Raw genomic sequence first — 71199 nt, forward strand, 5'->3', positions numbered from 1 at the left:
GTACTCACTGTGATCGACCACCAAGGATGGAAGGTGATATGTACCCTCTTCCCCAGAACTTATTGAATAGAGCCAATGATTTTGCTTTGGACATAAGAGGGGATCAAGGTGCTCATGAAGTTCACCAAGAAGCCCAAACTCCTAGTGGTGGTGGCCATGTGGGAATCATTCGTGTGGAGGAAAAAGAAACTGACATGACGCCCTTAGGCAAAAGCGAGAGGCAGGGCAGTGATGCAAGTCCTAGTAGGAAAAATAAAGCCACGAAGGAGGTTCCAAGTTGCAGATTTTCCATTGGGAGAGGGCGAGCATCCCTATAAACTTCAGGAGGACCTTGTTGGAAGGAAAGCAAATGTCACATTTGAGCAACTCATAAACATGGTTCCTAAACTCAAACACATATGGAAGGGGCTTGTAAATCCAATTGAGAAGGAGCCAAGGCATGGATCTGTGAGGGTCTTAAGTATTGGTAAGTTGCCAGACATTTGCCAAGTTGTAGATGCTTGGCATAAAGGGCAAGGATTGGGTGAGGCTTATATTGATGGTGGTGCCCAAATATGCGTAATCACCCAATCCTGTGTGGAGAAGTTGGGACTTATCATTTCAAGTGGCTCAAAGTTTAGAATACGTTTGGCCAATCATGCTAAAGTCAAATGTTTGGCAGTTATCAAAAACCTTGAAGTAGAGGCATTTGATATTAAGACACTTGTCAATTGTCATGTCATTCTTGCGGGCCTTGGAGCTTTTCCTCTTATTCTTGGGAGAACTTGGCTGAGAGCAGTGGGATCTATCCAGGATTGGGGACATGGAACCATTACTATCTATAACAAGAGAGGAAGTAAGAAGAAGTTTGATATGACTAGCAAGCTGCCACTAGAAATTGATGAAGAGGATGAGGATGAATAATATTCAACTTCAAGTGGAGAGCAATCAACCGACGAGGGTAGTACTACTAATTCTAGCTCTGACAATGAAGTGGATGTCTCTTATTTGCTTCTTGAAGAGGAAAAGGATGAGGATACTCGGGTCTTTCAAGTGTCAGCTTATGGAGGTATGTCAAGCCGTTATGAGCAACTAGAAGAGCTTATGCAACCAAGAGTGGATCTTGTGGTCAAGGAAGACATGTTACAAAAGATGCTATGTTCAGATCTTTCTGAAGGTGAAAGAAATGAGTTCTTACGGATGTTAAAGAAGTTCCCAAATCTTTTGATCACCTCCAAGAAATAAGAGGTTTTAAAGGAAAGGATGTGCAGATTGAAGTCAAGGATGGGGCAATACCTATTAGGCAAAATCTTAGAAGGCTTAAACATGAGCACATGGCAGCTTTAAGAGAAGAGGTGAATAAGCTTTTGGAAGGAGGTTTCATATGCCTTGTTGATAATGGAGAATGGGTAAGTCCTGTTGTGGTGACCCCCAAGAAGGATGGAAGATGGAGAGTCTGTGTTGATTATAAGCCATTGAATGCAGCCATAAAGAAGAATCCTTATCTTTCCTGTTATTGATGAAGTTCTGGACTCAGCTGCATGACATGAACGATATAGTGTGTGCGATGGTTTTTCAGATTATTTGCAAATGTCTATTGCTCTTGAAGATCATAAGAAGACTACTTTCACAACTCCATGGGGATGCTTTTGTTATTGTGTCCTACCATTTGGGCTTACCAATGGACCTGGCGAGTATCAAAGAAGAGCTAATCGGGTGTTCACTCTATATTTGGGGAAGTTTGTTAAAGGTTTTATCGATGATTTTTGTGTGTATAATACTCAACTAGATCATTGTATGGAGCTTGATATGGCATTTAGACGATATGATGATTGTGGAGGACAATTAAATCCAATGAAAGGTCATTTGGCACAATCTAGAGTCAAGCTTTTGGGACATGTGATATCAGGGAATGGAATAGATCCAGATCCTGAGAAGGTCAAAGCATTAATGTCTCTACCATCCCCAAAGGATACAAAGCAATTAGCCACTCTTATCCAAAAAATTAGGTATATGAGTAGATTCATGTCCCTATCAATTCTCTATCCTTTACAACAAGTAGCAAAAGTTGACCCCTTAATTTGGACCGTTGAATGCGAAGAGGTTTTTGAGAAAGTCAAGGAGATTTTGGGTTCTCTTCCTACTATGCAAGCTCTAGATTGGGAAAAAGAGTTTTATGTGAATCCATTAATGGGAGAAGATGCTATTGGTGCCATGCTTTTACAAAAAGGGAAAGGATTACAGTATATGAGGCCCGTATATTGTGCCAACTGAGTTGAGAATTCTATTGAGAGAGGTTATTCTGAAGAGGAGCTTGTTATGGTTAGTGTTGTATATGCTTGTAGAAGATTCATGCATTATCTACTACCACGGCCTTTTACCTTCTTGACGAGCTATTCTCTACTTCCTCAATTGTTCAGTGACTCAAACATGTCAAAGATAGTGATGAAATGGATAATTGAGCTTCAAGAGTTTAAATTCTCATTTATGGTCGAAGAAATCACTAGAGCTACTTTGGAATATCTTCTTGCGTATAAAGAGAGTTCACTTTTGATCAAAGAAGAAGCCATGAAGCAAGAAAGGATAAGAATACAAGAACTTGAAAATGCATGCTTCATGTATTTTGATGGTCCATATAGGAAAAGTCATGATGTAGCATTTGGAGGCATTGTAATTTATGATCCCAAAGGAGTTTTGATTAGGAAGCAAGGCCTAAATCTTGATGCAAAAAGCAACAATGAGGATGAATACATTGCTCTGCAAAGTGGTTTACAAATGTGTTTGCAACTTGGAATCTATCATTTACAAATAAGGGGTGATGCCTTACTAGTGGTTAAGCAAGTTCTGGGAGTGGAAAAACAAAAATTCAAAATTGAGGGGCCTTCGTCTGCAAAGTGAAGCAATTGGTGAAACAATTTGAAGCTTGGAGTATCATGCATGTTCATAGTTCCAAAAATGAAGAAGCTCATAATGCTGCACAGAAGATGATCACTGAGTGTTTGTCATTAAAGATGCTGAGGCTATGTATCATGGAAGAGAAACCTTGTCAAAAGAAGAAGAGTTTTTGCAGACAGGCCTTCTACCTCAAGACATTCTAGCATCAAAGAAGTATGCATTCAGGAGGAAAGCGGGCAAATATGTGCTTCATGAAATGATGTTCTTTTCATGAAAGGGAGTGATTTGGTGCTACGTCGTGTACCTTGGAAGGAAGAGATTTATAGAATTTTAGAAGAGAACCATGAGCGATCTTGTGGTGGACACTTTGCAATGAAGGCAACTTTACAGATCTTACACAAAGGGTATGTGTGGACAAGCATACAAAAGGATGTCCATCATTGGTGCAAATCGTGTTTACCATGCCAACGTATGGGTAAGAGAGTACTCAAAGTTGAACTTCGCAACATTATGTTGGCTTATGGTTTGTTTGAGAAATGGGGCCTTGATGCAATAGGGCGATTGCCTATGAATGGTAGAGGAAAATTTTATATTCTTACTGCAGTTGACTATTTTTCAAGATGGGCAGAGGCAAAGGCAGTAAAGAAGATCACTAGCAAGGATGTTGGAAAGTTTGTGTATGGGGATATCTCGAGGATATATGCTATAAGTTTGGTGTGCCATTGGAATTGCTCTCTGATAATGGTCCAGGCTTTTGTGGAGAGTTGATCTCAACTATTTATGTGAGAAATTGAAGGTACAACATAGGTACACCACTCCATATTATCTGCAATGCAATGGAATGAATGAAAGATTCAATGGAGAGCTTATGAGCATACTTACCAAAATGACTCAAAGTCATAGTAGCACATAGGATCTTGAACTTTCATGTGTGTTGTGGGCTTATAGAACATCTCTGAAATCAGGAACAAGATTTTCTCCATTTCACTTGGTGTTTAGAAAGGAAGCGTTGTTGCCCATCGAAGTTGAGATTCCTTCCATTGAGATGCTTATAAAGTTAAATGAAGAGGCAACGGACATGCTTGAAGAGAGATTTTTGCATTTACAATGTTTACAACTTGATCGTACTATTGCTTTTGAGCATTATGAGAAAAATCAGCATGATCAACAAAGAAGGTTCAATGAAACTGTGAAGGACAAAGAGAATAGAGGAGGGTGAAATAGTATTACGATACAATAGCAGATTGGATAGCACCTTTCAAAAGAAAAATCAAATCAAATGGGAGGGTCCATTCATGGTAGCAAAGAAGTAGAAGAATGGCACTTATCAACTTGCTGATTTGGGATGGAACCATGCACTCTTCTAGAGTTAATGGATACATGCTCAAGAAGTATGTGCCAAGAATGATGACAATTGTGAAAGATGATATACTTCTTAAAGAGCACCACAACTCAAATGTCACTTTACATGCAGAGGTAACTTCTGGGGATGATATGCGCTCTTTGTTTGCCTTGGAAAGTATTGCTGTTGATCATGAATGATCTAGTAGACTACGGGATTGGCAAGTTATGACAAGTTTTCTTATGCGACTAAGAAAGCACCTAAGGAGTTTATAAATGCTTGCAAACTGGTTGGAATAAGTCGCATATGTATATGTCATGTACATACTCAAGCGTGCTCAATCGAGGTCACTATTATTTACATATTCCCTGGAGGGATTGGACCCTTGTTTGTGACATCATGGTTTTCTAGAATTCCTTGTACATGATTTAAATATGCTTTTGAGTCTCAGTAAAACAAGTGGAAGTATAAAGAATGCTCTCTCATGCGCAAACACGTGATCTGTGTAGGCGCCCGTGCACCTCGACTATATCCTTGCAGATTTTATCCAGATCACGTGCATCCTGTATAGAAAATGATGGATTCTGAAATGGAGTGATATGAAATGACTTTAGGAATCATCATGACAAATTCGGTGATTTTTGGTAACTGTTTGCTCCAATTCCCATAGACAATGGCTTTTTATAGGCAAAAATAGGTAAAAAATGGTAAAAAATTGGTCAAATTCAAACTGACTAACTTTTGACACATTAGCTCACATGCCGTGGAAAACAAAAGGGGGGGCTTAATTCTGAAAATGGGAAAACAAAGAATTGATTTCTCTAAGAGAGGGAGCCAAGAGGATTCATGGTGGTGTGTGTGTGCAATCCGCACCCATTTGTCGCATTGTTTCTCTTCTTCCCCACCTTTGAAGAGTGAATTACTCCTTTCTCTTATCAATTTGATGTTTAGGGATCATCTTGGGTGCTCTGTGATTAAGATTTCTTCCATGGTCATGGTGTTTTGGTGAAGAAGATAGAGGCGTTTTCTACATTGTCTGTGTGTGTGTGTGTGTGTGTGTGTGTGTGTGTGTGTGTGTGTGTGTGTGTTCCATTGGGGCTGAGTGTGTAAGGAAGAGTGAGAGAGATTTGGGAATCTAGTTGAGTATGAGAGGGTATGAGTATGTGTGTTTGTTGGCTGAACTTTTGATCATCTTTGGAGGACCTTCACATCGGCTTGGTTGGCATTTGCTATGATCCCAAGCCTCATCGTCACCGCTCTCTACACACATCTTGTTGGGTTGGCGGGATCTTGTAATTCCCATGAGTTGCCTCTTAATTCGAGTGAAGAAGGACCTATTTGGGTGTGTGAGTGTCCATTCCAAGCTGAAAGCAGGCTATGCTATAGAGGTGAAACAGTTTCAATCCTCCTTGTCAGTTTTTGGTGCCCCCACCCGAGGGGGGCAAGAACTCTACGCATACTTTTGGATTGCAGTTCTTGAAGATGATGATGTATATGGTCGTGGGTCCTTTGGGACAACCACCTATGTATGTGCAAATTGTGGGCAACAATTGAGGTGGTCATTGAATTGGATTGCAGCCTTTGTTGAGGGTTGTGAGGTTTTGTGAAGCCAAGCACTAGGGGCCCGGTTACCCAGTGTGAGTTGGATTAGGTACCGGAGCGATCCATCAACATACTTACCCTATCACTGTCACATGTAAGGGATTTTGTGGTGAACAAAGATGGCGCAAAGCTTTCCTAAATTTCATGGATTGCCACATGAAGATGCTAATGCATTTGTCGAGGATATTGAAGTGGAATGTTTACTACGTGGCATACAGGATCCTGTCGTTATGCTGTATCTTTTTGGTTACACCTTGCAAGGTGATGCAAGGGGGTGGTTGCAAGATTTTGAGACACAACCGCAAGCACAAAATCCACCATTTGTGCTTGATTACAACCTAGTTAAGCATGCTTTTTTGAGTCACTTTAGAGAAGGAGAGGAGCAAGATACTGTTTGGCATGAGATTCTGAATCATATGCAGAAGAAGAATCAAAGTGTTGATGATTACCTGAACCAGTTTACACGTGTTTGGGATCGTTTGTGTGTATCTCTTGGAGATGAGACTCCACCAATGATGTTAAAGAAGAACAGTTCGATTGCCAACCTCAAAGGGAGTTTAAAGCTCAAAGTGAAGTTAAGGAGACCAACCACTTTTGAAAAAGCAATAGCCATAGCCATGCAAAAGGAGTGGAAGACACTACATAATTGCGAACCATGTAGTGGAAAGAAGGGGAGATGAGAGAGAAGTTCAAGCGAGTGGAGGCGAGGGTGAACAGGGAGCCCATAGGCAAATGGATATAGAAGAAATGCAACACAATATGGAAAACATAATGAATACGATGTAAGAATTGCACCTAAATATCATTGGAGGTGGACGTGGAAGCGGTGGTTATGCTAGAGGTGCTCCACCACAAGCGGGAAGAGGGGGTCCTCAACAATATGAAGCTCCACCACCTATTGGAAATCTTGGACGTGGACATGGTGTGTATCCTGGTAGAAGATTTATTCCTACATGCTACAATCGTGGAGAACTTGAACATATTAGTACTCACTGTGATCGACCACCAAGTATGGGAGGTGATATGTACGCGAACTTATTGAATAGAGCCAATGATTTTGCTTTGGACATAAGAGGGGATCAAGGTGCTCATGAAGTTCACCAAGAAGCCCAAGCTCCTGGTGGTGGTGGCCATGTGGGAACCGTTCGTGTGGAGGACAAAGAAGCTGACTAAACCTAAACCTAAACTTGCAAAATCCACAGTGCTACCAAATTTGCAGCTTCAAATCTTGGCTTTGATTTTCCAAGCTTTAATTGCTATAGAGTTGGTAGTTTCATGCTCCATTTCTACTACATTCTATTGCTTTTCTTCCAATGCTCATCGGTTGCTACCCGACTTCATGCTCGAAGCTAGTGTTGCCAATTTTTGGCCCGTGAGCTCTAAGATGCTCCTTGATGTGTGTGTGTGTGCACGCGTGTGTGTACACACACAAAGATAATCACACACCACATTTAAAGCAAAAGGAGACGCTGCTGCTTCTTGGTGTCGAGCTCCTCAATTGCATGCTTATTCCTTTCACAATGCTGCTCTTGAGAAGGCCTTGATGGCCGCTACTTGTTGCCCTTGATGTCAATTTTCTTCTTTACACGTTGCTCAATTTATTTGCAGTGTCTAAAATCGTTGATCATAATTTGCTTCATTGTCTCGGCTCTACTTACTCGATTCATATCCAATTTTTACAAAAAATCGTATGTTGCAGTCTTGATTTACTGCAACTACCTTTGCTTGATTGAGACTTCCCCCTTTGCTTGATTCTCTGCAAGATTCCATGTTGCTTGATTTTATACACCTGCTTGGCTTTCGATTTTTGTGCTCAGCCCGATTCTGCTAGCCGATTTCTCCTGCAATTTCCACTTACTGCTGCAAGATCTCCTATTTTTGCAGAGATGCCAATCTATCTCTCAAGATTCCCTCTTCTTGAGATGGGCTACACACGCAGGTGAGGAAGTTGAGCTTCGAGATTTGCCAGATTTTCTCCTGATGCGGTCGATCAACTCATATCCTGTTCCACCCCACCGTTTGTGCTCACCCCGATTCTGCTAGCCAATTTCTCCTGCAATTTCCATTTGCTGCAGCAAGCTCTCCTATTTCTGCAGAGATGCCAATCTATCTCTCAAGATTCCCTCTTCTTGAGATGGGCTGCACACGCGGGTGAGGAAGTTGAGCTTCGAGATTTGCCAGATTTTCTCCTGATGCGATCGATCAGCTCATATCCTGTTCCACCCCACCGTTTTGGATCTATCGTTTGCCAAGATCGAGCTTTCAGAGCCGAGATCCGATCCGGTTCTGTGCTAGGGTTAAACTCACTTCCATCGTACGCCTATGTGAGCTACCTCTAATGGTTCTACTCTCACATACTCTATGGGAAGCAACCCTACACTTTGCATGGCTACCTATGTGCCACCTACATGCCACTACCTCTCACCTAAGAGTGCCACCATGTATTAGGACATGTGGCTCAACATGTGGCTTGAGACTCTCATAGTGCTATAAAAGCACACAACTCATTGTAGAAAATATATGCATTATATCAATCTACCTATTTTGTATTATTTGCACTTTGATTGCTTACGTCATTTTTAAATTAGCACGTTAAGTTAATGTTTAAATTATGAATGCAACTAATTATTATCCGTCTTGAATTGAGCCTTACAAGTGGTATCACAATGCTATTGTAAGATTCATTGCAATCATATTCAAAATCATCATTGAAAAGATCATTTATCATCTCCCTTTACACATATTCTAAGATATTAGGTGTCATAGTGTGACTACTTTGAGCATTCAGTAAGGTCTTTTTTTGTGTGATGAAGGACAAGTGCAGGCCTGTATGTTTTGTTTTTAACTAAATTGAAATATCACTTCAAGGAGGCCTTGCACGACATTACACGCCAGCTTTTGATGATTCATCTGTTGCCCACGCCTTTGCTTGGCGGTATTCATAGGTGACCAACCTTGCTTGCTTCTTTGCCCCTAGCCACACCTACTATAAAATGCCCTTGGAGGAATCATTAGCTTACCACTTGCCCATCAACACATCAGCGTAAGGTATTGTGTGCCACCAAAGCCTTGCTTCCCACTTGCTTATTGTTTTCTCATTAAGCTTCCACTACCTGCTATCAAAATTTGAGCTCTTGCATGCACAACTTATATCTAAAGTGCATCCACTCAAGCCTTAATCCTGGCGGTTATAGCTACACGAGCTCTCAACCTGTAAAAGCTACGTGAGCTCTCATTGCCCTATGAGCTCTCATCGTCTTAGTGTGCTCTCCCTTGCTCAACCTAAGTTAACCTTGGCTTGGCCCATCTTGAAGTGAATCTCAGCCTATACTGGCTCGACATCATCAACCTAGCCACAATTTTACCCATCGGTTGCAACATTATCAAGGATGCACAATTGGCCCACACTATCTGACGGCCTTGAAGGCTATCCTTGCAGGTCTGTGTAGAATTTTTCCCATGCCCTTGGGGCCAAGCAAGGCACAAGCTATCGTCCAAACCCTGGACTCGCTATGATCCGAACTCTGTGAATGCCAAGCGTCTATGTGCGCCATTGTGCCTTGCATCCATGTGGCTCTATTACCACCATTGAACTTGAAGCACCCACGACTTGCTCCAAAACTAATTTGGCTTATTTCATTTTTAGGCCTTGTTCCCACATCAGTCCCATCCAAGCCAAAAGTTAGCATCACCAACTTGGTTCCCACAAGTCTCTTTTTTATGAACAAAACCACACCAAATACTTAATCAAATAAGAGCACAAATCTGTAGGGTCATAAATATGCAATACACATGAGTTGTATATAAAGATATGTATCCCTTCCTTAAGAAGATTGACAATCACATCAAAGGTGGAGTTGCCAAAGACAACTAGCATGGATGAGTTGCAACAGTGTAGTATTGGCAAAGATCAAACAAGAAGAAGAACTTCATTGTGAAGGGGAGGACACTATAAGAATGTCAACGACTAGCATCACCACTAGCATGCCACAACTATGACATGATGAATGAGAATCACATTACGCTAAGGATGTATGATGATTCCCTACATACTACATTACCATCTACACTTGCACGATGTATCCAAATGTGAGCAAAACATAATGTATCCAATTTGAGAACCATGTTTATGCATCCAAATGTGAACCCATGCATCTACCTAAGAAAGCCTTGTGTAAACCATGACTTGTTGAATCCATTGAGATCCAAGCATGATGTATCTTGGGAAATCCTAGGATGAAATTAGGTCTAAGGGGGCGATTGATAGGGTTAAACCCGCTTCCATCCAATGCCTATGTGAACTACCTCTAATGGTGCTACTCTCACATACCCTAGTAGGAAGAAACTCTCTCTATATATATATATATACATACATATATACACTTTGCATGACTACCTATGTGCCATCTACATGCCACTACCTCTCACCTAAGAGTGCCACCTCCTATGCCATGTATTAGGACATGTGTTTCAACATGTGGCTTGAGGCTACACTCTCATAGTGCTATAAAATCACACAGCTCATTGTACAGAATATATGCATCGTATCAATCTACCTATTTTGTATTATTTGCACTTTGATTGCTTATGTCGTTTTAAAATTATCACGTTAATTTAATGCATTCTGGATGTACCATCGCCAAGCTTGATCTTCCATAGCCGAGCTCTATCACTTTCGTGCCAATCACCAAAAATCTATGGCACACGTGCCGATCGTCGCAATTTTGATATAAGTTAAAAGAGGGTGTGGTACAAAGAGTACATGTGTGCACTGTGTGGTACGGGAGAGGGAAGAGGAGGGATCGTGTTGTGTGGGTGGAGCAAGCCTGCAAGATGTGAGGAGCTCTTTATTCTTTGGTATATGAAGAATAACGTTAGTTTGGTTAGTTAGCGGACGAACATCGGACGTTCAACCACCCCAGGCAAAGGCACAATGATTTTACCCCGACATATTGTGACTTTGCGTTGATGGGATATTTCCAAAATTTCATTTATATGTAATATACAAGCTGATTTTTGATACAATGATTATATGATATGGCAACAAAGACCTCAATCACATGAAAGTTTGTCCTTGATATCTCTCAAAGGTGTGGGTTAATCAGAGAGGATTTTTAATAATTCAAATACTTTTATGTATATATCAGAGGAGAGTCGAAGTGATCATAGATAAAAAAATATTGATGAACATGGATTGGGATCTATGTCCTCCAACATGTGATAACATGGAAATTTTAGTACAGTGAGACTAATCTTGCCTTGGTAAATGTGCCCTACAAGTTTGAGGTAAAATGGACACTAAAATCATCAAAAATCAATGAAAATTGGGATTTCAATCTCCAAATGGTCATTTTCACCCATAGTTTGAAAAATTTGACCCAAATTCAGGAAAAAGTGCACCCATAGCTTAGGAAACATTTATGCGAGCTACCCCATAAGATTGTGCAAAATGATGTTAGAACATGGATCGAGATCCATGTCCCCCTGAAGCAGATTGGTCCAACTAACCTCAATATGATTCTACCAAGGAGTGCAAGCAGCACCATAAGCTCTATTTCCATCTCAAACTCCATCACTGCAAATTAATGGGAAGGGCAAAGGATATCGAAGGTTCTTGGGTTTTGATGCATCCAAAACAGAGAAAAATATCCTCTACAACAAATCTTTTTTGTTTTGCATGGAAAGCACGAGTGCTGGATTTTAAAGTGGAGGTTGGTAAGAAGACTGTAAAAGAAATTTTAGTTCAACATATCTTCACTCACTCTGATGTGATTGCTAATGGCGGTAATGTGTCATTTCTTTACATTTTGTATAATATATATAGAATTTGTTGTCTTATGCTGCTCTTTTGTGTGAGTTACGACTCGATCCGACCGGTGAGCATCAAAGTTAGGACAAAAAAAATCATTTTTTTGAAGTTTGTGTGGTGGCAATGGGGGGTTTTGAAAACCAGTTGATCTTGTGATGCCACGTGGCATGAGGACTTACCCCATATACGCAGTCAAGAGGTGGTGGTTCATGGTATATATCTAGAAACAGGCACCTCCCAAATGCATCGATGGTGTGGAATGAGAGAGCCCGAATCTCTTGGGCTATGGTGTGGCGGTCATGGACGCTACCCCTGGCGGCAGGCGGCTGCACCGTTTGCACGATGATGATGATGTGGAAATTTTGGATAGGGGCCATGCTTGCATGCCTTCAAGTGGCCAACCTTTTATTGAGGGGAGTGTGCACCAAAAGGGTTGTCACGATGCCGTGACAATCACCATTCAAGACCGACACATTGTGATTGAGCAACCAATGAGGGAACCTTAAGAAATGGGAACATCGTATGATGGGGTTGCAAATGCAAAGAGGATTGGCCTTGTTGAACTAGGGGATGAACTGAGACCGGCTTACTAGTCACGTATCTCACCGAAGAGGAAGAGCAGATTTTGATAGCTACTGTCAAGCAATACTTGGTCGTACAAAGATCTTAAGGGAGTGGATCTGAATATATGTTAACATATGATACTCCTTAAGAGTGATGCTAAACCACGCAGAAAACATCTATATACATACAATGAAACATTTGCAAAGAAAATAAAAAAGGAGATAGATAACCTTAAAGAGGTAGAGTTTATCTATGAGATCAAACACGGAGTGGATGTCACCAATTGTAGTAGTATCCAAAAAGAACGGCAAATTATGAGAGTGCGTAAATCTCAAGTAGGAAAACAATACTACAATTAGAGACAACTATCCCTTACCCATCATAGATCATATGATTGAGAGAGTCGCGGACAAGGAAGCTTACAACTTTCGTGATGGATTTTCGGGATACAATCATCTACAAATCCCTTCTGAGATGATTACGACACCACATCGCAATCAAATAGACAGCCATTGCCCAACCCTCAGAACTTACAAACCTCACCACTTTCATTTCAAGCATGGCTCGAGCAGTTTGCAACACCAAAACTAGACAAAAAAGGGGGTATCAAGCCATGTCAGGGCTAGAAGCACCACCAATACCACCACTCCATCAACAATACCAAGATAAAAATGGAACAAGAACGTCAAATCTGACGAGGACTGAAGCACCACATCACGAACGAGAACGAGAACGCGCAGAGGAACAACCACTTGTTAGACCAATCAAGAATTATGGATTAGGAGCACCCCTAGGTGAGGAACATGTACCATATTCTAGGCCAAAAAGAGCTCATAGAGGAGGAATGGAGGATCCTATGCTTAGATTGGTGGATCACTATAGGATCAAACCATCTCAAGTCCAAAAATGGGTCAACAAGAAATATTCCAAAAATAGTAATATGAGGGATCACGTGGCAGCACTTGTGCGCATCATTAGAGCAGAGGAAGTCCTAGAATTTTCCACGTGGTTCGCAGGATTTGGACTCACCTTGGAGGAAGATGCAGCCACTTGGTTTGGTTCAATTGAGAAAAGGGATTTCAAGACCATACAGGAGGTATTTGATGAATTTGTGGAGAAATTCTCTCAAAGAGGGATAGCTCACAATACGGTCTCACAAATCCATAAGTTCAAGCAAAAAGAGGGAGAATCGATTAGAAAAGCGGCTTTAAGGTTGAAACACTACGTAAATTTTATCCTGTGGAAGAGTTACCATATGCTGGTCTCTAATAAATACCGGTCCAAATTATTATGGTTCTTAATTGATAGAGATATTCTATACTTTGATGGTATTTGGAATATGTCATTGTGGATAAATTGTTCTCTGCTCTTAATTGATAGAGATATTCTATACTTTGATGGTATTTGGAATATGTCATTGTGGATAAATTGTTCTCTGCTGCTCCATTGAAATTATGTGGAAATACTGGTAATATGCTTGTGCAGTCTTGGAAATATGTATGTTCTAAATTGGTACGGGTTGGCAAGGTTAGATACACTGGTAATTCTATTGGAGTGGAGTCATGGTTTTGGAGCTTTGTTTTTAAGAAACCTCGTGCATTGCTGATACAATTTTTTTAAAAATAAGCTCATAGTGTAAACATTGTATGCATATTGAGGTATTATTAATACCCCTTAAACACATGCGAGATAAGGAGCTTTTGATAAGTGACCGCCCCGGGTGTACACTTGGATGAAGGAAATATGAACTAAATCCAAGTTACTCTCATGAAAGGAAAATCAAGCATACAAACGTGTTTTGTTCTAACAATTCGTTCAAATTTTGTAGTTTAAAAATTTATGGAGTTTTCTTCCGTTGGTCATTTCTCACTTTGCTAATATGTGGGTGAAACTTTTTTTTTTGGGCTTTATTAGGAGGTATCTGCAAAGATGCCTTGATTTGAATGGGAAGGAAAATACGAAACAATTCAAGGCTATAAGGGGAGAAAGGGAGAGATGTTGCGTGGAGGGAGTGAGAGAGGGAGATATTTTTTTGCTACAAGCATGAAGGCTTTAGGGGGGGGGGGGGGGGGAATGCCATTTGTGAACATAAGCATGCACATAGGAGGATGTTTTTACCCCTCTCTCTCTCTCTCTCTCTCTCTCTCTCTCTCTCTCTCTCTCGTGCGTGCGCACGCTTCTCTGCATGGGAGGCCCCGAAGCACCAAGGGAGAGCGAATTTTGATTTTGTTGTGCCTTGCGAGCTACACTTTCTCTGTCTTGATCTCGTTTCTGTGCAAGAGGAAGTAAGGGAGAAGAATTGCAGTGGGATATCTCACAAATGTGTGCAACTATCTAGGAGCAAGTTCTATGTGTGATGGTGCATAGTAGGGAACGCAACCGCATGGTGAATTGGAGCACGTCATAATGCAGAGGAGGACATGAGGTAGCTCTTTGTCTCTAGTTAACGTTTGGGTGCTTCCCATTGTAGACCCAAAGATGGCCTCATGAGGGAGGGGTTGGATTATGCCGAGAGGAGGAACACTTTTGCATTCAAATTACAGATTCCTAAGGAATCATTGAATCTCAGAGACAAATTAATGGTTTGAGCCCTTCACGTCGCGCTACCAGCCACAAAACGTGCAGACATTTCTCTTTAACTAAATTCGATTGCCTCCGTGCTGTGTGAACCAACTAGGCAGAGGTAGGAAAAACTCATTGAATTGTCGACAGGCTCGTCTCAACCTGCCCTAAGATAGCCTATAGGACTTGGTGATTTTCTTCCTTAGAAAATTAAAACCTTCAAACTTTGGAGTGGTTTGGGATTGCACCACCTCTCAAGGTGACACTTGCTTTCTTTCCCTAGTACGTGGTGGGGATGATATGCTTGCTCCCATTTGCCATGCTCGTGTCGTGCTCCTACCTTGGATCAATGTGGAAAATCAAAGGGTCTCTAGTGGCTGGAGGAGGAAGTTTCCTTGCTTTGACAAATGCCTCAACATCCCTGTCATGTTTACTCATAGTTGAATTGTCCCTTCTAGCACATCCTATGGTTGAATCTCTTTTGGTGCCTTCAACTTCTTCTCTTCATATTGAGCTATATTTAAACTTTGCTTGCTATTGTTTTGTTACCATGTTGGGTGTTGCCACTCTACTCCAATTTCCTTCTCAATGGGGGCTTCTATAGTAATGGCATTTTGAAAGAGAGATTTTTCACTCCTTGGGGCCTCACCGTTACCACCTTGTAGGCCCTTCAAAAAATCTTCTCGTGCCATTGCAATCTGCAACTACTCTTGACGTGTCACTTTGATTGTCTACTCTAAATCCTATCCAGAACATCTTTTCTTTGATTTTCCACTATTTCTTCAATTTTATGGCTGCAAGCATCAACCACATGCTTGTGTGATCGTCACCTAGGAGCATGTCTTTCAGCTATTCATCCTACTCTCGTTGTGCCCTAGAAAGTTTATCTTGCAAGTTCATCTCTTTAGCCCATCTCTTGGCTTTCCACTAAGGTTTGCCACTTGGCCTTTGTTGAATCATCAAGATGTTTGAATTGCCCTTCATCTAGACTTGAGAAGCTAGACCACCTTCTTCCTTGGTCATTATTTCTCTCTTTGCCTTCAAGTTCTCATGTGTTTTCCCCCCCCCCAAACTCATATTATGTGAGTGAATATATTATAAAACCAAAAAAAACTACAGTCACAACTCCCTACACAAACCCCGCCAGGAAGCACCACCATAACCATAAAGAAGCGTTCTTAGCACCTTGCCCTATCAGTTTTATATCCGGTTTGTTTATGATTTGGTCTAGCTGTGGTTCTGTATCCTTTGTTACAAGGTGGCGCCCTTTCTCAGCTGATGTACTACTGCCTGAGGTAATTTGTATTTCTCTTTAATTCACTTTAGCATTGGAGTGGCTAAAAATTGGTTCTCTCTTTAGTGAGATTTAGTTTGTCTTTATTATTGAATTGAAAGGATAATAAAAAATTATACTTGCAAAGCTTGTTTCATCATTGCCCTCTGTACACGAGTGCCTAGCTTGCGTCCTTCCCTGAAGACTCTGCAATGCTAGTCTTGTTGCATTTCTTCTTCTTCTTAAGGCTAAGGGAGTTGGCTTGTTTTTACTTTTCTTGTTGCTCTAGCCCCTCAAAGCTTGGAAACACTTTGGTGATGAGGTTCTTAATCCTGTAGGCCACCTTGCTCCCTGTCTTGAATCTCTGCATAGGTTGGAGATGACTCAAGCTACTCATGTGATGGCATGAATTGTGCATATGGCTTGTTAATAACATCTCCTAGGCATGTTAGTAGCATTAAAGGGCCCCGGGGCCACACGCATGGAGTTAATTGTTATATCCCCTCGAAAATAGCACTCTCAAAAAAGTAAAATGCAAAAGATGATTTTCTTTGTGATCACACTTCAAAAGAGAGCCCTCAATTTTGTGAATCTTCCAAGTTCTTAATTCATTCAAAACATTTTGATTTGGCCTTATGTTTTTTCCCAACGTGGAGAAAAAGGATTGAGACCAAAGAAATGATAAAAAGTTTCAACTTTTGACCTTATGCTTTCTCCCAACGATGAGAGAAAGGATTGAGACTCGAGAGATGATAAAACGTGAAACTTTTGAGGTGAATTTGTAATCATTTCAACATTGAAAATGTGTGAGAAAGAGAATTTTGAAGATATTGGAAGATTCCAAAGTGCATGAGAGTTTTGGGCAAGGCAACTGCACCTCTTTGGGTTGCAGATAGGCCCCCCCCCCCCCCCCCCCCCCACACCAACCACACACCCAAACCCTTCAAATTACAAGAACAAATATTTTACATGTGTGCATGAGGTGATGGGAGTAACTCCAACTAGATATTTGATTACCCCCCCTCTTTGTGGGGGGTACCTAACATAACTAAGAGAAACTTACACTCCAGGTTAGCTTGGTAGGCTTCCACAATTGCTCAATGTGTTTTTTAACCAATCGGTGGGTTGGAACCAAGCGCCAAAATCTTTCCCATCTTCGAGGCAAATATACCCTTTCACTTCCCTAGGCTGGCTATTTTCAAGGAAGCCAATTCTTTAAAAAAAAAAAAAAAAAAAGCAAAACTCACAATTGTGAGTGAATTATATTAATCAACCAAATAGTTACAAGGTCTTGTCATGCTCGTGTTGAGCCATGACATCATCCACGGCCCCAGGTTACATCGGCTAACAAGGCAGCCAGCCCAACCAACTTATCCATGATACATAAGGTTCATTATCATGTTCTTCTGAAAACTATCATGTTCTTTTGAGAACTTTTAATAGCCAAGATTTTCCCTCGTCCTAGGCATGCCCTCTGCTAACAGCAAGGCACAAGGAAGCCAATTCCTAAGTCCGCTTGCATTGCTTAGTTTTCTTCATCTTGGGTGGTGTGTGCATCAACATTTGGGACAATGCACGCCTTTATCACTCCTTGCAACACGTTCGGGATTTTTTTTTTCCCAAACATACAATTCCTTTCCTTGATTTTGTCAAGAGGAGATTTCAAAAAATTAGGATGTTTTTTTTAAGGTTTTTACACTATTTTTTTCTATTTTGGGACGGAATTTTTCCTTTTTCCCTTACCCCTCAACCGGCAATTTTGAAATAGAAAACAACACGATATTAAGCTGAGACACATTTTTCCCCGAACACTACCTTGCAAGGAGGCAATGCCAACAAGGTGAGGAGGTGGTCCCAAAAAACATGGGACCACTGCACAAAAGGTTAAAAAGGAACATTATTGAGGAATGGGGATCCGAGATGGAGATATTTTTGCACCAATTTGACCACCTCTTTGGTACAGCCTTTTAAACACCAAAACCCATTTTACACAATCAAGCATAATCAAGACAATTATATCATGCTATGCACATAGGTGAAGAAGTGTTTTTTTGGCTTGCATAAAGGTCATACATACTTAAGAGACACACACACAACTTACACAACAAACACACACACACACACACACACACACACACAAACATGTTTTCAAAATGGTGAAAAAATATCTCCATCTCCAAACCTCAATGTTCTTTCCCCCCCCCCTCTCTCTCTCTCTCTCTCTCTCTCTCACCCTAGTATGATACTTGGACATTGAAATGCCCCGTGAATAGTATATCGAGTATTATCTCTCTTAGAGAAAGTTAGCTTTCAAGCCCCCTTGGGGAATGTAAGCTCCCTCTGGGGGCAAAAGCCTATAGCTCAACTTATAATGCAAACCTATTCACACGCAAATATGGAGACCAAAAAAAGATTTTCTATTGTTGTCAAGGGTGGAGCGCTGCCGGTATCCCCACCCATTTCCAAACCGTCACATTGGGAATCCTATCGGCTATAAGAACTCAAGAAGCTACATATAGAGCTCATCACTCTCAAAGTAGATATGCCCATCAAGGAAGAAAGGATTAGTATGTTGGAAGCATAGCTACAATTAGATGAGACACAACAAAACACATACCACATGAGAACCAAGATGCAGATACACTCCCACAAGTCAGTCAAGCAATTGGACACGTAACCTAAAAACTAAAAAACAAAAGTTATCTCAGAAATTCACAAAAAAGAGCAAGTGCAATGAAGTAAGAAAGCGATTAAATTGATTCGATGATTGGAACAAAACCATTGTAAAGGAAGAATAAGATGAATGGTAGAATATAACAGGTGGAATAAAAAAAACTTCCATTCATGGACCTTGGAGACCCAATATTCATTGAAACAAAGAAAAACAAACTGCAGTACTACAACACTATGGAGGAGAAGATAGCAGTTGTGAAGCAAACAAAAGTACTCTAAGGAACAAAGGTGTGGATATCACACAAACTAATTCTCAGACTACTTAAATATAGAGAAAATGAACTCACAAAAATGGAAGCTGGGAAAGTGGGTAAGGAGGAAAGGCAACCAACAAGGACTCCAAGAACTCCAAGAAATGCCATGCCTACGCAAGCATGTCGGCGGCCACTCCATGCAGTTAAGGCTAGGCCGAAAGAACAAGATTTGAACACGATGAAAATATTTAAATTGACCTGTCGTAGTCAATTATGCTCTCCTCTTGGGGAAGCATGGAGATGCTGATAGCTAGTTTTCTATGTAAACCAAAACTCTCATAGAATGGAGCTCAATGAGTATGTAGTAGCGATTGTTTAAGAAAAATTGAGATGAGCAATCTAGGGAGATTCGCAAGTGCTTTGAATCTCTCCTTGCCTACAAAATCTATGCCAAATACCGCTACAAAACCCCTTGGCTGCTGCATATCTCCAATCTTAAATCAAAACAATTTCTTTATTCAAGACAATCATGCAGCCTTCTTTCTTGTAGCAAGATAAGAGAGAATAATCCCAATTTTAGCATAGAAAGAGCACATGCTAAGCATGAGTGTAGAGAAGCAAGCATGTATCTTATCTAGAAAAGGAAGCCTTCTCTTGTGATGTGAAATGCCTTCCACCTCATCCTCCCCTACTTAAAGGCGTATGTAGGATTAGTCAATGTAAGAGAACCAAGGTAACAAACCAATCTATAGTGTAAAATCGAGTACCCTAAACTCCTCGATTGGCAAGACCACCTGGCCACCAAATCGTCCTCTTCGACCCCCACACCCACCACTACCACCCGGAGCTGGCACACTAAATTTCTCCACTAACATACATTGACCATTCAATTTTGTTGTATGATATTCGATCGCTTTGGACCAAGAGACTGTTTGTCTTCAAAATCTACATAGGCAAACCTGCAAGCATGACACAAAAATAACTATCATGTTGTCACCCTGCCACTATTCATCAAGACTTGCATAGAGAGTTGTACTCACCCGTTGATTACCACTGATTTTTTATCAATTGGAATCCTTATCTTGAGGATGCCACGTTTCTTTAAAAATTCAATCACTGAGCTGTGTATTTGCACTTAGAAGAGAAAGTTAAAATGAACTTCTTCCTGTAAATTTGTATGCATGGCAAAATGGGACTTGAGAGCAACTGAAGACTCAAAAAGGATTTCCCATTGAGTATGTAATGTAGATCTATCTATTTTGTACACTTAAAAACCATGTAAAACTCTAATAGTACATCCTCCCCCAGAGGAGCATTGGAAATCTTTTCAAAATATTAGTTCACAAGAAAGTGAGCTACTAAATTCTCAACATTTCAAGTACTCCATTTAAAAGCAGTGATTGCGCACATTATGTTACTCCTAGAATTTTTCAAACCCTCTTACAAATATAGTGAGACCCCCTCCTACACTATGTTAAAAACAAGGCATTATATGTGATTGTGAAGAACATAGGGACTATGATGGATAATCACGAGCATCACTTCCAAGAGGTTGGGAAGATTTTATTTTTTGGGATGCTCGTTGATTTCACCATCCACCACTCTTTAAGAATGGACAAGGTCTTTATATTTGCGAGATCTACATGTGTAAAGGAACTACAAAATCACACAACGTCCTTGTGTTAACCGATCGATTAATGGGATCCATGGCATCAACTTGCTAGCCACCCACAAAAGAAGTACTACAAGATATGGATACTTTTATGAAAACTTCATTCAAAACAAAGCATTGCAAAGAATGGCATAGCACCCCTTAGTCTCTCATAGGAAATTCTCATGATAGAATTAACCATGTTAACAAGAAAAAAATTGAGAATTTTAGCTTGTTCTTTTTTGTCATTTGGAATTTCAATGTAGATCTCTCTCTCTCTCTCTCTCTCTCATTACTAAGTAATCAAATTGACTATCAATCCATCTTCATTTCAACTAGTTTACATTTAATCTTGAACTCTAATTAGTGAAGTTGAGCTTTATTGATTTTCTTAATTGTGAATTCCTATAATAATGTCATCGTTTGTTAAAAAAGTTTAATATTTTCCTCCTGATCATGGCAAATTTCAAATCTAAAAAGTAAATCCATCTCTATAATGACTCGTTTTACAAAGGAGTATAGAATAACTTTTAGGTACAAAAAATCCTTGCTCTCTCACAAACAAAATGTAAATGATGATGGGCATAGTCTTGATAACATGGATGCGAATCTTGATCATGGAGCCAAGAGTAATGAAGAGAAACCTTATGAGAAACATTTTCAATAAGTAAGCATTGATCTCGCACGTTGCAAAGATTTAAACATAGCACACCCTCAAAAGTACAAAGGCAATGCCCTAGTTTACTCTTTATGTGCATTCCACCAACCCCATCATGAATACGATAGAAAATTTTGCGTCTCACAAGAAAAACAAACAATTCAAAGTTGATCAAACACAATCACATCCAAAATCTAGAATCAAACACAATCACATCACAATCACATTAAGAGTTGATCAAACACAATCACATCCAAAATCTAGAAGAACAATTGAGAGCTAAGCTTCAAAAAAATCTTTCTGATTTTTTAAATTTAGAGGCTTTTTGATTATTTTCACTCATAGAGGTCACATAAGGTTCGTTCACCCCTCCCAAACTTCTTATCTTTCTGATATAATGACCAGCTCTCTATTCAAGCACATAAATGTCAAATCTGAATATTTCAATCTTTGGTACAATTTTTTCTTTTGCGCACCACTACTTGTTGCGACATACCATATTTACCCAGAGGAATTCAGGAAGAGCCCAAATTCATCTTTAAAAGGAAGTGCAAGTTTCAAACTATCCTATAATGCCAAGGGTAGGACTAGGAGGGCACAGCCCTAGCAAAGTGCCGGACACACTTGCAGTATAAGGGTTTATATATAGCTAAGATCCAAAGGGCCTGGGGCCTATATAGAGGATGGTTGGGCAGTTATTCGCAGTCTCCCCGAAGTCTTATACTGGTATCAGAGCTCAAGGGAGGGGGAAACTATGGAGGGGGGAAGGAGAAGGGTTCGAGTCCTTTGCATGGTGATGCACGTTCTCTTCTCTCTCTCTCTCTCTCTCTCTCTCTCTCTCTCTCTCTCTCTCTCTCTCTCTCTCTCTCTCTCGTCTTCAAGCTATGGTAAGATTGACTTAGTTGAGGACATGACCACTTGTAGGGAGGAAGGAGGGCGGATTGACCCTCGTCATCTTTGTCTCTTGGGGTCGCCCAACCCTGTTGAGGATAAATCGTCATTGCAGTGTGGGCCGGCAAGCAACAAAACTCTCTCTCTCTCTCTCTCTCTCTCTCTCTCTCTCTCTCTCCGCAATTCCATTGGTGCATGCTGCTGCCATCGCTGTTGTTAGCTTTGGATTCACACTATTTGAGTTATGGACGATCTAAGGGTGCCCTAAGGTCCAACCTAGGGGTTTTTTTCCACGTCCCATGGTGGGTTTGACAACAAAAGCACATGAAGCAATCCGATTGCTACAAACATTTGGATATCATGTTCAAAGGACATGGAAGCTCGCACACACGGTGTGCAACTAGCATGCAAGAGGCATACCACTCCGCCACATCAAGACTCGAAGGCCATGCAAAGCATGGTGAATCAAGGATCTACAGTGATGCCAAACTTGAGGCCAAGCAAGGGTGACGATGCAAATGATGAATAACATTCTTCTCCGGCCTTCAAGAGCAAGGTGCATCAAGGGGGGAAAACAGTCATGCACATGCCACAAGATGGCCTAGGGTCATTTACATACAAAAGGGCCGATCCAAGTTGAGCCAAGTGCTCTAATCAAAGTATAAGCACAAAGTGTTAGTCAGACGGCAAGGCAAGTTGGCATAAGGAATTCATGAGGTACGTAGTTGATTTTTATTTTTGTTGAGACATGCTTGTTAGGTATAGCGTGCAACAAATGTGTGCGCGCTGTAAGCACTCCAAGCATAAGCACGGCTTGTGACAATTAACATAAGCATTAAAATTTTGTTGCATACATTGTTGGCAAAGGACCAATAATTAGTTTGCAAACCCAAATCAAGCACGACTTGAGTACAAGCAGTGTCAATCACAAGCATGGATTCTCCGAGTACCTCGACAGAACACGCTCTTTAGAGGTTAAATTTTGTTGCAAAGGCATGGCAAATCGGTAATGTTCTAGAATCTCAAGTAGATCGGCATGGCCTGTTGCTAGACTTGATGAAGGATGCAAAGTTTCTCGGCATGGCCGACTACTTGTCACCACTCCTAGAAGCCGACGATGAATACTTACCATGCAACACTATAACAAATTTCAGGTACGCTTTGTGAGTGCAATTAAGATATATATCAATTACAAATACTTTTATAATTCACAATATGATGTGATACCGACATGGTTTAGTTGAAAGTGTTTGACAAGATCGATTATCTTTTTCCATGATATCTGTATGTTTTCACCTGTAAGTTGGCAAGGATTGCATGTTGTATAAAGCAAAGTGCTTTGACAGATTTCACGGGAAGCACGACTTCTAACCCGTGCCAAGGTACTGCCCATTGACTTGGGATCAAGGGCACTGGCACCCAGTTGTGGGAATTTGCTAATGTAGGGATATAAGTTCACATTTTACTTATGGTAACATCGAATTGTGATGTATCCATGCCAGTACACACAGTGCAAGGCACTTATGGTATCGGCTCACATGCTTGAGGCCATCATCATAGCCAAGGGCTTCCATCTCTACATGTACATCATGCTAGTCAGGTAGAATAAATTTCACCTCATCATTGTTACGTAATGCAGTCGACCTGATACAACCACGACCACTACAAGGTATTGTATGGCAGATTGACCGCATCAAAAGACATGCCATTTGCAATTTTTTTGGCCTCACAAGAGATCCATGAGGTAGTGTGCATTGCGTGAAGTCACCAAGGATTCACAGTTCATTAATCGGAGTCGCGATTGCCAAGTTACAGCCAGGTGAAGTTAGGTGCAGATGTCAGAGGGGTAGTGTCAGGTAATTTTTCCCACTTTTTGGGTGCTTTGTTTGAGGGCTCGGAAGACCCAAAGTTTGGTGGGGTTTCCACGGATTGAAGTCGGTAAGGTAGAGTTTTGGCCGAGATTTGCGGCTCTGACATCGGGTCCCTGAGCAAGGAGTTGTAGTGCAGAGAGGGTGGAATGGAAGAGATGTTTTTTATAAATGTTACTTGAATCTTTTTAGCTCTTGGAGAAGGCAAGGCACTCTAGCAATGCCACGTGGTAGGAGGCCTTTAACCCACATGTGAAGGAATGAGCCAATATCTTACGATATATAAAGTGGGCCGTGAGCCCTTTGTGGCGCATAAGGAGAAGGAGAGAGTGGGATCTCAAAGCTTGGCGATGGCGTGCACTATCAGCACTGGGCGATTGGTTTTGAGCAACAGTGGACGGTGGTACACAATGATGACCTAGCATGTTTGTAGCAACGCGTCCCACGGCCAGTAAGGGGCACATTTTTTTGAAAGCAAGGAGGGGAAACCTCCCCCTCCACTAGCGGCCTAGCTAGTGCCCAAGGGAGGGAGAGGGTTAAGTTCCAAAAAAGAAGTTCCAAAGGGGCTTCCAATGAGTTGGAGAGCAAGTCCAGGCGGGTCAAAGGTGAATGGGAAAGCGAGTTCCAAGAGGAGAGAGAGGGAGGAATGAAATGAAGATTGCCAATGTGCCTTTGAGTCGTTGGAGTTTGTGTCTGTAGAGAGGGGCTCTTGGACAAATGTGTGTGTGCCTATCAAGCCCAAGCATAACGTATTTGAGTGTTCTTTTTTGCCAGGCCCTTGAGCCGTTTGAGCCTGTAGAGAGCCAAGTGAGTGAAGGTGATTTTTGTGTGGGGCTTCTTGTGCAGAGGTGCGTGCCTACAGAGCCCGAGGAGTGTGTGTTTATGCGACGACCAAGTGGGTGCACTGTTCGTTGTTCAAGCTTTTCTGAGTGGTGATCAACCTAAACGATGCTTTTGTGTCATGGAGCCAACGTGTGTGAGTAGGTGTGCCCCCCGTACCATTTTGGTGTGCGGAATGGAAGTGAGAGAGAGGTGTTGTGCGCGACAACTATGTGGTTTGAAATAAGATGTTACATGTGTGTGGTAGATGATCTCAGCAAGTGTGAGGTGGTGATTTGCTCGTGATGCGTGTGTGTGTGTGTGTGTGGAAGATGGTCTGTCGTGGGAGTGTGATCTTTTGAAGGCCTTGTTTTGTGTCTTGGGTGTGTTCCCCCATTCCCCTTCTCCAACAATGAACTATATTCAATATAAATAATATTGACCTAGTTTTACGACATCCCGACTAGGTATCATTATATGCTCTCTCTCTCTCTCTCTCTCTCTCTCTCTCAAGATAGATTATCACCCATCATATCACCCTCTTGTATTGGGCAACCATAGCAGTTCTAGATTCATTTTGGTATCTCTTTTGTTGTACCCACGCATGGTCTCAGATTCACCAGTTTGTAACGGATCGATCTCACACGTCATTTTGGCCTTTTGAATTTGTGACTACATCAGTTCATTTCATGTCTCTCTCTCACACAAGCACACACCCCTAACACACTCATATGAACATATACCAGAGCACCCTATTAAAACAAAGGTCTATGCATTTGAGTTCCTCTAGAGGAGCTCACGTAGACCTACCCACAATGAAGCCTAGCGTGATGTGACCTACCACATACCAAAACCTATGCTTCATCTCAATTTCTCTTACAAAACTATCTGAGAAATGTATTCAGATTACCCCCAAGTTCAAATGGTGGTTTTGCAAACTTTATCCAAAAAACCTTTGATGACACGATCCAAATACAACTAATTGCTTTTATAGCTTCTGCATGCAATAAAACCACGTTCCAAATGAAGGATCACATTTTAAGATAAGCTTAAGTCTCGCATGTCTTTCTTGACTGCCACCTTGAAAACAGGTCTTTGGTTGTGTACTGAAATGCTTACAACACCTTCTAGATAGTTGTTTGGACAAACAATTTAAATTGTAGAGTCTACATACATGTGAGTCCTTTGTAGAATGGAATACATAAACAATCTTACATGGTCACAACATTGTCATCAACATGTAACTTCTACCCTTTTCTTAGGCCATCATGAAGTAGCTAAACGGTTTGTTACCCATCAATACATATTTCTACCCATAAAGATTTTGTACACATGAAACTTTTGAAGAGTGGCTTATGTGCTAGTTTCTTCAGACTCCTACAAAATGCAAAACCAACAAAGAATAGACAAATTTGTTTCATTTTTTAGCTTCCATAATATATAGACTAAGAACATGCTATTGACTTCACAAAAATCAGCTTTGCTACAACCGACAAGTGCATGTTGTATCAACATTTGAAGAATTAAATCAACATTGCACTTTTTAATATAACTATGATTCCATTGTACTAATCGTAATTTGCAACTCTCACCACAAGCATGGGAGCTGCGAGGTCAAGCATATCCAACACTCTGCTTGCTTTATGTACTTTTATCCCGTCCAGATAAGTCCACTTCTCTTCAGAAGCTCAAGGAAAGCATGTGGTAACTTTGTCTTATCTTGCAGTGCACCAGATGGTCTGTGACGCCAAAGATGGTCTCAACCAAAGTGGCAATACACCAACATGGATGACCTTATTTGCGAGCATTGGAAAAAGACCTAAATGAGGGTCTTCAAAGTTCAAGAGGGTCAAAAGGAGTTGGCGGGAACGGTCAAGGATCGACATGAATTTGCAAGAGGCAAGACCTCGAAGAGACCTTTGTTGGATTTTCCATTAAAACTCTTCTTTGCTCAGTTGGATCGTTAGTCATGTGAAATGATGCTTCCCTAGGCAACACATGCTCCACACTGAGAGTGAGTTCAGGGGCTTCCATGTGTGTCATGGAGCTCATAGGGTATTTTGTTGGAGCTCACTTGGGCTGTATATGTGACCATGATATGAATGGTGCAACATGTACCGACAATGAAAAATTTGTCAAGGCATTCATGACATATATGTTTTCGCCATTACTAGGAGTATTGTCTAAGCATTGGAAGTCAATTGACACCATGATATTCTTACATTGGTTAAACCGGCACTCCAAGGAGATCCCACCAAATTTTCCATAGAAAAAAGAGCTTTGTAGAAAAGAGTAAGGGTGAAGGGAGAATGCAACAAGTAATCCTAAAAAGCATACGTGCCTACACTATCCTTGAGCTTGTGTACATTGTACAAAGTAGAGTTGGTGGGACTATCCTTAACTTGTTTTACTTTATACAAAAAAATGTTGATTGGGTTGTCCTTAACTTGGTACACATTCTTCAGCTATGTCTTCAACTTAATATACATCGGTTTATATCTTTAAATAGTAGTTTATTACTTTATAGGAACCTCTTCTAAACATGACTTTTTGTTCGAATTTTGTGTTGCATAGAGGTAACAATTTTGAGTTATTTTATTACAAAAATTTTCATGTTATTTTGTTACCACTAACAAAGTAGTTTAATGGCATGCAACTAGTGCACACCTAAAAGTGAAAATGATAGGAACAAATGGGTTTTACTATATGCACATGTCATGAAGGTTGTGAGGCTTGACTATTGTATGGAGAATGTGAGATTTTACTAGAATTTTTCAAGTGTTCATGTTAAGATAAACAGTCCATGTAATAATGGCCTTTTAAACTCTTATAGTTTGTGAATAAAAAGCAAGATTCTACCAGATACTTGAATATGTTGCACAGGTTGTAGGAACGAAAATGCATGATTCTCGTAATTCCTCACAACTTTCATGTCATGTGCATATGATAAAGCCCATTTTGTTCCTACCATTTCAACTTTTAGGTATGCACTAACTGCACGTCATTAAATTACTTCGTTAGTGGTAACAAAATAACATGCAAAAGCTCATAACAAAATAACTCAAAATCGTAACCTTCATGCAATACAAAGTTAGAACAAAAAGTACTATATAAAAGAGGTCCCGATAAAGTACTAAGCTATTTTATAAGATATAAATCGACGTATACTAAGTTAAGGACAGAGCTGCAGAATATATATTAAGTTAAGGACAGCCCAACCAACATCTACTTTGTATAAAGTAAACAAGTATAAGTACAATCTCACCAACTCTACTTTGCACAATGTACACAAGCTCAAGGATAGTATAGCCACATATGCTTTTTAAAACTACTTGTTGCATTCTCCCTTCACTCCCTTACTGCTCCTTTTTCCACGGGCAATTTGGTGGGATCTCCTTGGAGTGCCACTTGAACCAATATAAAAATACCATAGTGTCAATTAACTTCCAATGCTTAGACGAGACTCCTAGCAATGTCAGCAACACATGCGTCATGTATGCCTTTACAAATTCCTCATTGTCGATACATGTTGCACCATTCATATCATGGTCACATATATCACCCAAGTGAGCTCCAATATACCACCCAAGTGAACTCTAATAAAGTACCTCGGGAGCTCCATGACACACACAGAAACCCCTGACTTCTCTCTCAATGTGGATCATATGTTGTCTAAGGAAGCATCATTCCACGTGACTAACAATCCAACTGAGCAAAGAAGGGCATTAATGGAAAAGCCGGTAAAGGTCTTTCGAGGTCTTCGAGTAGTGTTTTCTTCATCTTTATTAGGATGGCCTCTCGCAAGTTACTGTCGATCCTCAAATTTTTCCACTAACTTCTTTTGACCCTCTTGAACTTTGAAGAGCCTCAATTAGGTCTTTTTGCATTGCTTGCAGATAGGTCATCCATGTTGGTGTATTGCCACTTTGGTTGAGATCATCTTTGGCGTCACGTACCATTTGGTGCACTACAGAATAAGACAAAGTTACCACATCCTTGCCTTGAGCTTCTGAAGAGAAATGGACTTATCCAGAATAGATAAACTATAAAATCTGATCCATGCTAAAATAGTCCATCCTTGTCTTGGGTCTTCCAATTTTTGGTGATCATATGTTCAAGTCTGCTTTTGGTGTCCAACGCATCCAACATGCGTGCATTGACATTGAATTCTTGGAAAATGTCGGTGCTTGATAGTTTCATGGCATCTTGCTTGAAGCAGTGCCTTGCCAAATACTCCATATGCTTCGATACCTTAAATACTGTACCAAACACTGATTTCTGAAATTTCTTTTCATCCTCGAACGTAACCCTGAGTCTCCTTATACTGGTCATCGCATAACATAAGGTGGTAGGACGTCTTTTCACCAATGCCGATGGACTTCGTTGCAATGGTTTGTACAACTTAGAGATTATTATTTTCCCTATACTTCACATCTACATCATAAACCCAACTACATATGTAAATTGCTTGATAAGCATTTCTTTGTTTGTCTTAGCACGCCTTTTCTCCCTCCTCTCCCAATTCCCACTTGATAGTGATGTGGGCCTCTTCCTCATAAACACACATTTCGTAACCAACAGCTGCGGTAGATCCAACAGATCCACCAAGGACTTTCCACCCTTTCCTTTTGGTGCGCAAGGCATGGAGGGAACATCTGGAAAGAAAAGCAATATATATATATATATATATATATATATATATATATATGTAATGTGGGCAAAATGATCTAAGTCCTCAACGCCATAACCAAAGAAAATGAGGAGGAAGAAAAGGCGTGCTCTGACAAACAAAGAAATACAAATCAAGCAATTCACAAATTTAGTCAGGTTTATGATGTAGATACAAGTACATAAAAAATAATAATCCTTAAGTGGTACAAACCATTGTAACAAAGTCCATCGGCCTTGGTGAAAAGAAGTCTTCCCACCTTGCGTTATAGAGTGACCACTGCAAGGAGACTCATGCCCCGAGGTTACATTCAAAAATGAAAAGAAATTTTAAAAATCAATGTTTGGTACAACATTAAGGATATCGAAGCATATGGCGTGTTCGGCAAGGCACTACTTTCTTTTCCTGTCTATCTCTGCCTGGCGCTCACTCATTCTCTTATATTCGCTGCTTCGGAAACTCTGCATGTGATTACACAAAGCAATATTACTCTCCCTCTTTCCGTGCTGTGTGATGGAGATCTCGCTACAACACACTCTCAATTACAAGCACTTATCCTGCACATCATCCGCACCTGCTTGTGCCCTGTATCTACTCTTGTGTATCCCTCTTGCATATTGCTTTCCGTTGCTTTGGAAGGTGTTCCCTTGCCGCTAGTAAATGGCTCCCGAATCAAATGCTATTATCCCTCTTAGTAAGCCATTTGTAGCTGTTTTTGTCTCTAGTATAAGTCTCAACATCTCCTTTGTCTCTTCTTTCACTTACCCTCTCACCAGAGCATGTGTTATGATGATGTCCTTGCAAACTCTCAATCTCTGCCATGCCTATCAGTGTCCCCACATTTCCTCCTTCAGTATACTTTCTCTACCATTGTAATCGGCTCATTCTTTGTCCTACACTTCTTGTAATCGGCTCATTCTTTCCATGCGATTGGACTACCTTGTTGTATTGCCTTGTATTGCCCCGTCTTCACACTTTTGATGCCCAAAATGGGGTTCTCTCTAATCAAACTGCGCTCTCAGTGTAAAACACTATGGTCATTAGGAGGCTTTTTTCTATGCAATAATTCTCCTTCACTTCTTCTTTCCAGCAGCACGGAGTTCCTTCTTCTTCCCATCGTTTTCTGAGTGTGGATATTGGGTCACTCTATAACCCTTCTCTTTATTCCAGCTCTCTGGGTAAAATTCATACCCAGTCTCTCTGCTCTCTCTGTGTAGTACTTCAGATTCCCATCAGTAACTGCGTTTTTCCCTCTCTCCTTAGCTCACTCCTCGCCCCGGCCCCCTACCCACTAACGGTCGCCCCTACCTAACTTCACTTGCCCCCTCTACCCTCCTCGCCCCTACCTGCTACCTCTCGCCCTCTCTACCCTACCTCCCCCATGCCTACCTGTCTCTCGCCTTGCACACCCCCTACTCCTCTCTCTCCTCTACGCCCCTATCTACCCACTATGTACTCCTCGCCCTATCTAGCCATTGACCCATCTCCCTTTTCCTTTTCAATTGAGGCCCTACTTGAACACCCTCGTGGTACTCCCCTCTCCTCTCAGCTATCGCACCAGCAGATATAGCATCAGCAGGTACCTACAACGTTTGTTCTCCATGAGACATTGCAACCCCGAACAATCTACTTCCTTTCAGTCTGCACACTCACGCAGTGTGATGTATCATCTGCTCTCATCATGATTTGCAAGGTTATGTATGTATGCTTCTGTGGGATTGCACCTGGAATGCAAGCTCTTGTGGTATAGAACAGTATACAGCTTGCTGAGTGTAATTTTCCTGCGTTCATCACAGAGTGGTTACTGAGATGATATGGCAAGTAGTAGTCGGTAAATACGGCGAGAAGTTTTGCAAAAAAAACCTACGGGTAGGGAAAGACAAAGTAATTCTGCAGAGGAAGCAGACTCTGATCACAGCAGCCATAGTGTTACTGAGATGACTTCCAGTGAAGTCAGTGACAAGAGTTACAGAGTACCCTCTCACATGGTGGATCCGAATTCTAGCTCAGAATCAAAATCAGGGCCTTCTAGCAGCCAAGAGGTGGATCCTGAAAACATAAGAAAGGGGGCACGTCATGTGTTGCATCATGCAATCGGCAGACCTCCTACGTCCAAAAGTCAAGCACCTTTCACATTAAACTTTCACTTGCAGCTACCTCATCCTTCTCTTCTTTTCTCAGGATCAATTGCAACAACTAGGTCTGACTGCATTAGCAACTGTGGAATTACCCACCGATGTGCCTGGAGATATGGTACACGAGCTTTTCAACCGTTTTCCCAAAGTGCGGGGCCACAAGATTGGTCATGCACTCGGAATGACCACCTTCCCATCTTTGAAACCGGCCACATGCACATACTCCAAGCTTTCCAAAGATGCCACAATTCAGGCGTGTCAGGAGTTGCTACATTCTAATCATCCAGACTATGCGCGGAATAAAGAGTTGTGGAATGTCTTTAAGTATTACTTTTACTTAGAGATGCTAGAGAATCAAACAAAAGTTTGCCCACAATGTTTTCCCATTGTGAAGGACTCTACCGTCTGATCCACACAATACCTTGTGGATTTCACCAGATTCTGTACACATCTTTATAGACCCTGGCCAAACGATTTCGAGCACAGGTGCAGTCAGTACAATCGAGCTTTCATTGCTTCGCAGCTCCTATGTTGGCTTGGGTCATTAACATTCACGTGAGCCCTAGGGATGTGGATGCCGATATACAGTGTATGAAATCCACAACAAAAGAGAAATCCATTGTGCATACAACAAGTCTACTGAAAGAAGAAAAAGAAGAAAAGAGCTAAAGCGGTGAAGGACACAGTAGAATCAATAATATCATTGCCACTATCAGAAAGTCACTAACTTCGAGTGAAACACCCTGCTCGACGCTCATTATCTACTCCCGCTACTTGTTCTGTTAAACTGGTGGTATGCTCGGGTGTTTCAGCTCATACTATTCATGTCCCAACCACGGTTTCTCTAGTGTGTGTCCCTCTCTCTACTTCTACCGTTTTCACTCCTACCACAGTGATTACCTCCAACATCCTAAGCTCCCACACACCGATTGCAATTGTCTCTTCACCTATACCCATCTCAGTTACACACACTCCACTTGTCTCAACTGGACCTACTAGCCATCCTGTAAGTTCATTAGTTGTACCACCTGGGAGCCCTGTCCCACCAGACACCGTTGCAGGATCCTCGGCAGAGACGGACTCTACCTCGCTTTTTCGGCTCTCTGAGGAGATATTGCAGGAGTCCAGGCAAGCTATCTCTACCATTGAGCTTGGAGCAGAGAGATTGGCAGCTACTCACTAGCGCCACTCAGCCACTTATGCAGCTATGGAAGGGTCTCTGCGTATCGTTGAGAGTGCAATCACAGATAGAGATGCTACGATTTTTGCCTTGCGTCAGGCATTGCACGAGAAGTCTAAAATCATGGACGACCTCCGAGCTCAGGTGCAAGAGTTTCAAGAGATGCTACTCCGCGGCGACATGGGATTTCAGGCTCCAGTGGGCATGGGTTATGGATGGACAGGGCAGGGAATACAGGTACAGACACCTGTTGGGTATGCACAGCCAAGTAGGTCTACACATTTTATGAGACCCTCTACACAGACTCCTGTAGGATATGCTCAGCCTCAACAATTCTAGTTCTACCCTCAAGGGTTTCAGTAGCCAACTCCCATGCCACAGATGCAACCGACACAGAGCGTTTCTTGCGATGGCCTTGCTGGTGCACATGGGTATGTTAGTAGATGGCCTGAGTACACTTCAGGCCAAGTGCTTCTTTCCGCAGAGCAGCAAGTGGCAGCTCCATTACTTGGGAGCCAATTTGTTCAGAGCTCACTCCAACAAACTTCCACCAACGATTTGATGGCTCCCCCACCAAAGGGCGATACTTCAGGCACAGTTGTGGTGGCGATTCTCTCCCTTGGGTGAAGGACCCGATTGCTCTACAGATTTCTTTTGTACATATGCAATACATTGTGGTTTCTTTTTGCAATTCAGTGTTTTCCTCACCGAGACGTTCAGTGGTCTTGTGGCGGGCAACCTGTATTAGCAGGGCTACAGTGTCACTGGCGAGACAGGCAGTTCGTTACAATTGGGCTGGGGTTCGCAACTCTCGTCTGGTCGGTGACACGTGGCAGGGATACGGGTGGTGGTCCAATCGACACCGTGGCCAACGCACCACCACCACCACAGTTTAGAGATAGACTTAGCTGGAGTGGATATTTTGCAACCGTTGGTGGCTCTTCATGTTTGTATATATCAGTAGTTGGTTTCGATCATGGATTATCCACTTTGTATGGTCTAGCGTCTGGTCTCGAGTCCTGAGTTTAGAGTTCTGCACGGCACTAGCACTCTCCCGAGTCCCTGCACATTGGAGCCTCGACATCCCCATTGTACCTTGAGTCTTGAGCTTGGATCTGTGTGTGCTTCCAACCAGAGTTGTATGGTTCTTTGAGCTTGTCGAGTTCCATTGAGTTAAGTTTGCAATTGTGTTTTGAGTCGTGTCGTGTCTTGAGTCATATTCCAGTTCTGTGTTTGAGTCATGTTCATGTGTGATGTTTCTTCTATTGGAGTGAGGTTTCATGCATACTGCACTGAGGAGCACCCACTCTAGAGAGCACGACACCTTTTCCTTGCTACAGGGCTAAGCTGAATGGAGGCAATCCAAGCATTCTTTAATCGACCGCTCCAGCCCATTCCCGTTCTGGACCCTCCCCTTCCATTCCGGGTGACTTTGCTAGACATGCATGGGCTTTGGATCAACCAATCATTGATTGATTTTGCATACAGCTAGGAGCCAATCTTTGTACCCTTTCTTTTATCCATGGTATACCTCATAGAATTAAACTTCCGCTCTCTCTCTCTCTCTCTCTCACACACACACACAAAGAGGTCTGGTTCCCATTTATACACAAAACTGAACAAGTACATCGTTACTGCCAATGCTGAAGTGAAAAAAAAACCCCATACAAATGTACAATGGTCTTACCTTTCAAGGGAGGTTTTCTCTGCCAACTGTTAATCATACTTTTAAGAAATAAGACATCATCATCATCAACGCTTGCATTGGACCCCTAAGTCAAAAGAAATATTTCCATGAAGTAAAGCTGAGAATGGCTTGCTGGCATTTTACACCATGAAACACAGAAGAAACTACAGAAAGATAGGAATAGCTCACCTCATAAGGCTGGTCGGAGATCGGACCTGCGACTACGCACATACGGAGACAACGATATCATTGGTGATTCATCAATCACAAACGGAGACAGACCCGGTCCCCAAATCTCCACCAGGTTATTTTTATCGCAGATTTCTGTGGAACAAGCACCAAAACATACGGTTGAACAAGCAGCAGAAGATGAATTGCAGATTTACAAGACCCAAAAACAATGGATGAACAAGCAGCAGGTCATGAAGTGCAGGCTTAAGATTAAGCAATGATTTGCAGGCTTAAGAATACGTGATGAATCACAGGAGCCAGCACTGCAGCAGGCAAACACTACAAGGCTACATGCTAAGCCCTACAATATATTGCAAGGTCTTGCAAGGGGACCCCAGCTCAAGAGTCGTGATCTTAGGGATTGCATCAGTTTCCAGTGTGCTGACTGGCCCTCCACTATCGAAGAAATTGAAAGTCCCTCGACCCCTACACGCCCTTCTTGCGAACGAGTAGGATCCATCCTTCCCCTCTCATTATGACACATCATTGAGCCGAGAGCCCCTTCATTTCCCATCATCATAGATCTTTGATATGTATCCAGCAACCAGTTTATCAATTCAAATATTTAACCACTGGAGTGGCAGAAAGTGTTGCCGATGTTTCATTACATGTATCACAGGGAAACATGCTTAATCATAACAGAGTAATTATTTTTGGCATGTTCAATTTGGGAGAAAAAAATGCAGCTGGATGTTTGTTATGTTAGAATATTGTCCCAATGTCATGTTTCTCACATTTGTACATACCTCAAAGGGCTCACATACCAAGAGGCAAGAGCAAGACAAAGCTGCTTCTGTGTGACAGCAACCTTGAGCGCTTCAAAAGAACCCTTTGCCGCATCAATCAAGACACCACACACACAATAGAAAATCAGACCCTCATTTTGAAAGAGGCCTCCACGACTTATGATCTTTGTATGGACATAAGGCCTTTAAACACTACTACTAACTAGTTTGCTAACATCCGATTAGGGATAGCCAAAAGGGCTCAGAAATAGGATATTACAAAGGACCTACAAGTGAGATAAGCCCTGCTAGCTTAGGTTCACAGCAAGAATGCTTCGGTTTTACCAAACATCACAAATTAAAACGTCTGGCCTGCATTACCCAACCAAAACTTCACACTGTGGACTTGCCATATAGCAAATGATAGACATACCACAAGTGACAAACGTGAGCAAAACATAGAAAGGTCTAACCAGAAAAGACAGATGAGAGACATCGTAATAAGCATGATCAAAATTTCCTGAGTGTCCTATAGAAGTGCTTCCCAAAAGTCCCCCCTGAGATTGCTCCTTTCTGCCCTTCTCAAGCAAAGAAATTGCCCGGATGTAAACAAAAGGGGAGCATCAGTAGCTGGTGAACAGGGGGAAACACAGTTCTCTACGAGAGCAGGTCCTTACAGAGAAGAAGAGCAAGGCACTAGAGAGCTACTTCGAGTACACGGACCCACGTGCTGTCTTTGGTGGCACCGGCTACCACATGAAGGTGAGGGTGATGGACATCGCAACGGTGGCAAGGCCCACGCTCGCTGGCAGGCGGATGGCACATCTGCAACACCGTCATCCAGCGAGTAGTGTAGTGTAGTATGCGTGCACGTTTTGGCAAAAAGGAGGTACCTTTTGAGACGCTGTAAATTTTCCTTCCGTGCTTTCATCGGAGCAGGTGGCAGTCCGACGCTTCTCTTCGGCCGCGCACATGCTGGGAGATTCAACCGCCCGTGGAGATTCCAGGCGACCCCACCTCCAAATTGGACAGTAGCGCACCGCAGCTGGAACGTGCTTCCACCGCAGGACGTATCGGAAAGCAACGAGGCTCCCCTAGCCGTTTGCAATGGTGCACATGCGATTCCATGCTATTTTTAGTAGTCGTTGCATGTGCAAGCTCCAATTTTTCGCCTTCCCTGCTCGCCATATCGCATGTACATAAATGGCAAGCCAACAGTTGCACTACCCTGCGAAATCACACAGCAGGCTGCTTTCTCTTTAGATCAATGGCTGCCTACTGCGCCAAAGGCCTTGCCTCCTCTCCACTTCCTACCTCGGCAACGTCGCTGTGAATTGTGCTGCAACCCAACTCAATAGCGTGAGTTCACTTCTACTGCGTGACTTCACAAGATTACGTGAGTTAACAAGGTAGCACCTCCTGTGAATTCTGTTGCAACCAAACTCAATAGCGCTTGTTAACTTATACTGCACATTCACAAGGTTGCGTGAGTTCACAAATTGGCGTGAGTTGACTTACACTGATGCAATGCATGCCACACTTGTTTGTTGCCCGCCATGCTTACTACGTTATTTTTGCTGCTCCATACTGCAGTTTCTCCACAAGCGGACCTCAGCAACTCGGTATTGATTGACTCAGCAGCAACAGCTTCGAGTTGACTTAGCAGTGCTACTTTTACCCGAGCGCAGGACATTTTGAAAGGTATTTTCAACAATAATTACTCACTCCTGCTAATGTTCAGTGCTGCAATTTCTGCTTTATTAAATTATCATATCAACAATAATTATTCACTGCTGTTAATGTTCAGTGCTGCAATCATTTCTTCTGCTTTATTAAATTATCATAATGCTACAGAGAGCTAGTGTATAGTGCACTACTAACTAGGTTGTAAATGGGAAATGCAATCGTGGACATGCATCAGATGTTGCCTGTAACGAACTCTCACGCAGGACAACGCCCCCCTCCACGAGAAAAGGCAATCCCAAACGCTTCGCGTGGTGTGCGAGTGCCTCAACAAGAGTTACCTCAGGTAGAGTGATAGCGTAACTTCATTGCATTCCAATAATGTTATGTCGAAATGTCTACTTTACATTTGATTTTTTCATTCAACTTTGTATTAGTCCATAGTTAGCTTGCTTGCGTATCACTTTCCATAATATGTTGTCAAAATACTCATTCCTAGATTGGCATCAGGGTCCTCCTAGTGGAGGAACAATTGCCAGACCTATTCCTACGTATGGGATATTGCCCATACCGCCGCCATGGCCCATTTCGGGTAGCACATGCTCTCCATCGAACGATGACTGTGAGGAGTTTGTCCCTTTGTCTCAAGAGGTCAACCTCATGAACACATTTGCTCTTCCCCGTGCCATGGACTTTATGCCCGATGGAGGAACAACAACTCCTCCTCCTCCAAAGCCTACTAAGGTTGTTAAGGTCATGATCGAATCTCAGGATGTGGACATGACACAACTGGGATTGAGCAACCAAGTGCTACTCATATTGAGCAGCCAATTAGCAACACTAGCCAAGAGTAGCCGAGTGGCAATGTGTCTCAAAAGGCAAGCAAGTGGCCTAGGCAATTGTCCGTCACCTGGGATGATGACACTACCCGTGCTCTAATAAGGATTTACGACGAACAATGGAATCACATCAACAAGGGCAACTTCCGATTTAAGGACTGGGAGGCCGTGGTTTTGAATTTGAATGCTGAGATAGATACCACTTACAACACCGAGAATGCAAAAAATCGAATTGATACTCTCAAGAAGATGTACAAAAAAGAGAAGTTAAAATCTTCTTCCACCGGCGCAAGTCCAAGCACGTGGTCGTTCTTTGACATCCTGGATGTGATGTGGTGCAAGACCCCTAGATGTACTGGCTTAGCGGGGGGTTTGGACAGCGATGGGCCTGCAAAGGGAAATGAAGACATTTTGAATGACCTTAAACAAGAAATGGGGACGAATTCTGGAGTGAGTGCTAGTACATCCCAAAATCCTATATAAGCTCCATGGACTTCACAGAATTGGAGGGAGTGAGTGGGAGCAAGGCAATGCAGTCAAAGCGGTCTCTCTTAGGAGTTGTGAATCGGACCATGGGTGAGGGCATGACCAAGTTATGCGATACACTACGCGATGTGGAAGATAAACACAATGCAACATTGAGAGAGCTAGAGGCATCAAGGCATGCATTAGAGGAGCGCCTACTTCGAATCCGCGAGGAGGAGGACACAAAACGACAACAAATTTACCTCTCCACTCAATTGGAGCTTGCCAAGATTCTAGCTAAAGTTCGGGATTAGTAAGTAAATGTAATATTCTGCAAGGCTACAAATCTTATTTATTATCATCAAACTCATGAGTGTATGCTTTCTACTTTGCAGGCAGCAACAAAGTAGCTGGATTTTGAAGCATCCCGAAATTTTTGATTGCATAAGGTTACCCTTCTAACTTCAAATCGATTTAAACTTGCTTTAAGTTTGACTATAAATTTTATGAGTAGTCCTGTCAGTGTAGGATGGAAAATTTGCATATATTTTGGCTACTACATTCCTTTGCTATATGCATGCAAGATCAACCATTTTGGCGACGCCGTCCGCTTCCATACGAGAGAAACAAGATACACTTGAAGTCCATGTTGTACTTCATGTACTTCATGATGTGGGGAGTTTTCATGAGTTTATTGGAGCCTGATGCATGGCACTACGGGCCTCGTCAATGGTGGGTGTTTCCAATGCAGGAGGTTTTTTGGACCTCAATTCATTGTCGCCTATGGTCCGAAGCCAATCTAAATAACCGACACAAGTATTTATTTGCATATCGCATGTCTTATGAGTCTTTCAATGCACTCTTAGACATAATGGAGCCTTTCTTACCTTGTAGTGGTGATTTTTTTGTCCGTGCTCCCGTAGCTAGTGATTTAGCACTAGCATGTGTACTGTGGAGACTAGTACATGATCATTCTTCCAAATCAATGACTTGTCTTTACCCTATCAGGGAGTCCACTATACAGAAGTACACCATGATTATATGCCGCATTTTAAGCCAACGTAGCATGTTGAAGCGCTTTCATATTTGCATACATGAGGGTGCTAGGCTTAAAAGCATAATGGATGGATTTGAAGCTATTATAGGGCTTCCACAAGTACCAGGTGCCATAGATGGAACACATATTAGACTCCAAAGGAAGCCATCCAAGGATAAATTTCCGGCACAGTACATTTGCAGACATGGGTTTCCTAGCATTCTTCTACAAGGGATAGTCGACTCCCGTAAGCTTTTTTGGAGTGTGGTATGTGTTGCCCCCGGTAGCACGCACGACTCAACGCACTTCAAAGAATGTAGTCTTTACCAACTGTTGAAGAGTGATCGAGCCCTCTCCAGTCCCACAATTCAACTGCAAGGCGAATGCATCCGACCCTACTTGATTGCAGACTCGGCTTACAAAGCCACAACTTTTTTGGTGAAGCCCTTTCGTTCGAAAGATGGCCAACACTTAATTCAAAACCAACACTTCGATAGGCATCTTTCAAAAGGCAGAGTAAAAGTGGAGAATGCGTTTGGTATCTTGAAGAATAGATGGCGCATACTTCGCGAGTTGAATGTCGATCTGGCAATAGCACCCACAGTGAGATAGACGCTTGCTGCCTCTTGCACAACTTTGTGCAGCTACGCAGGGAGGTCGAACCAAATGAGTAGGTTGGCCCCCATCCAAATGATGGAGAGCCTCTGCGCGGTGAGCATTACAACTCTGAATCAAGAGAGAGAGCTTTGCGTGTTAGAGCAGCTTTATTTAGAAACCATGCCTTGCAAAGAATACGAAGGCAAGCGAACATGCTATAAAATGACGAGACATTCCAATGAAATTATGAAGGTTAGGTTACTGACAAAATTTTGTTTTTTGACTCAATAGTTTTTCTTTTGATATACTTGCTAGTTTGTTCGTTTTGCTGACTCTCGACTGTTTTGTAGGTTGCTGAAGGCTTGTTGGATGCATTATTTCTCCGGAGATTGCAGGAAAAATTTGTAGTTTTTATATCGAGCTTAATTTTAAACATTATGATCATCTCGTTTGTATTTACTATTGATCCCATGTTCCCTTCGGGCTTTCCTTTCCAAGTACAATCGACATTTATATTTTCTGACCTCTGGTTCTTTTTAAGTAATATCAACATTTCTTTTCTTACAATGAGGTATGCAACATTTCTTGTTTAATAATGAGGTATGTCACTGCTTGAGAAGGCTACTGTTGTATGAAGCAATTATTGTACAACAAAGAGGTATGGCACTGCTTGAGCAGCCTACTGTTGTATGTAGCATTTCTTGTTTAATATCTGGTGTGTCCTTTGGAGTCCACCAAAGACAGTGTACAAAAGGGCCAGTGTGAGGGTAAGAGGGGGCAGCCGATTGCAGGGTGGCTATGCATGCAGGAGAGGCGGCCAGGGCCTGAGGCCTTGTGCAGGATACTTGGAGGCTATGCAGGAGACCGCCTTGCAGAGGTGTGATGGGCTACAATACAGGGGCTGAAGGCCGCTGGCCGGTGTGCCAGTGAAGGTATGCAGGTAGGGAAGTTGAGCTGCTCGCAGTTGGCCTCGTCGCATGTAGTCGTTGTGGCTGCGTAGTCAATGCGCATAACCATTCCACCAGTTCTGGGCTAGACGTGCAGCATGTGCGCATGCTTGACGGTAGGTGGTGTCCGGTACGGCTGTGGCCGGCGGAGCATGTGCGCAAAGAGGCCCAAACGGCCGGTGGAGTTTCCAGGAGATTCGAATCTCCTACTCCTAACCTTGGAATGCACACAATTACATTCTAACCCTCTAAAATGGCAATGGCGGATTCGAGCGCAGGCACGGTAGAAGTCGAGAGCCCTGCCTTAGCCAACCTACCATGCAGGTGGTCGTGACCTGCACACTTAACCATAAATTAAAAAAAGAGTACGCAGTGCGCTGGTGTTGTCGCTTCCGACCGCCGATGGCTGCTTGCCCTCCTCCCCCATCACAGGTCGCCACCTGCCTGCGAGCAAGGTTCGCCTCGCACGGCCGACCTCCCCTTCCTCACCTGCGCGTGCTGCTTGTGGAAGTGATGCATCGTCTTGACATATTCGTACGATCCTGCATTATCTTTTATTTTTTGCAATTGGGTACCCCCTACTGGCTTCTTGCCTATCACCTTCCTTCGTGCCTCAGGCTTAACAACCTTCCCTCTCTCTCTGTGTACGCCTTTTCCTTTCTCTCACATGGTATCATCGCTGAACCAGAAGATCCTGCCTCCCCTGATCTGAGGAGCCCCACCGTGCAGCCCAATGCATACCCAGCAGCCTCTGCACATTCCCTTGGTAGCCGCTAACCCCCTTGAAAAGCCCCATCCTGTTTCCACCTGCCATGCACCTCGCCAAGCCTCTAGCGCAACCCTTGCTATGGGCGATGGACCTCATCATGGTTCTCCTCGCTGTCCTACGGCGAGCCCTTCGTAACTTCTGCGGACCCTCAACAAAGGCAAAATGCTCCACCTTCAAGCCCGAAGGCTCCGTAGCTGCTCGCACCGGCCTGCCTTGCTCTCCGCTTATGGCACAGACACTTCCTGCATGTGTAGCTACTCGCCCTTCTTCATGCCCAGTGGACGACGCCAATGATGATGATGCAACCATCATTGATGCATTCCTGCAGAACCTTGCAGTTGTTGCAGAACTTGCATTGGACGTAGAACCCACGTCTGCTCTTGTGACAAGCCCAACCAAGGGGCATTCTGCAAGCCCACTAATGACGGCGGTCATAGCCCAGGAACCCTATGGCGAGCTCTGGCTTGCGCAGACAGTGCCACCTGTTGATGGTGAGTCCCTGGCTCGTGCCATTCACCATGCGCACCTGCATGCCTCCTGCGTCGCCACCTCTTGTGCTGAGCACATAAGCACACCCGGTGGCTGGGCAGTCACCCACACACCCTCTACAGGGGCGTCGGCTGATGTGGCCACTCTTTTTGGGTGACGGTTGCTGCTCCAGCGACCATAAAAATCAAGCCTGTGATTTCGCAGCCAGCCAGCCAGCAGGGTTCGTCCTCTTGCTCAACACAAAGCTGCCGACTGTGTTTATGTGCTTGCTTTCTTGGGTGGCTGGAGGCAAATGCATGTGCGAGCGGCTGTGCTTATGTGCTCAAGCTTGTATGCTAAACACCTGCCAGACCAATTTTCTTGAGCGGCCTTATGTGCTCAAGCTATCTGCGGCCATGATAGTCGTCAACCTTGCTGCAGTCGACGTTGCTGCCGCACCACCTGCATGGCGACCCGCCATGCCCCTCGCCAAACCTCCGGCGCATCCTCTGCTGTGGGCAACGAACCTAACAATGGTTCCCTTGGCGACCCTAGCGAGCCCGCCATGTGTTCTGCGGAGCCCAGTCCCTCAACACGCGGCTACACGAAGAGCCCCACCCTTGACGAGCCCCTGTGTGCTCCTGCTCAGCCTCTTACCGGTGGTGCTGATGGTGATGGCACAATCATTGAAACCCATCATGTAAACCACCCTGCTCCAGTGGTACAACCGGCACCTGCAGACGACCATATTGTTGCGAGCAGTGTCAACCCTGCTCACACCCTACCTTGTTCTCCACTTAAGGCGCCCACACTCCCTGCAGACAAAGCATCTTGCCCTCCCTCCTGTGCCGCCACCTCTGCGGCCAAGAGAGCCGTCAGTTTTGTTGCAGTCGGAGTTTCTGCCACACTACTTGCAGATGCGGCCAATGAACATTCTGCGGCCATATACGATGCTGCAATGAACACCTCCCTGGGCGCAACCCAACAAGATACAGGCCAAGCTCGTGAATGGCTTGCCCTCGCAACCATGCCTTTAACCTTTCGAGTTCAGCATTCGCCTACGGACATAAATGATGCAGCCGAAGCCGGCGCTGCTGCAATTGATGTTGCCAAAGATGTTGCTGCAATCCCCGGCAATATTGATGTTGCTGTACACTTGCTCTTGAAAATGCTGCCCACCTAGCATTCTTGCAACAAACCTCATCTAAATGCAGCTCTTACTCTTTCGACAATGGCCACAATGGTTTCTGTCTTCCTCAAGCTGGTATCAGCTTGAACAGATCCAGCAATGCTGCAAAAAAAAAACAGAAATTTACTATTGCAGGTCATCGAACCACCTCTGTGATTGTTGGTCCCACGTGTCACTTTTGTCGAAGAATACCTGCTCAACACTAAAGACCCGCTTTGGCGGCGAGCCACCTCGCAAGCCTCCTTCATCGACTCTAAGCTAAGGCCTATCCTTCAAGCCACAAATCCATTTCTTTAACTTGACGCTTACATGGTTGTAACCCTCCCTCTTTATCAGCATCAGTTCTACCCTTTACCTTGGGCAATCCTCTTTCACCCCAATGCATCAAACATGCAAATGCTCGCTCCCTTTTTGGGCTACCTTCACACATTTGAGCCATCAACTCATTCTGTAGCCCCTTACCCACCTCCCATTCCATTGGCTACTCTAACTCAACCCTTGCCAAGGGAGCCTCTCACTCAAACCAATTCTCAGCTCATTTATACAGCCTTGAACCAACTTCCCACGCCAAGAGCTTCTCCTTCAACCCCCTTTGGTCCTGGTGGTAATATTGACCCTACTCCCGCTACCTCTCGTCGCACCTCCATACACCTCTCAGCAGTTGCTTCTTTTCACATGCCTCTCCACAATTCTGATAACCTTGGTAGAGGTCCATCTTCTCAATTTGGTAGCAACTGTGGCAACAACTTTCCAAGCATGCTACACTGGCGCAGAATCAACAACCATGAAGATGTCTACTTCTTTCACTTGCGGGGGCGATATGATCATTCAAGAACTAAAACTGTTAATACTGATTTCAAAGCTAACTTCCCTGGTATTCTAGCTTCATTGATTCGCAAGATGTGGGACCTCAACAATCTAATGAAGGAAAATCTTGATCCAGGTTGAAGACCTTGGTAGCCACACCAAGATGCTATCAGAAAATAGCCCAATTGCATAAGCATATTGTATCTACCCAAAGCTTGTAGATTAAATCTCACACTATACATATATGCATGCCTCTGTATGGACAATGCGTCTTACGGGGGCATGTTGGACTGATAATCCACATCATCCATCCACGTTGTCATCCGAATAGACACAAACAGCCCGCATCCCTATGGACCTCACATGAACCTTGTAACTGCCTACATATCTGTATATAATTGCACTCCTTGGTAATCAATATCATCGCATTGCCTAATGTCTTCTTGGCTATCACCTTCTTGCGTGACTCAAGCTTAACAACCTCTCTCTTTCTCTCTCTCTCTCTCTCTCTCTCTCTACGCTTTTCCTTTCTCTCACACTCTTGGGATAGTTTCCTACGACGTTAAATCCTCTTCTTCTTCTCTTCTCTCTCTTCTCTCTCTCTCTCTCATATATAGAGTTGCAGAGAAGGCTCTGTCTATCTCAGAGGGATCCACGTCTCTCTCTCTCTCTCTCTCTCTCTCTCTCTCGGATTGTGCTGGTTTCGGCAGCTGGGAAGAGACATGGCAGCGCGCGAGGGCAACCTCTCTGCACTATTGTCCGTCATTGCGACACATGCGGTAGGTGCTGCCGTTGCTCAGGTACTACTGCGCCGAGCGTGCGAAGAGTGAAAGAGCTCGTCTCTCTTAAGAGAACTCGCGGGACCCCCCTACTGTATTTGTTGGTAAGAGCGAGAGAGACCTACCGTGCAATGGATGAAAGTATCTATCAATGGCTAATATAGAATGGCTCTAATTATCTCTAGATGGGTTTGAAGCATCACATTGGTGGAGGCTATGTAAGAAGTTGTCTCTTATGATGAGAGAAGCCCAAGTTGAGCTCGTTGGGATGGCGACTTCCAAGTACGAGACACTTGGCCAAGCACATCCTCATATAGGTTAATGGGTTGGGCCAAATACTTACAGGTCAAGGCAAAGATCGGGTATGTCAAGAGTGGAGGGGGAAGTCTGCATGATGATGCTATTGGAGAGGCTCAAAGCAAGTGGAAGCTCCATGTAGATTGATGGAAGCCTTTGCAGAGAAACTGCTCTATACGATTGCTTCTTGTGTTTTGAGCATGCAACAATCATAATGAACGTGTTGAAGGGGGGAGGGGGTTTCAATATGTTGTTCAAAATGTGCAGGCGTAATGGTTATGACACTTCTCCCCTAAGAGGTGGGTGCTCATGACCAGCAATCTAGTTGTGAATTATGACCCACCCTCAATCACCAAGAGGTCTTCTTTTGCTATCGTAGTCACCTCTTATGACTTGCTTAAAGTCTGCTCCATCAAATTAGCATGCATGAACACAGGTAGAAATGAAAGTTTCTTCTAACTCCTAACCTTGGAGATTGGATTGGGACCCTAACATGCTCTATTTCTTTCAAATTCATTGCCTAAGCCCACATTTCTCTAGTACACTACTACACTCCTCTCTATTTCCCAACATAGGTGACCCATTGCCAATAGTTGTGTTCTCTGTGTGTGTGTGTGTGTGTGTGTGTGTGTGTGTGTGTGTGTGTGTATCTACTAGGTGGTTCTAGGCTGGTCCCTTGCTACAACCAAGAGGAGGTTGGTCCTCTCTCTCTCAAAAAAGTCTTGAAACAATATTTAAAAAAAGAGATGGTTCAGCTCCCTTCTTCGGCCACTTTAGTTTCACTCTTGACTTCTCCGGCTCCCATGCTCCAGCAAATGGCTAGCTCAGCACCCCGAACTAACCATACTCCCATGCCATGTGATGGTTGCTGCCGCTACGACGATCATGTTCTTGGAACTGTCCCCACTCCTGTCTCTTTGCACTCTTGTTTTAAGCCATGTGGAGAGCCTAAAAATGGCTCTCCATTATAGGATCAATAGATTTGTATGTGCATATTTAAAGGTAGGTGAGAGAAAGTGAGAAAGGGAGACCAAGCTTGAGGGTAATGGACCATGTTCCTCATTCCGCTGCAAGTTCAGGCGTTGCTCATGGGAGTGCACATGAGGTAGAGCAGTCCAAATTTGAGATATACATACCAAGCTTGAGAGAAGTGTTTCAAAAAAACATTTTGCTAAACAAATAGAAAAACTTGGGCTATTGAAAATTATAGGTCTTTTTGCCAAAACTTTGTAGGTACATTGTGAATGTTTACACTGCTTGAGAGTCATGGGGTGCATGCCTAAGGTGGACTTGTCCAGCTATTGTAGCAGCTCCTCTGTCGATTCCGCCTAGTGTGTGTGTGTGTGTGTGTGTGTGTAGCTGTTTTACCATAAATAATATGACATAATTGAACTTTTTACATTCAAAAAACAGCTAGCTTTAGAAAAAAGGAAATGATAAGTACAAAAACAACTCAGTCTTAGAATTATTTTTGTACAATGTTTGTAAGAATGAGGCCTCATTCTAGTATACAAAATAACAGAAGAACTTCCCAAGTAGTAAGTGAATGTGTAATCCAGTGCAGGACAGCTTGCCAAAGCTAAAGAAAACCTTCCAAGAGAAGATAGAGTCCTTACTTGCATCCATCCAAACAAGACAATAGATATGTGAGCCTTGGATGTGTTTTACACGTTGGTGCAGCTAAAGTTGGTCCGACCTAGGAGATGGTCTATGAAGGAGTACGAGCGGAAGTGCGACGCGAGAGAGAGTGCGAGAAGAAGAACACGACAATATGGTGAACTCGCTCTACTGTAATGTGTAGAGCATAGTGAGTTCTTATTAGGTTTTAACAAAAGAATATGTGTACATACCTGGCGGCCCGCCCACTTACCTGGGCGACCACATTGGGCTTTATACCCCAACAACCTCCCACTTAAAGTCCAATGTGGTACTTTAAGTGTGAGAGAAGCTACTATACAAGCTAATATACAAGAGATGTAGAGAAGTGATGTACTACCCTACACCTAACTGCTTGCGAAAATGCGCAAAGCTCTCTGAGGGAAGTCCTTTTGTAAGTAGATCAGCAGGATTTTCTGTGGTGTGAACTTTGACAAGCTGAAGTTGCTTATCCTCGAGCATTTCCTTGATGAAATGATACTTCACATCCACATGCTTTGTCTTTGAGTGATAAACTGGATTGCGAGCCAATTGTATAGCACTTTGACTATCACAATATAACACAAGCATCTCTTCTTTGATTCCCAAATCTGTTACTAGTCGATTAAGCCAAATTGATTCTTTGCATGCCTCTGATGCTGCAACATATTCAGCCTCTGTAGTAGACTGAGTAACACAATCTTGTAATCTAGAACGCCATGATACTGCTCCACCAGCCAATGTAAAGACATACCCTGACGTAGACCTTCGGTTGTCTAAGTCACCTGCATAATCTGAGTCTGTAAAACCCTTTACACTTAGCTCCTGACTCCCATAGCATATACGCATCCTCTTTGTAGCTTTATGGTATCTCAATATTCCTTTCACTGCCTCCCAATGTTTCTTGCCTGGGTTTGACATGTATCGACTTACTACTCCCACTGCAAATGCAATGTCTGGGCGAGTAGCAATCATTGCATACATCAAACTACCCACTGCAGACGCATATGGAATCTTATCCATTTCAGCCTGTTCTTCCTCAGACACAGGACAATCTTGTTTGCTAAGTTTCACATATGGTGGCAATGGAACACTCAGTGCCTTTCCCTTCTCCATATTGAAACGTTGCAAAACCTTGTCAATATACTCTGTTTGAGGTAACCAAATCAACTTCTTTGATCTGCCTCTCTCAATGCGCATACCAAGTATATGACTTGCCTCACCCATGTCTTTCATGTCAAACGATTTTGCCATCTTTGACTTCAAAGCTAAAATTTCTTCCAAGTGCTTGCTAGCAATCAACATGTCATCCACATACAAAATAAGGATCAGCCAACTACCATCCTTAGCCTTCTTTGTATATAGACAGTGATCGAACTCACTACGTTTGTAGCCTTGAGAAAGCATAAACTTGTGGAATTTATGGTACCATGCCCTCGGTGATTGTTTTAAGCCATAAAGACTCTTTAACAACTAGCATACCCAATCTTGCTTGCCTTTCTTAAGAAACCCTTCTGGTTGCTGCATGTAAATTTCCACATCTAAATCACCATGCAAGAACGCTGTCTTGACATCCATTTGGTGCAACACCAAATCTAATATGGCAACCAATGCAAGAAAGCATCTCAATGTAGTCATCTTGACCACCGGAGAAAAGACTTCATCAAAGTCAATGCCTTGTTCTTGCTTAAAGCCCTTGGCAACAAGCCTTGCTTTGTACTTTGGCTGACTATCATGAGCGGTGATCTTATACCTGTAAACCCATTTACAAGGTAGAGCCTTTTTGCCCTGTGGTAATTTAACTAGCTTCCATGTCTTGTTTTTATGCAGAGCTGTCATCTCTGACTGCATGGCCAATTGCCAATTCCCGGAGTCCTTCATTTGCACTGCTTCCTTGTAACATGAAGGCTCATTGCAATCAGTCAACATGACATAGTTCATAGATGGAACAAACCTATCAGGAGGTCGCGTGACACGTTCAGATCTACGCACAATAGGTGGCTCAGGCTCAGCCACAACCTGTGGTTCCACTCTATCCTGTCCTTGCTCCTCTTGAGCCCTGACATTTTGTCTTGCACGTGCAGGTCCATCTTCTTGGAAGACAACTCTTCTAATCTCCTCAACCCTCTCTGGTTTAGAATGATATTTGGATTCATTAAAGTGAACATCATTGCTGCGGACAACCTTTCTGGATTCGGGATCCCAAAGTCTGTACCCCATCTCACCAGAATTACCATAGCCTAGAAAGATGCACTTTCTACTTTTTGGCTCAAGTTTGTTCCTAAATTCCTTTGGAACGTGAGTATATGCCTCACAGCATATACTGGCGCAATGTCAGGATGAAATCTGGAATATCAAGCAGCAAACACAAGCTACCTGATGAACTAGTGGATGTCGCCTGCAGTCTGTGTGTAGATGCGCCCATGTCGTATGTGACACGCCTCCAAGAACTGTGAGCCGTCCTTCGATGTGTAGACAGCCACAAATCAACACTCTGGGAGTGTCGATATCCTCAGCACCTGCAGTCGTAAGCCGAAAACCCCAAATTTGCAGAGTCGGATCTGCACCCGCTAAGGCCACGTAGTCGAAAATGGCCTGCGCAGACCTTTGTCGAAGCCGAACAGTGGCCGAGATGACCTCATAATGAATTTCTGACAACACCAAGCCCTACGGCCTTTCCCATGAGATTTAGGGCCGTGTCTTCGCCTGTCGAATTTCACTCCAATCTGAGCTGGTGACTCTAGCCTCCTGCAGTGCTGCCCCGAGCCTCGATCTGAGCTCTGATACCAGTTGAAGGAGTACGAGCGGAAGTGCGACGCGAGAGAGAGTGCGAGAAGAAGAGCACGACGATATGGTGAACTCGCTCTACTGTAATGTGTAGAGCATAGTGAGTTCTTATTAGGTTTTAACAAAAGAATATGTGTACATACCTGGCGGCCCGCCCACTTACCTGGGCGACCACATTGGGCTTTATACCCCAACAGTCTATGCCAGGCAGAGGAAGCATGTGCGTGCAGTGTAAAAGGCTAGGGCAGGTACCAAAGCCCTAGGCAACCCAAGGATAGCGGAGGTGTATGCTCGAAGTGGTTTTTTAGGCCAAAGGTGTGCTGCAAAGAGCCAAGCAGGTTGGTGGCCTACTTTGCCCGAGATGTGGGTTTTATGTGCGAGAATGTAGTGTTCAGTGTGCTTTCTAAGTTGGTCCAGACGGCTCGTCAAACGGAGCCCCGGTGCGCAAGATATTGCAGTTTAAAGAAAAAGTGTGTTGCCGATCCCCGACGGATAGGGCAGCAGGTGACAGGTGGCCCGGGCTGATGTCAATGTATATGTGTGTAGTGCTCGAGTTGCGGAGCATGGCTGTCTTCTCGGATTGCAAATCGGAGCTCTGGATAGCAAGATATGGTCAGTTGAAGATTTCCAGGGGGCCGGGTCTGAGGCCACTTGGCCGCATTGGGAAATGTGCCATTTGGCAGTTTTTTGAGCCTCGCCAAAGTTCTCGGTGATAGCATGTACCATGTGGAGTCAGCACGAGTTGACGGCACATCAATTGGATATTCGGTTGGCCAGATACAGGGAGATGAAGTTGGGAGCCGATGGCAGTGGGAGGTGTGCAGATAATCTTTCAAGTTTTTGGTTGCCTTGGATAGCGAGCTCCAGGGAATTGGAATGCAATGGGGTTGGCACGGCTAGGAACCGGCAAAGTGGAGACTCGGCACCACTTTACGACTCGGTGATTGGATCACCTGGTGCCAGTTGACAGACAAGACAAGGAGGGGAGAAGTTGTTTTTTCATGAAAAGTTTTTTTTAAAAATTTTGCAAGGCCTTGGAGGCCATTCCAAGTGGGATTGCCCCAGGTGCTGCCACGTGGCGACCTGGTTAACCCACATGCGGGCGCGCGGAAGCAGAGTCTGGGGTATAAGAGCCGGAGCGTCACCCTATTAGGGGTATGTGAAGTGGAAGAGCTCTTTGAGCTCGTGGGGTATGGCGATGGTGGCCCGTAGGCATTGCAAAGGAGAAGGACGGGTGGTTTTGGCGGCGACGCAGTGGCGCGCCCGGAGCGGCGGCGGAGTCCGGCAGTTGGAAGTGATGACGTGGCAGTGGATGGTCCCGCGGACTGTGGAGGTCCAAAGTTTTGAAAGGGAGAGAGGGGGCAATAGCGACATCGCTAATGCCTTCCCCCTCAGGCAAGGGGAAAGTCCCACAACAGCAGAGCAAAGCGAGTGAGAGTGAGAGAGTGAGATAAAAGAGCTCGCCATGTGTCGGAAAGAGGCCAAACATACTAAAAATGGGTGCTCCCCCTCTATAAAGGAGTCTTTTTTATCATTTTGGGGGGCTTTTTGTCGCCTCGTGAGGCTTGGGAGCCACAGGGAAAAGAGCCAAGGGTGGTTTTTTGTCTGTAGAGGGCCGAGAGGGCGCCCCCCCCTATGTATTTTGTGAAGCTGAGTGCGGCTATAGTGTGTTTTTGAGCAGGGAGTGAGTTCCCCCCATTGAAAACGGGCGTTTCTTGTCGTGCTATTTCCTTCCCCCCCCTTCTCCTGCTCTGTTCTGTTGCATGTGATGCCGGGTGTGTGATGGCGTGTGCGCCCCCCCGATGAGTGTGTGTGCAGAGAGAGAGAGAGAGAGAGAGAGAGAGAGAGAGAGAGAGAGAGAGAGAGAGAGAGAGAGAGAGAGAGAGAGAGAGAGAGAGAGAGAGAGAGTGGTATGTGTGCAAGGGTAGGCGATGATTGCAGCAGTTTTGTGGGGCGGGTTGATTGGTGGTCTATTTGAGTGCGTGTACGCTGCGGTGCGTCAAGTTGTGTTTGATCGTGTGTGTGATAGTGTGAATTCTTTGAGTCGAAGGTGCTCACAAAGTGGATTGGGGTGCTGTGTGTGCCCTGAGCTATAGAGAGGCCCTTTTGTTTGTGCTGGGCGTGTTCCCCCATTCCCCCTCTCCATCTTCTGGTGCCCCCACGGAGGAGTATGCTGATGCTCCTAGTTGAAGTCGAAGTAATGATTTTTGTGACTCCAAAGGTGCGGCCTTTGAAGAGCAGGTGCTACTAGTGATGGCTTGGGCGGGATTTCCCATTTTCATTGGGGTTGAAGATGCGGAAACTTGGCTTCAAGACTATGGATTGTTCGTGTTGGAAAGCCCTTTATCGAGAGAAGATGGTGCGGTACAGGTGTTCCCGCTCCTAGTTCGTGGTAAAGCAAAGCTATGGTTCGATAGCCTTGGTGAAGAGGAAAAAGCAGATTGTGAAGCCCTGGAGGCGGCTTTTCGAAGCAGGTGCGTAGCGGATGCGCAGCTGGGTGAAGTAAAGCGGAAGCTAGACAGTTTGAAGCAAATCTTAGAGGGATATTTTCAAGCGTTCGAGTGGGAGTTCGAAGCCCTTTGGGGGAAGTTAATCAAGGTAACTGCTGCAGAAAATGCCAGTTTTTTGAAATTGTGTAAGTTTATGGATTGCCTGCATGAGGAAGTGCAAGATAAGGTGGAGTTAGATGGTCCAATTGCGTATGAAGAGGCGGTAGCTCTAGCGAGAGGGCGAACCAAGAAGATTTTGAAGAAGCGTGAGGCTAGGCGGTGTTTGCCAAATGCTGTGATGCCAAAGCAGTATGATGCGGTGGTAGCCGAGCCAAAGGTGATGCAAAGAGAAGTGCAAATGCAAGAAGAACCAAGGGTTCTTTGGCTACAAAGAGACAGGATGGTTCCTATGCCGAAGATGCCGGCTAGAGCAGTTCCAATTGTGGAGGAAGTGCAGGTGGTTCCAGAGTGGACAAAGAATGTGCTGCCAAGTTCAAGTGTAGCTTTTGAAGCTCCATTGAAGTGCGGTAAAGAGCAAGGAGTGTGGTTTGTAGACGAGGTTGAAGCGGTGAAGCTAGAGGCGGTTCTTGAGCTTGAAACTGAAGAAGAGACTAGGTCGAATGACAGTAGCTCTATGGACGCGGATACGAGTTGGGAGACTGAGTGATCCCAATCCAGGTATGAGGAGTTCGACGTCTTACATGTGAGTGGAGAGGCAGTGAATATGTGCGAGGAGCAGCATGAAGTGCAAGCCGAAATGTTTAGTGAAGACCGAGTGGAGCAGTCTAGGCCTACGAATGATGATGTACAGGTAAAACTGGTGTGCAGTGCCGTGCTAATGGCTATGTTGATGAAGATAGCGGTGGAATGTGCCATAGTGGTGCAGCAGGTGCAAAGTTTTGTTAAAAGGGTTAAGGCAGTTTTACCTATGGAAGAGGACGAAGAGGATGTGATAGAGAATGAGTTTCTCTCTTCCTTGGCAGAGATTGAGGGTGCAGCGGTAGAAGAGCAGGTAATTGCAGTCGACAAACAAGTGGTGCTTATTGACCTTGAAGGGCCAATTGACGAGGAGGAGCTCGACGATGCTGGAATTGAGTTCATGACGTGTGAGAAAGGCAAAGTGGAGTCAAAGTTAAAGGTGCTTCCTATGCAGTTGGTGCCCTCTTTGACAGGTGATACAAATTCCAAGGTGGTGTCCAAGCTTTGTAAGGAGGTATGTGAGTGGTGGTTGAAAGGAATGCTAATCAAGGTAGCTGTGCAGTATGCTGTTGAGCAGGTGCAGGATCTGCTAAACGAGGATCTAGCTTTACATGGATGGGAGGGCGGGTCAGATGTGTTAGGTCTGTTTGATGCAAGTGATGGTACAAGCAGGTCTTTGGATGGTGAGCACGAGGGTGCTCTATATGGTGTTCTTGAAGGTGCTTTGCTGCGAGTGGGCAGTTTGCCAAGGAATGCTTGGAGTGGTAGAAGCATGTGGTTGGCAGTTTGGATATGCAGTTGGGTGTGTGCCTTGGTGTGGCACTATGCCAGGTTGTTGCAAGTGGATGGAAGGGACCAATGCAAGGTGTTTGACCCAGGTGGGTGACAGGTAAATCAGAGGGTTGGGCAATCCGCATGAGCAAAGGCAGCAGGTAGCAGGTGCCAATTTTGTACATATGTTAGATGGTTTTGCAATGTGCAAAGAGTATGTTTTGGTGTGTTTTTTTAGTGCAATAAGGCCATGTGTGGTTGAACATAAATGTTCAACGAGGGGGTGGGCAATGATGGTGCAGCTAAAGTTGGTCCGAGCTAGGAGATGGTCTATGCCAGGTAGAGGCAGCATGTGAGTGCAGTGCAAAAGGCTAGGGCAGGTACCAAAGCCCTAGGCAGCCCAAGGATAGCGGAGGTGTATGCTCGAAGTGGTTTTTTAGGCCAAAGGTGTGCTGCAAAGAGCCAAGCAGGTTGGTGGCCTACTGTGCCCGAGATGTGGGTTTTATGTGCGAGAATGTAGTGTTCAGTGTGCTTTCTAAGCTGGTCCAGACGGCTCGTCAAACGGAGCCCCGGTGCGCAAGATATTGCAGTTTAAAGAAAAAGTGTGTTGCAGATCCCCGACGGATAGGGCAGCAGGTGACAGGTGGCCCGGGCTGATGTCAATGTATATGTGTGTAGTGCTCGAGTTGCGGCGCATGCCTGCCTTCTCGGATTGCAAATCGGAGCTCTGGATAGCAAGATATGGTCAGTTGAAGATTTCCAGGGGGGCCGAGTCTGAGGCCACTTGGCTGCATTGGGAAATGTGCCATTTGGCAGTTTTTTGAGCCTCGCCAAAGTTCTCGGTGATAGCATGAAAGTTCTCGGTGATAGCATGTACCATGTGGAGTCAGCACGAGTTGACGGCACATCAATTGGATATTCGGTTGGCCAGATACAGGGAGATGAAGTTGGGAGCCGATGGCAGTGGGAGGTGTGCAGATAATCTTTCAAGTTTTTGGTTGCCTTGGATAGCGAGCTCCAGGGAATTGGAATGCAATGGGGTTGGCACGGCTAGGAACCGGCAAAGTGGAGACTCGGCACCACTTTACGACTCGATGATTGGATCACCTGGTGCCAGTTGACAGACAAGACAAGGAGGGGAGAAGTTGTTTTTTCATGAATAGTTTTTTTATAAAATTTTGCAAGGCCTTGGAGGCCATTCCAAGTGGGACTGCCCCAGGCGCTGCCACGTGGCGACCTGGTTAACCCACATGCGGGCGCGCGGAAGCAGAGTCTAGGGTATAAGAGCCGGAGCGTCACCCTATTAGGGGTATGTGAAGTGGAAGAGCTCTTTGAGCTCGTGGGGTATGGCGATGGTGGCCCGTAGGCGCTGCGAAGGCGAAGGACGGGTGGTTTTGGCGGCGACGCGGTGGCGCGCCCGGAGCGGCGGCGGAGTCCGGCAGTTGGAAGTGATGACGTGGCAGTGGATGGTCCCGCGGACTGTGGAGGTCCAAAGTTTTGAAAGGGAGAGAGGGGGCAATAGTGACATCGCTAATGCCTCCCCCCTCAGGCAAGGGGAAAGTCCCACAACAGCAGAGCAAAGCGAGTGAGAGTGAGAGAGCGAGATAAAAGAGCTCGCCATGTGTCGAAAAGAGGCCAAACATACTAAAAATGGGTGCTCCCCCTCTATAAAGGAGTCTTTTTTCTAACATTTAATGGCCTAATAACTTATGTGTAGCGGAAATTAGCATGAACATAGTGGGCATTTCATTAGAATAGATTCCTAATGAGAATTACAAGAGTGCTTGGGTGGAGAGAGCAACAAAAAGCATAACACCTAGTTAGATAGCATCGACAATACTTTCAAAAGAGAGAGAAATTAAGCTATTGACAATAGTTGAGGACCGGATTTTCATGGAGCCGGTCCCCCCTCCAAAAGGCTTTGTATTATGGTTTCTCCCATCAAGAGAGACATTGTACAATACAATTCTTTGTGTTCCTTCAAGACTAGCTAGTGCAATGAAGATGGAAACTTCATGCACTAAGCAAAACACTTAACAAACACAACTTGAATTATCCCCGTTCTCAGACCCAAGACCTCACACACCTTCGAAGATGGTGAGAGCTAGCAGGGTATGAGAGTAGATTGAGAGGAAGAAGGAGTATCTTACGAGAAATATTTACATCTCCTCACATAATCACTCATATGTAGCATAGCTTAGCTTAGTAATTAGCTTGGTAGAGGAGATGAGCATGCATTGAAGCTTGGCTCTTGGTTGGATTTGCATCCACATGCCAAGAGAGTGTTGATGTAGGCTTTTATCTCACAAGCTTGGAGTAGGTGATGAGTTCTCCATTAAAGCTTGGGAAGAGATAGTCTTCTCTTTCTTCACACATGAGCTTGTGTGAGTGTGTGTGTGATAATGCCTTGCAAAAATCAGCCCCCTCTCTCTCTTGGGCGAGCCCTCTTGCTAATTGCTCTTGCTGAAGCCTCATTGGCCCTCCCCAAGTCAAGCCAATTACAATTAAGCAGCATAAGTGATAGCCTTCTGACATGTGTCCCCCTTTCCCCTTTTGTGAGAGCTTTAGGTAATTAAATAATTAAACTAAACTCTCATTGGACCCCTTTGCCTCCTAGCCAATAGGAATCAGGCAAGCCATGGGGCTCCTGAATGCTCATTGGACCCCTTGGGAGACTGCCCAAGAGTCTTCTAGGAGACTTAATTCTCATTGGTTTCTTTTATTAAATGTTTTTAAATTAATTAAACTAGATTTACTCTAGCTTAATTCTCATTGGTCCACTTCAAGGGTCATCCAATAGAAATTGGGCACACCTTGTGGGCATCTGGCCTAGGGAGCTGACATTTGTCTCTCATTCCCTTTGTGTAAAGGGAGCCTGTGTGTGTGTGTGTGGCTTTCTCTCTCATCCCCTACCTTTAGGGCTCGCCCCCTCCCATGTAGGGATGTGCAAATACTTTTAGGGCACACACAAAGCATCCAATTTTCCCTAGGGTTGACCTTTGGACACAACCTTTGAATTTTGGAACCTTAGCATTTTGGAAGTCTTAATGGGCTGAACCTTAGGGTATTTTTAGCCCATTGTTGCACATGGCTCTTTTGCAGATGGCCCCCCCTATGGATCCCTATTTTCCCTCCTTTGGATCCCTACTGTGGCCGGTCTGCTAGCTTAACCAATATTCTAGCTTTTTCTCCCCTGGCTTTCCCCACATTAAATGATCAGTTTAATATGAGAAAATCATTTAGGATAATTAGATATTGATTATTATGACACTTTTTTATCATTTTGGGGGGCTTTTTGTCGCCTCGTGAGGCTTGGGAGCCACAGGGAAAGGAGCCAAGGGTGGTTTTTTGTCTGCAGAGGGCGCCCCCCCCTATGTATTTTGTGAAGCCGAGTGCGGCTATAGTGTGTTTTTGAGCAGGGAGTGAGTTCCCCCCATTGAAAACGGGCGTTTCTTGTCGTGCTATTTCTTTCCCCCCCCCCCTTCTCCTACTCTGTTCTGTTGCATGTGATGTCGGGTGTGTGATGGCATGTGCGCCCCCCCGATGAGTGTGTGTGCAAAGAGAGAGAGAGAGAGAGAGAGAGAGAGAGAGAGAGAGAGAGAGTGGTATGTGTGCAAGGGTAGGCGATGATTGCAGCCGTTTTGTGGGTGCGGGTTGATTGGTGGTCTATTTGAGTGCGTGTACGCTGCGGTGCGTCAAGTTGTGTTTGATCGTGTGTGTGATAGTGTGAATTCTGTGAGTCGAAGGTGCTCACAAAGTGGATTGGGGTGCTATGTGTGCCCTGAGCTATAGAGAGGCCCTTTTGTTTGTGCTGGGCGTGTTCCCCCATTCCCCCTCTCCAACGTATCAATGGACTATACCAGTTGTTATCCGTGTCGATCTTACAAACTTTTTTTCAAATTTTTACAAGCTCAGTCGATAGTAAATGTTATTTTTCAAAAAAGAACCCAAAAATTTCCAATTTATAGAAGGATTTTGTTACCATATACATGTGGTAGTGATGTGTGTGAACACACTAGGACCGTCGGGGCATTTTTTCCCTCTTTAGGAGGTTTTTTCCCCCGTGCATTATATATACGCCCATCACTCTAGGGTTATCAATCTTTCCATTGGACACTAAGTAACACACTCTCTATTGTGTGCCTTGAGCTTCCTTCGTCTTCTCCAAGCTGTGTGTGTTTCTCTGTAACCCTAATTCCAACAATTGGTATCAGAGCAGGTCATGTCCTCCTGGGCTTAGTCGCCAGCTGCTCCAGCACACGCCTGCTCACTTTCTTCGATTTCAGTGAGATTTGGCAAGCATTCGCAAGTCGACAAATACTTTGGGAAAACTCGTAGAGCTGGGTCTGCTCAGATTTTTGATTCGGGCTCATTTCGGCTTCTGTTTCCACTACAGGCAGTGCTGCACAGGCTATTTTGTCATTTTGTGGAGAATTTTTGTCAGTGCCATTTTCTGCATAACAGGTGCCTTATAGTCTTCTATGGTTTGTGCTATATAGCACGTGTTGTTCCCGCTCCGTTTCTCCTATTTTCGGGCAGTTTTCACATCAAGTCCAGCATTTACCATGGCTAACAACAACAACACAGATGTGTTCAAGATGTTTGCTGCTGAGGACACGTTGGATGGGGACAATTACCCTATGTGGGCTTATATGATGCAACACGTTCTTATGTCAAAGGGCGCCTGGAATATTGTGCAGGGCATTGATGTACGTCCTGGTTCTGAGGATGTAGGCAATGTTGAGGATGTTGCAGGTCTTGCTGCAAGGATTGATGCTGTTAGAGTTGTTTTACCTACGACAGAACAAGCTCGTTGGGATGTTAAGGATGCACAGGCTCATGCATTGATTGCGTTGTTTGTGAAGCGCACCATTGTTCCTCACATCCGCTCAACGAAATCTGCAAAACAGGCTTGGGATATTCTAACTGGTCTTTATGCAAGTCGCAATGAGGCTAAAATTGCTTTGCTGCGTAAAGAGTTGGAGTCGAAGATTATGCATGAGGAAGATGATATGGACACTTTCCTTGCTAGTGTCAAAGATATAAATGAGCAACTTATTTCTGCAGGTGAAGTCATTTCAGACAGTTCCCTTGTGCAGACTGTTCTTGATGCCTTACCAGATTCCTACCAGACTTTTTCTAGTACTTGGAGACTGATGACCCAAGGAAATCCTGAAGTTGTCAAGTTTGATGCATTACACATTGATGTTGCAAGAGTCACTTTCTAGAAAAAACAAGACTAGGGCGCGTGCAGTTGAACAGGCTTTTATTGCTTCTCAAAGAAAGGGTGGTAACAGTAACGCAGCCACTTCTTATGGTTCTGCTGCGAGTGGCAAAAATTATGTTCCTAATGCTTCTGCTAGCAGCACTTCGTCTGGCAATTCTGTTGATAAGGGCAAAAAGAAGATGCATTGCCATTATTGTAAAGCTAATGATCACTTGATCAAGTCGTGTCCTAAGTTGAAGGCCAAAGAGGCTAAAAAGAAAGAGGGTGGTTCCACTGCAAATGCTGATTCCACTACAAATGCTGATTCCACCACAAATGCAGCCATTGTTGAGTCTTCTGTGAAAGGAGACTGTAATGCTGATGTTGATGCAGAATGGGCTTTTAGCGCAGAGTGCACTTACACTGTTGTCCATGATGCATGCTTGTCAGTTACTGCAGATTCACATGTGTGGTATTTCAACAGTGGTGCTACAAAGCACATTACCTCACATCGTGAATTGTTTACCTCTCTCGAGTCTGTCCCTCATGGGAATTCAGTCACTTGTGCCAACAACGCCTCTTATCCAGTTCAAGGAGTTGGAAAGATTGTGCTCACTGCTGCTAATGGCAGCTGTTTCACACTTGTTGATGCACTTTATGTACCTGGGATCAAGAAGAATCTCTTGTCTGTATCTGCACTTGCTAGACTTGGACTTGTAGTCAAATTTGTGGATGACAGATGTACAGTTCATGATCTCAGTTTTGGTGATGAAATTGTTGCATCTGGGCTTTTGTGTCGTGGGCTATATAAGCTCACTTTGTATGACAAGTGTGGACAAAATTTTGCAAATTCTGTTGCAGATTCAAGGGCTATTTCAGATGCAAAACTTTGGCATGCACGTTTTGGTCATCTGAATTTTGCCAGTTTTTTGCATTTGCAAAAATATGATATGGTTGCTTCTTTGCCGTCTCTTGAAGCACCTGTCAAACATGGTTGTGAAGGCTGTATTTTGGGTAAAATGCAGTGTTCTAAGTTTCCAAAGGATGGTTCGGTTCGGGCCACATGCAGGTTGCATCTTGTGCATAGTGATGTTTGTGGGCCCATGCAAACTCCGTCCTTGAGCAATTACCTGTACTTCGTGACTTTCATTGATGATTACTCCAGGCATGCATGGGTATTTCCGCTTAAAGCAAAGTTTGAAGTTTTTATGTGCTTCAAACAATTTCTGGCTATGGCTGAAAATGTCTCGAAATGTACTATGGGCACCCTCCGTTCCGATCGAGGGGGGGAGTATATGTCTCATGAATTTAATGCATTTCTGGTTAGTCGTGGGATAAAACACCAATGTACAGTGCCTTATACATCTCAGCAAAATGGTGTTGCTGAGAGGAAAAACAGGTACGGAAATGGCACGATGTATGGTCAAAAGTCAAGCTTTGCCGCATTCTTTTTGGCTTGAGGCCATCATGTGTGCCACTTATGTACTTAACAGGTGTCCTACGAAAGCTTTGCAGTCTATTACTCCATATGAAGCATGGCATGATAGAAAGCCTTCTATTGAGCACATGCGTGTTTTTGGCTGTTTGGCATATGCTTTGGTGCCACAAGTGCAGCGCGGAAAATTGGATGATAAGGCTGTGAATGTATTTTTGTTGGTTATAGTGCTGAAAGCAAAGGTTACAGGTTGTATCATCCAGAAGATTCTATTCAGCCCTTGCTGTCATGTACTAGAGACAGTAATGTGAGCTCACAGGACATTTATGACACTTTGTTGCCTCTTTTCAGTGGTGGAAATACGAATGTAAGTTCCAATGAGGCAAATGTACAGCCTATGGGGGTTTCTGAAAATGTTTTAGATCAGCCTATTACTGATGCAGAAGTACATGATGTACTTGATGAGGAAAGGGCTGAAAATGAGCAGGCTAGAGGTATGCCTAAATGGCTGGTGCACACTTTGCGTGACAGTAAATTGGATGCACCTTTGTCTAGTCGTACTCGTTCAGGCTCTCGCCATGCATCAGATTGTTATGCTTTGGATGTGTCTAGTTTACATGACGTTGAGGAGCCTCTGTCTTTTGATGAAGCACAGAATTCAGAAAATTGGATGGGTGCCATGCAATCAGAATATGATGCACTTATAGAAAATGACACATGGACTTTATGTGATTTGCCTCCTGGCAAAAAGGCCATTGGTACGAAGTGGGTTAACAAGTTGAAACGCAAGCCGGATGGTGAGATTGATCGCCATAAGGCTCGACTTGTTGCAAAAGGTTATGCATAGCAAAGGCATAGATTATGAAGAGACTTTTTCTCCCACTTGTCGTATGACTACTGTGCGTTTTCTATGTGCATTGGCAGCTCATTTTGGTTGGGATGTACATCAATCAGACATTGTTACTGCTTTCTTCAATGGTGACATATTTGAGGAAGTTTATGTAGCGCAGCCTCGCGGTTTTGTCATAAAAGGACAAGAGGACAAAGTGTGCAGATGTAAGAAGGCTTTGTATGGGTTGAAGCAATCTCCTCGTGGTTGGTATGAGAAAGTTGACACTCATTTGGTGAAACGAGGCTTTCGTAATAGTCCAACACAAAGCACATTGTATGTAAAGCGTGAGGATGATGTACTTCTCATTATGGTTCTTTATGTCGATGATTTGATGATCACTGGACCAAATGAGAGACATATTGCTGAATTTAAGGCTGATTTTAATGCTACTTTCAAGATGAAAGATTTGGGGCTGTTGCATCATTACTTGGGTATACAATTTAAGCAGTGTGATGGTGGTATTGCCTTGTGTCGGAAAAGTTACATAGAAACATTGCTATGTAAGTTTGGACTTGAGGATTGCAAACCTATTGCCACTCCCATGGAAACAGGTTTGAAGTTGAGTCTACATGATGTTGGTGATTCTGCTGATGTCACTCTTTACCAATTGCTATTGGCTACCTCATTTATGTATGCAACATGAGGTTAGATATTCAGTTTGCAGTCTCACAGGTCAGCAGATTTATGCATAGCTCAGGGTCTAAGCATTGGCAGGCTTTCAAGAGGATTTTCCACTACCTTAGTGGCACTTTACATCTTGGCTTGTTTTATCCCAAGGGGGGATCATTGCCGCCAGACTTACATGCTTTTTCGGACTCAGATTGGGCTGGCTGTTTTGACACGCGAGTGTCCACAAGTGGTTTTTGTTTCATGCTTAGTAGTTCATGTATATCATGGTTGAGCAAGAAGCAACCTACTGTGGCCACTTAGAGTTGTGAGGCTAAGTACAGGGCAGTCTTCACAGCTACGGTTGAGTGTGTATGGCTTAGACGCCTTATGGCTGATTTGGGTGTTGGACAAGACACTGCCAACACTATCTACACTGACAATCAGAGCGCATTGGCAGTTGCGAGGAACCCAATTTTTCATGCTCGCACAAAGCACATTGAGGTGCATTACCATTATGTCAGGGAGAGGCTCTCAGTAGGAGAGATCAGCTTGGCTTATGTGCCAACACAGGATAACCTTGCAGATCTTTTCACAAAGGCATTGTCTTGTGAGAAGCTTGAAGCTTTCCGCAAAGCTTTGGGCTTACTCTCCTTTGTGGACTGATCATGTCCTCAGGGCATGGCACTTCCCTTTACTCATGTGCCAGCTCTCATTCACCGCATCACTCTAGGGGGGATTTGTTACCATATACATGTGGTAGTGATGTGTGTGAACACACTAGGACCGCCGGGGAATTTTTTCCCTCTTTAGGAGGTTTTCTCGCCCGTGCATTATATATACGCCCATCACTCTAGGGTTATCAATCTTTCCATTGCACACTAAGTAACACACTCTCTATTGTGTGCCTTGAGCTTCCTTTGTCTTCTCCAAGATGTGTGTGTTTCTTTGCAACCCTAATTCCAACAGATTTTACATCATTCTGATTAGAATGCCATTACCCCTTCTAATCCAAGTGTCAGAATCCCCCCCTCTTATAATCACAGTTCATCTTTTAATGAAAGCACCAATTAGTGCAATAGGTTTTTCTTTTCATAAAAAGTTCCTTTAGTAGTTCCACTCCAGCCATAGGCTAGTTCAATGTTTGTTTTTAAGTTGGGCAAAGTTTAGGCCCACAATGTTATCAGAACTCACCAGTTTTGTAAGTTTACCTACCTTATACATCCTTATGGCCAACCCAGGTGGCAAGAAGCCCTTGCTGAATCCAATTAAGAATATGAGTCTTTCCTCTTTTTTTATTTTTATTTTTTCTATACAATATGCAATTCCTTATGTGAATACAAAAAGGAGATCCTTGTAGTACTTTTATCATGATAGTTTTAGCCATTCAACTAGTAACCAAAAGAAGTGGTGCCAAAAAAGAACCATCTAACACCCGTAAGCAACAGGTTCAAGCCCTACTTTCATCGTAATTTATGAAATCATAATGCCTATGTAACAATCGAAAGGCAGTAAATCAACCAGAATTTAAGGATCCGTCACAAAAGCCATAATGGAATGCAGTCATGGCGACATCCCATATCATGGTGATGTAAATAGGATTGTGCAATGGTAAACCCTCTTTATTTGTTCAAAAAATCCTTCCTAAGCAGCAGTCGGCAGTATCCCAGAAAACAAGTGCCAAAAGGGAACAATAATCTCTAGTGAGTCAACAAAAAAAACGTAAAGTATTGCCTTTTTCCTGGTTATAAAGCTATGTTCAAAAACAGTAACAACATGCTACCTGGCCCAAAAAAATATTCATTACTGGTGTGCAGAGGGTGGAACAACACCCCCCATTTCAAGCTCTCCATCAATAGAATAACATAAGGTTTAACAAGTCATAGAGCAATAATTATGCAACAAGGCACCAGATAGCCTGCCAACCTGCAACCGAGTTAGTAAGAACGAAGAAAATGCATGTTTGTACAGGTTACCAAGGCAAAAATCCATAACCAAACCAGTGGTCAAACCACCGAATAGTAGTTAGTAAGTAGATTTCCATTTTGATAAAAGAAACCAAGGTTTAACAGCGATAGTAGGTAGTAAGCAATATCAAAACAAACCATTAGAAATAACGCGACACAGAGAACCCCAATACTGGGATTAAATCCTTGCAGGAAAACACAACCCATAGTTTTCTACTATAATGTGTAAAAAATCCTCTCAAAGTGACATGCCTTTGCAGCATAAACATATGCCCTAAAGCAGGTGAAACTAACCATAAAATAAAAGTTACCGACCTGTGTTACTTGAGTGGAGAGCTCCATGCTTCAATGTAGTAGAGATACAGACACACAGTCACTTTCTTTATGCAAACAAACAGAGTACAAACAAAGCTAAGTGAGGGACAGAGATGCGCCCTCACCTTTTAAATAGAGGAAGGAGGGAGGTTGCCATAACTGCATAGTGCGCATATTTCCATCAGCGAAGAGACCCCAGCTGAGATGGTGAGGCTGCCTGTAAGGTGCAATGAAGAGGCAACCAGGTGCTTTCATGGCTAGGTTTTACCTGAGGTAATACCACGATGTAGTCACTCATGTAATGAGAAGGGCTACGTCCCATGGTAGTGACCATAGGTGGTGGGTTTTAGTAGAATCCCAGGAGCTAAGTAAGCTCAGGATTACATACAAGGTAGGTGGTACAGTGTGTGTGTGTGTGTGTGCCATTTAGCCAAGGCAAAAAAACCTCCACCACAGCAAGCCTTTAGTAATTCCGAAGGGCCAAGTCCCATATTGAAGACTGAACAAATTGAAGTTTTTTTAGGGGGTGAGCTACAGTGAGTGTGTGTGTGTGTGAGAGAGAGAGAGAGTGAGTCAGAGAGAGAGAGAGAGAGAGAGTTCCACCCAGTGTACTGTCAGCATTCTGCCCGTTATCAGATTGGTGCCGATGCTTCAACTCCATGCCCATTACTCTTGATGCACGCAAATGGCCGTTATCTCTTTTGGCCCGTTCAACCTCCGGCTATCACCTCATAGGCACGCCGGGTCCCTCTTCCTCAGGTTGCACCAGCTTTGCTTCATTTTCCTTTGACCACATGGCTGCCCCGAATCTTCTTTTCCATAGTAGAGTTAGAAGCAGGTCTCACTCTTCCAACATCCACCCTAGCCGAGCTAAGAGAAGCTAAGGAGATGGATGATAATCCGCAAAAAGATGTAGTTGAGAAGAATCCATGAGGAGATGGCAAGAAGAGATTGAAGACTACTATAGAAAGAGGGGAGGAGGCGCAAAGGACGGTGGGATCTAGCAATCGGTTTTATTTTTGGTAGTAGATATGTATGTCATAAAATCTAATATCTAGCTAACCCAAATGATTTTCTCATATTAAATTGATCATTTAATGTGGGAGAATAAACGGGAACAAGAGTTAGAATAGAGACATGTGCTTCTAGACCTATCTCAGCAGGGGACCAAAAGGAGAGATGGTTGCATCTCAATAGGGGTCCAAAAGGAGACGGTCTACCAAAGAGCAATGTGCAATAAGTGCTTCTAAACTTATCCCAACAGGGGACCAAGAGGAGAGATGGTTACAATGTCATCTCAATACGGGTCCAAAAGGAGATAGTCTATCAAAAAGCAACGTGCATCTAATGGAGCTTAAAAGACCATAAGGTTAGCTTCATTAAAAACCTCCAATAGTTAGTGTTAAAAGTTCTTTGACCTTAGGCAAGCTAGGGCTGAGCTTGAGGTGGGAACCCGACCTAAGCTTGAGGTGATTGTCGTGCTTGATGACTAAGGTGATTGAGGCGCTTGTCATGCTTAATGAGGAAGGTGCTTGAGAAGCTTCCTATGCATGGGGGGTAAGGTGTTTGAGTCAAAAAGAGACCCTACAAGGGAGGGGGAAAACCCCAAAGTTAGGGGAATCTTTGAATTAACCTCCCACTCACCCAAAGGGCACCCTTTTCTCAAGGGGCATATGGGACACATGTCAGACTCTCCCTATGCTTAGCCATGTGGTGTGCTTGAATGCTATTGGCTGGGCTAAAGAGGGGTCCAATGAGATTCTAGTTCCATTCAACAAATATCTAGATATTTTCAAGCTCTCTCTCTCTAAGGGGTAAGGAGGACACTTGTCCAAAGACTATCCATGTACTTGAAATGCATGGTGCATATGATTGGCTAGGGGGAGAGGGGTCCAATGAGCTTAAGGCATGATCAAAAAGTAGAACTCGCCCCAAGAAAGCAAGGAGTGTGCTGGGGGGGTATACACCTCTCACACACTCATTTTGTGCATTGATTCTCACTTGGTGAAAGTAGAGGAACTCCACCTCCTTCTCCAAGCTTGTGAGAAGTGAGAGCCTACACCAACACTCTTGGCTATAGAATGCAAATCCAACCAAGAGCCATGCTTCAATGCTTAAGCTTGCCATCTTCTCCATCTTCATTACTATGCTTGTGATGCATGAAGCTTTCCATATTCATTGCATCACCAAGGTCACAAGGAACACAAAGATTGTATTGTACCAAGTCTCTCTTGATGGCAGAAACTATAATACAAATGCTTATTGGAGGGGAGACCGGCTCCGTATGAATCCGATCCTCACTTGCTTTCATGTTCTCTAAACTCTCACTCTTGCAAAAGTATTGTTCATGCCAAAGTACCATGTTTATGTTGCTACCATCAATTAAGTTCACCCGCTATGCTCACAAAGTAATCTCACAAAAGTGCTTCATCTAGTTTTCTAATTCTGCTACTCTCAAAGTTCCTGGGCCATTTCCATTATATGTAGGAGTATGTAGCTTTGGGAAAATCGTCAAAAAGGGTGTGGGGGCCATGCTAGGGACTGTCGATTGCACCATCTCCAAATGGATACACCACAATTCATGACATTTCTCTCGCTTGAGACTGACATCAAGATATGACTACTTGAACTCAACCTTCGTCAACTGGTGGGAGTTTTCTAATTCAATCTTGTTCAAGGTCACTGACGTTTTTTTCTCGGTTATGATTGAGCACAGTCATCAGTGCGTTTAAGTGTATTTACTAATTACATGAAGCCCTCGTTTCCAAGTTTGATCGCCACTCCGTGGATCGGAATTCCTTTCTCAGTTCTTGACTTAACCTAATGTACAAAATAAAATTAGGTTTAACTTTTCGTCCAATAAATTAATCCTTCGAATTCCACGCTTCCACCGAATCGTTTGGTAAACGCACATTACCAAGGTAGTACTATGATACTAAGAAAATAGTATTCCAATCAAATCAACTAGAAAATACGTTTCAAATAATTAAAAGCAGCATGCAAACTATTGTATACCCTTGCGAGTGTGCATTTATTAGGTCGTTTCCACCTCTCTTTTTTTAGAATAGTTTACTTTTTTTAAAATTATAGCTATCTAGTTATCTTTCAATCAATCACATATACTCCTCTATGCATATCCCTATTCCTGTCTCACGACTTGAGTATCCTATTTCCTCTGCTACGAGTGGAGGTGGCGCTTTTACAAAATTTTCAATTCTTATTTATCTTGTTTGAAAAAGGCTTACAAAATTAATCTACCTTAAGTTCATTTTAGATTAAGATTCCGAGAAGGAGAGTAAAGGTCTGGTTGATAAGGACAATTGCAGGATAACCCATTAGGTTCCTCACCTTTCCAAGGTTCCTTTTTACCAAACAAGTAGAAGAGTTCCTTAATTAAATCAAATCTTCCTCCCATATTCGATCCCTTCTTGTATCCATTTTCCTTCCTTCTTTTCCCATCGGCATCAGGTCTATCCAGACTAGGCCGATTTCTAGGCGCATCCGCGGGTCCTCTCACCCTGCCGCGGTTGACTCCCATCCAATCCCAATTCCACGATATTGAATGAACCCGAGCTCAAAATATAGACCAATGATTATCAGTCTTAGGAAAAAAAGACCATCCCCCGTTGCATCCCACATGTAAATATCTGCGTCGGACTTTTTTCAAACATTTAAGATAAATTTCATGCTTAAACCTTCTATGTTATGCTAGGGCTATCTATGTCAAATCGTTTCGATAAAGTTTTAATCATAGATGAAATTTAGATTAGAGTTATAGTCCCTTAGTTCCTATTTTCTTTTAATGTCTACTCAAACAAGACCTTAAGAAAACAACAAGTCACTTCGGAGTTAAGGTTTTTGTCTCGATGCAAGTTTCAAGTTAACCCTGTTTTGGACGAATCTCATTTGTTTTCTTTGCATCATTTGCCATCCATGGAGCATCTCCATGGAAGTGCTGGAAGTTTTATGTTCAAGCAACACGGTCTTCACTTCCGTGAAGCTATCCCCTTCTCCCTTCCTCCCCCCCTCTCCCTTGTTATTGAAAAACAGACTTGAAAGTAAACAAACTTGAAATGAACAATACACATGCTCTCTACAATGAACAATGCATATGCTTTCTACATTGGCCTTTGCTTTAGTGTGAACCATGGGCTGTAAATGCAAAACTTTAGAGTGCACCAACTTATAATCTAAAGGCAAGTAATCATAAAACTTCCTTTGCTAGATTGTGTAGGAGTAGATGATTGATTATGCAAGAGTAGAACCCTTCAATGAATGGTAATGTAAAACTAAAATGCAAAGTTCCTAAGAGTGGACATGCTAGTGTAGTGAAAAATGCTCATGCAATGGAGTATGAATGATTAACAAATTCTTCTTTAAGATGGGATCTAGACATACCTTTGCTACCATGGAGAGGATTAATCATGTAACTAGGAGAAGCTTTGAGATTTGGGATTTTCCAATTGAAAAGAGGAGGATAACCTTACTTGAAAAAAAAATATTCTTTTAAAGAAAACTCCTTTGATCATGATAAAAATTTCCTTCAAAGCTCGACGTCCTCTTGAGAGAATTAGATATTAACTTAATTATATACCAAAAAGTTGTGAACCTTTCATGAGAGCATTTCTTAACTCTTTTGAAAAATAAGGTTAGTTTCCAAAGAATTCAAATTTTAGTTACCTTTGATTCATGACATTTATCTCTAGTAAGTAATTTAGGTAAGAGAAAAATAGTAACTTAAAATTGATATAAATCTTTGTGGGGGTTTAGGGGTAAGTATAGATATTAGTAATCATTCATCATGCATACTATTTAGATAATTATGATCTCTCACACCTATGGATAAAGAGAGTGCTTCTACTCTCTCTAGGCCATATTAGCTTGGTACTCTAAAGAAATTGAAAGAACATCATAGTTAGTGGTTAGTAACGTTGCTAGTTAATAAAAATTGTTTCTTCTACTCTCTCTAGGCAATATTAGCTCGGTACTCTAAAGAACTTGAAATAACATCTTAGTCAGTGGTTAGTAACATTGTTAGTTAACAAAAAAATTTAATAATTTCTTCTTCTAAGTAAGAGAAAAGCTTGCTTATGGAAACACGAGGGCTTAAGCATGAATTAACTTAGAATGAAAAATAACCCAATTGTTTAAGATGTGCAATAGCATGAAGATGACAAGAAAACCTTATCTTGGAGTATGTATGGTAGAATATTCTCCTCCATTTGGGGGATTATTGAAGAAATGTGTTGACGTAGTTGATTTTCTCTCCCTCTTCACCTTCACTTGAAGATCACCAATTGCGCTACTTGGAATGAGACAAGGGAGATTCAAGCTATGGAAAGCTTGGGGGTTAGGAGAGAGAAGAGAGGGAGAGTGTAATGATAAGAAAAAGATCAAGTTATGGCAAGTTTGGTTATGGATTTGGCCATCGGCTTCTCTTGGAGAGGAGGTGAGTGTTTCAAGAGGCTTGGCTATGGCTTCTCCAAACTTTCTCAACAACTTACTCTCTAGTATGCATCCTAAAAATGGAAATGAGAAGTGTAGAATCAGAAGAGAAGCCCTCTTTTTATGCACAATTTAAATAAGTGCCTTCACTTATCTTGATAGCTTATCCTTCTTATCGATAAGTTCTTTTTACTTATCTTGATAACCTATTTTTCTTTTCAAAACGTCTTCAACAAATTACTCACCTTATCTTTATCTTCTCTTTCTTTTTCCTCATGCTAAAAACTAATTTCTCATGCATTGGTTATGCCCATATTCCCATGGTGTAAACCTAAAGTGTCATGAGTAAACTTTGGTGCTTGGATTTCGCCCAAATTTACCCAAATACGTTTTTTTTTTACTGTAGATGGCTTAGATGCATTGGTCAAGAGGTTAGGAGGAGGCCCTTACAAAGGGGAATATGTTGAAGATGCCTCATGCAAGGAGAAAAAAGAGTCTCGCTTTCATGCCAAGTGTCAAGTTCGAGGCAGGGACAGTGGTGACGGCTAGCAATAGGTCGAAGAGGCAAAGCGAGGTGGCAAGTAACAAGGGGAAAAAATTACTTGGTAGGCTGACTCAACATGTTCACTGCTTTAGAGACGAGTCGCCCATGCGTCCTACAATATTAGTGGTATTTTGTATCATGAGTGGTCCCACATTCAAATTGAAATGTACAGTAAAACAAGGTGAGGAGGCATAAGAACTCCTAAGTCAAGAGAGGGATGAGATTTAAGGAGAGTAAGTTGAAACGACTGCTTACAATCACATATTTTGTTGTGTTTTAATATAAAATTATATTATCCATTATACACACATAAACACAAATGGTTTATATATTAGAAAAAGCCTACTTAAATAAAGTGAAACATACACATTGCACATTATCATTTGAAAGGCCCCACTTAAATAAGGTGAAAGGTGCAGATTGCACACTATCATTTGAAAATAAAATAAAAATATACATTATACATACATAATTACAAATGGTTTATATATTAAGAAACACATTAATTAAATAATAAGGTGAAAGGTACACATTGCACGCGATCATTTGAAATGAAAACAAAATTAAAAGAAAATAAAATCAAAACAATAAAGTAAAAAGACACATCGAAAAATTAAAATAATTTAATGAATCTTTTTGAAGTCTTTAAATGAAAGGACTCTTTACATATCAAAATATTAAAAAACAAGGTGAGAACACACAAAGGCCTACTAAGTTAAGGGGAGATGAGGGAGAGTAAGTTTAATTATGTGCCCATAATCACATGAAATTTTTGTTATGTTTTAATATAAAATTGTATGATCTATTATACATATATAATCACAAGTAGTTTATATATTACAAAGAGTCCCACTTAAATAATGTGAAACGTGCACATTGCATATCAACATTCTGACATAAAATAAAATGAGAAAGAAGTAAACTAAAAACAAGGTGAGGGATCATGAGGGCCTGCCAATGGAAGGATTTGTAAAGGTGCTTTTAGGAAATAGGAAGAGGGGGGCATTGGAATGTGTTTTTGGGTTTAGTGGAAGCAAGAAGTAAATAATGGAGTGGCCTGACCAA

The 71199-nt window shown here is 43.2% G+C and overlaps 5 protein-coding genes and 1 pseudogene across 13 annotated transcripts; 4 read left to right on the top strand and 2 right to left on the bottom strand.

Annotated features, from left to right (window-relative positions):
* Positions 1-2409: 2409 nt before the first annotated feature.
* Positions 2410-2877, top strand: LOC147439010 (uncharacterized). Its single transcript, XM_086483952.1, has one exon. The coding sequence runs from the start codon at positions 2410-2412 to the stop codon at positions 2875-2877; it is 468 nt and encodes a 155-aa protein (XP_086340078.1).
* A 3060-nt stretch (positions 2878-5937) lies between these two features.
* LOC147439011 (uncharacterized) lies at positions 5938-6498 on the top strand. Its single transcript, XM_086483953.1, has one exon. The coding sequence runs from the start codon at positions 5938-5940 to the stop codon at positions 6496-6498; it is 561 nt and encodes a 186-aa protein (XP_086340079.1).
* A 13346-nt stretch (positions 6499-19844) lies between these two features.
* LOC147439012 (uncharacterized) lies at positions 19845-37160 on the bottom strand. 9 transcript variants are annotated; one of them, XR_015184542.1, is made up of 6 exons: positions 35941-36138; positions 35507-35571; positions 34701-34835; positions 34512-34596; positions 19994-26217; positions 19845-19912 (listed from the first exon to the last, which is right to left on the bottom strand). XR_015184542.1 is itself a non-coding variant. In XM_086484965.1 (6 exons), exons 1-4 carry the CDS (start codon positions 37158-37160, stop codon positions 34823-34825), a joined length of 495 nt encoding a protein of 164 aa, XP_086341091.1. In that variant the 3' UTR covers positions 22071-26217; positions 34512-34596; positions 34701-34822. The 9 variants fall into 9 exon arrangements, 6 of the variants coding, with proteins under 6 accessions (XP_086341095.1, XP_086341096.1, XP_086341094.1 ...); XR_015184541.1 differs by having other exon boundaries at positions 35489-35571; XM_086484965.1 differs by lacking the exons at positions 19845-19912; positions 35507-35571; positions 35941-36138 and adding exons at positions 36361-36561; positions 36782-36933; positions 37032-37160 and having other exon boundaries at positions 22071-26217.
* Positions 37161-37358: 198 nt separating this feature from the next.
* Positions 37359-41278, top strand: LOC147439013 (uncharacterized; annotated as a pseudogene).
* On the top strand, positions 39521-40970 carry LOC147439014 (protein ANTAGONIST OF LIKE HETEROCHROMATIN PROTEIN 1-like). Its single transcript, XM_086484498.1, has 4 exons — positions 39521-40093; positions 40438-40658; positions 40708-40774; positions 40818-40970. Exons 1-4 carry the CDS (start codon positions 39521-39523, stop codon positions 40968-40970), a joined length of 1014 nt encoding a protein of 337 aa, XP_086340624.1.
* On the bottom strand, positions 40787-42246 carry LOC147439015 (uncharacterized). Its single transcript, XM_086484964.1, has one exon. The coding sequence runs from the start codon at positions 42236-42238 to the stop codon at positions 41708-41710; it is 531 nt and encodes a 176-aa protein (XP_086341090.1). The 5' UTR covers positions 42239-42246; the 3' UTR covers positions 40787-41707.
* Between the last annotated feature and the right edge of the window lie 28953 nt (positions 42247-71199).

The sequence above is a fragment of the Adiantum capillus-veneris genome, chromosome 16 (assembly GCF_014529385.1).
Source record: "Adiantum capillus-veneris isolate H3 chromosome 16, ASM1452938v2, whole genome shotgun sequence".
In the NCBI taxonomy this organism is placed as follows: domain Eukaryota; kingdom Viridiplantae; phylum Streptophyta; class Polypodiopsida; order Polypodiales; family Pteridaceae; genus Adiantum; species Adiantum capillus-veneris.

What these genes read in the sequence shown, in the direction of transcription:
- LOC147439010 (XM_086483952.1), top strand. Translation starts at nt 2,410, where the DNA reads ATGTCAAAGATAGTGATGAAATGGATAATTGAGCTTCAAGAGTTTAAA.
- LOC147439011 (XM_086483953.1), top strand. Translation starts at nt 5,938, where the DNA reads ATGGCGCAAAGCTTTCCTAAATTTCATGGATTGCCACATGAAGATGCT.
- LOC147439012 (XM_086484965.1), bottom strand. Translation starts at nt 37,160, where the DNA reads ATGTCCTGCGCTCGGGTAAAAGTAGCACTGCTAAGTCAACTCGAAGCT. An exon ending in GGAGCAGCAAAAATAACGTA is followed by an intron (nt 36,934 to 37,031) that starts GTAAGCATGGCG and finishes GTGAATGTGCAG; the next exon opens with TATAAGTTAACAAGCGCTAT. An exon ending in TTCACAGCGACGTTGCCGAG is followed by an intron (nt 36,562 to 36,781) that starts GTAGGAAGTGGA and finishes GCAAACGGCTAG; the next exon opens with GGGAGCCTCGTTGCTTTCCG.
- LOC147439014 (XM_086484498.1), top strand. Translation starts at nt 39,521, where the DNA reads ATGTTGAAGCGCTTTCATATTTGCATACATGAGGGTGCTAGGCTTAAA. An exon ending in ATCTGGCAATAGCACCCACA is followed by an intron (nt 40,094 to 40,437) that starts GTGAGATAGACG and finishes ACTGTTTTGTAG; the next exon opens with GTTGCTGAAGGCTTGTTGGA. An exon ending in TGCTTGAGCAGCCTACTGTT is followed by an intron (nt 40,775 to 40,817) that starts GTATGTAGCATT and finishes TGTCCTTTGGAG; the next exon opens with TCCACCAAAGACAGTGTACA.
- LOC147439015 (XM_086484964.1), bottom strand. Translation starts at nt 42,238, where the DNA reads ATGACCGCCGTCATTAGTGGGCTTGCAGAATGCCCCTTGGTTGGGCTT.